The sequence below is a fragment of the Sphaerodactylus townsendi genome, linkage group LG01, assembly GCF_021028975.2.
Source record: "Sphaerodactylus townsendi isolate TG3544 linkage group LG01, MPM_Stown_v2.3, whole genome shotgun sequence".
NCBI lineage: Eukaryota > Metazoa > Chordata > Lepidosauria > Squamata > Sphaerodactylidae > Sphaerodactylus > Sphaerodactylus townsendi.
This window is the reverse complement of record NC_059425.1, coordinates 124110070-124165044: the sequence shown is the minus strand read 5'-3', so window position 1 is coordinate 124165044 and position 54975 is coordinate 124110070. Positions and strand designations below refer to the sequence as shown.

General features: G+C 42.6%; 1 protein-coding gene across 5 annotated transcripts; it reads right to left on the bottom strand.

Moving 5' to 3' along the window:
- Nucleotides 1-29982: 29982 nt before the first annotated feature.
- ATG5 (autophagy related 5) lies at nucleotides 29983-53865 on the bottom strand. 5 transcript variants are annotated; one of them, XM_048493567.1, is made up of 8 exons: nucleotides 53733-53865; nucleotides 50685-50843; nucleotides 49657-49784; nucleotides 43538-43616; nucleotides 42587-42749; nucleotides 36696-36790; nucleotides 32395-32512; nucleotides 29983-30455 (listed from the first exon to the last, which is right to left on the bottom strand). In XM_048493567.1, exons 2-8 carry the CDS (start codon nucleotides 50790-50792, stop codon nucleotides 30322-30324), a joined length of 825 nt encoding a protein of 274 aa, XP_048349524.1. In that variant the 5' UTR covers nucleotides 50793-50843; nucleotides 53733-53865; the 3' UTR covers nucleotides 29983-30321. The 5 variants fall into 5 exon arrangements, with proteins under 5 accessions (XP_048349524.1, XP_048349506.1, XP_048349514.1 ...); XM_048493549.1 differs by having other exon boundaries at nucleotides 53725-53851; XM_048493557.1 differs by lacking the exon at nucleotides 53733-53865 and adding an exon at nucleotides 53449-53698.
- Between the last annotated feature and the right edge of the window lie 1110 nt (nucleotides 53866-54975).

Below are 54975 nucleotides of genomic sequence, written 5' to 3'. Positions count from 1 at the left end.
TCACAATTTAAAAGTTTATCTCGTACTTTTGGCAGGAACACACAGGAAGTGGAGGCATTTGAGTCTTTGAGGCCAGTATTTTAAAAGTCAAAACAATTTGATGGAGGAAAAGGGTAAATACACAGTGGGGGATACACATGTGGGTAAATACACAGGGGGGGGGGGGGGTATTTATTTATTTATTTATTATACTTGTATACCGCCCTCTCGTACTTTTGGCAGGAACACACAGGGGGGATTGAGACAAAGTTAAGCACTGGTTTCAGTGGGAAGGTTAAACAAATATTTTAATGCTTTTGTAGGTTAATTTACTTCATTTATTATCCGTATCTCTCAGACTGAAGGCAAATTACAAAATTATCTGATGAACCAGAGCTTCCTTTACCTGTAATTGCTTTCTGTGAAAAGGCCTTGCTGAGAGACCTCCGTGAACAAAAACCATTGGACAGAGAGATACAGAAGGAGAAACTGGGTAAAATGCACCTCTACTTTCTTCTACACATGGCAGCACAATAGGCTGTGCAATAGAAAGGGGGAGTGATTGATTACCCTTTTTTACATCAGACATTTTGCCACATGGATTTTTGGTTCTCTGAACCCCAGCAATGCTGAGAGAAAAGGAAGGCATAGAAGATTCACATTGGCCCTTTCCGCCCGGGCCATAAACGGCGGCTTGGGGATGGCAAAAACGCCATCCCCAGGCCACCGTTCGCACAGGGGGCGCAGCTGCATCGCAGCCGCGCCGCCCTCACGCCGGCCGCCCGTCCCCACACCGGCATTTCACCAGTGCGCTCGGAAGCGCACTTGTTGAGAAAACGCCGGCTGGAAGCCGCTGCCGTGCGAACAGCAGCAGCTTCCCGGCGCTTCCCCCCCCCCTCACTCCCTGTACTTACCTTGTCCCCGGGCCTCCGGCGCGCAGGGCCAGGGGGGCATGTCCCCAGGCCTCGGCGACGCGCCGGAGGCCCGGGGAAACACAGGGTCGGCCGGGCGCCGGCGCTCCGCAGCGTCGGCTGCCCGGCTCTTTCTAGGACCGTCCGTGCGGACGGTCCTAGCATCGTCGGGTCGGTGTCGAGTACGCCGACCCGGCCGCTTCCGCATTCGTGCGGAAACGGCCTTTCTGCAAGTGTAGGAATAAAGCCAACGAGACAGCCCCATCTTATAGGTGGACAAATGGGCCAATGGAGCTAGTTTGAGGGTTGCACTGGTGCATTTGCCCCCCCCCCCAAACTTTAGGAGCACCCCACTGGCAGAAAGGGCAAAGAAGCCAGCATCGGGGCACCCCACAGCTCTGTGGTGGCACAACCCAGAAGTGGGCATTTTCTCAGCCCCCACCACACCGAAAATCTAATTTTGTTAGCAAAACACTGATCCTCTTTGTTCTGCAGTTTTAAATCCTTGCCAGACAAATGGCAGCCTTGTTCTGTTGTTCACTGTCTTCACTTGGAACTTTTATTATTTAGCCAATATGGTAATAAAACTGGTTGTTGCAGTGGGCCCTTTTTTCACATGAATTCAATATGCATGACAGCCGATCAAAAGGAAGGGTGAGTATCCTTGCCTGATTGTTGTCATAAACTTGTCACCCTCCCCCCCCCCCTAGAACTGTCATTCTGGTTCTACCTGTTTATTAACACACCTCATTGACTTTTTCACAGGATAAGGAATACTTGAGCAATTGGACTTTCAAGAGAAAGATTACTATGTGTTACTAACCTGACACTTTGGGTGTGTTCTGCCTCCTGTCTTCAGCTGTCTTTGGCATGTGGTCATGCATCATCACATGACCTTTTGCTCCCCTTTCAGTTTTATGTATACTGTTATTGTGTCCTCAGCTGGGATAAACTGTAACTGTTTCCAGCTGAAGAAAGTTACATTAGCTGCATGCCTTTTCCCCTGATTGATCAGGAACCATGATAGGAATTAAATGCAATACAATGCCATCAAAGTTCAATACAATATGTCAACCAGATTCCAGAACTTTCCTGCAACAACCCAGAAGATTCCCTCTCTTTTGCCTTTTGGCTTATGCCTTGGCTCCCCTCCTTCTTTCCAGCCCAGTCCCAACAGTCTACCTGCTGATAGCCTGTGGGCTGTTTTACCCTGCTTTGTTTTTCTATTGCTTTAAGCCCTGGGTTCGGCTCATACCCTTCTGTGACCCCTTTTGTTCAGCCCCTTCCTCCTGCAACAGTCTTCTCCATTCTCCACTTTTCCTTTCTCTCACTTGTCCTTGGGAACACTGTACATACCTTCACTGGTGGGCTCCGTTTGGATTAACCATGGTGGACCACTCTTGACACCATAACTGTAGAATAGATCAGAATCTGTTTGGGAGCCTATGTAAGCCATCCAAAGAACTGAAGGATACTGATATAAAAACAAAAGATTACATTCTGTTCTATGGATCTTCACTGCCTAATGCAAGTTGCTCAATATGAAATTTTTAAAGTACTGGAATTAATGCTGAAAGTTTCAATATGTGGTACATGTATTCAATATGTAACATGAAGAATACTAAGTATTATTTTCCTCATCCCCATGCAACTATGCATCTGTGTTGGACTTAAGGAAAATAGCATATAAAAATTCCATTCTGTGTAATGCTTCATCAAAACTAGGAGCACACAGAGGCAGGAAAAAAACTTGACTGTGTATGATTAATTCCTCACAGAGCCCGTGTGTGTGAATGACAAGCTGGGAGTGGGTGGAGTTTAGAACTCAGTCGGAGCTGCTGACATGATTTGATTAGAACTCTTGGAACCAGGGGGTTCAGATGTGTTTAGTGTAGGTGGATAATAGACCTGTGGTGTAGACAAGGAATGAGTATCTGGGGAAAAGGACTCTAGCCAGAGGAATAACCTACAAAAAACTTTCTACCAGGGTTTTTTTTTTTAAAAAAAGATCTAGTTCATCTCCTTAAGTATGTGTGTAGAACAGAGGTAGCTGGCTGAGCGAGAGACATCGTGTCAGAGGGGGACTAATCTCTAGTTGCGTTGGGAATTTAAATTTCATATGGGAGAAGAATTCTCATTTGAGGTGGATTTACTTCAAAAGTGCTTATTTCAAAGAATTTAGAAATCTGTAGCTAACTTGTCAAACAGCCAAATGCCATCTCAGATGTACTATTAAGAATGTCTTAATATTTGTATGTGACTGCTTCTTTTCTTCTCATCAAATTTCTCTCCACCTTCTTGTATTTCCCTGAGGAGTTCAATAAAATTCTAACATTGTACAGTTGAACTTTGAAAAGCCTCTAACATGATAATCTTTGAGATCAAACATACAGAGAAAAAAGGGGATTCCCCTCAGTTGCTTAAGCTGGCTCAGTTAGACATTTACCTTTGTAAGTACAGAGTGGGATGACTAAATACCCTCCCCCAAGAATGTTATACATAGTAAAACTTTCCTGGGAGATGATCAGAAGTGAATTAAAGAATAATCAGGGAACATTCCTACCTATGAGGGTAGGGTGGATGGAAATACTCCAGTGTGACAGCATCTTTGTAAGAAAGATGCTGCAACAATCTAATAGTGTTTTTTTAAATCATACATGCATGTCATGAAATTCTAGTGTGAAAGGATGGGCAGTTTGAACTCAATATATTTTGTCCTGTAATAAAGCTTTTACAATTCATTAAAAAGATTTACATTGTTCTGTTCACCCATGACAAACTGTATCAATATACATGCCCCAAATACACACTTATAAAGCTTGGGTGCTGTATGGTTTCCGGGCTGTATGGCCGTGTTCTAGCAGCATTCTCTCCTGACGTTTCGCCTGCATCTGTGGCTGGCATCTTCAGAGGATCTGATGTTGGGAAAGCAAGTGGAGTATATATATCTGTTGGAGTGTCCAGGGTGGGTGGAGAAACATTGTCTGTGAGTAACAAAGAAGGCAACCAGGTCAATAGTTGAGGGCATCTGAATAGAAGTATGAGTAACAATGAAGACTATAGCATGGGAGTAACAATGGAGATAGCAAGGTCACTGGTGGGAGTATCTGAATAGAAGTATCCTGGCCTTTGTTTCTTTTGTCTATGGTCATCCTGTGTTTGTGTGGAGCTGGTTAGACACTGTCTTGACTCTAGTATTTTTCAACACTTATAAAGCTATTTAAAAGCCTATCAAGTAAAAGAATTTAATTGTACTGATAAAATCCAAGACCACATACTAGCTAATGAAGGATTAAGACTACTAGGAATCTTGGCCCAACAGGCAAACCTTAAAACATTATTCAGCTCTGAGTCTTTCCAGATAGTTTTAGAACTGGCAGCTTTCCACAGGAATACCTCTAGGGTTTTGCTCTGATCTGGATGACCCAGGCTAGCCTGATCTTGTTAGACCTCATGAAGCTAAATGGGGTCTGCCCTGGTTAGTAATGGGATGGGAGACCACCAAAGAAGTCCAAGGGTGCTATGCAGAGGCAGGCAATGGTAAACCACCTCTGAATTATTCTTGCCTTGAAAGCAAGGGGTCACCGTAAGCCAGCTGCTATTTGGTGGCACTTTCCACCACCACATCTCAAGGGTTGCTAGCTGTAGCCAGCAAACTACAGGGAGGAATTGAGGGACTGGTGCACCAGCATTGAACTGGAGTGAAGCATCACTTTCTGTGAAATGATAACATTATGTTTGGAAAGAAATCTAGGATTCTATGTTTAAAGCTCAGGGTGTTAGCCAAATCCTAGCACACTCCAACATAATGACACCACTTATGGGATCCCTCCCCCCCCCCTCAGAATTGACTTTATGTATCAGTGTTACCAGCACTACTTCGCATTTTTCGTCTGCTAGCCTGTGAAGTACTGGCAGGGAATGCAGGTAATATTTGGAAGGTCTCCTACTATGCCTGCCCTTCCCCCCCCCCCCCCCCAAAATCTCACATTGTTCTGTTGTTCTTTCAACACAATAATTTTGGGCTTCTTGTCTTCAGTTCATGCTCAGGCCAATAGCTTTCACTGGCTGCAGTCCAAATAGTTTAATCACCTATTAGCAGAGAACCAAAATAAAGAGCTTGGAATGAATCATGTCAGACTGAGAGACAGTTCCAATCTATTAACTCGCAGTGTGGCTTATCTATAGTCAAGTTCCAAAGACGCTTTGCTAATCTTATATGTAAATACAAGGGCTTGCAATGAAAGTCAGTACTCATCAAATAGCACAAAATTTTAATGACCAAAATACAAGAGATGCATGAAAGCCGTTTTTAACTCTGATAAGCTATAATCGACATACATCATGTCAAATTATGCTGCTAAAAAACACAATCGTGCCAACTCCATCATGGGGAAATTCCTGAAAATTTTGGGGCATATGCTAAGGAAGGTGAAGTTTGGGGAGGGGAGGAAGTCCTCCAAAGCTGTCCTTTTCTCCAGCAACTGATTTCTGTATTCTGGAAATCAGATGTTATTCTGGGAGAGCTCCAGGCAACAAAGATCAGTTCACATGGAGAATATGGATGCTTTGGCAGGTGGACTCTGTGGCATCATGCCCCACTGAATTCCTTCTCTTTGCAAAAATAGCATAACTGAAACTTGGATTCATTATCTTGGCATTTCTTTCTTTCAAGACATTTAAGAGATAATATAACTAATTCTGGGCGTACTAATCTAGTTAGATTACCGGTATGACTCCAACTTGACCAGATCCTACTTAACTGTTTAACTAAATATGCCAGTGTAGGTGAGTTTACTTTTGATTCAACATGGGACAATAAGGACGGAGCGCCCACGGGGACATGTGGGGTCACATGTCCCTGGGCACATGCCATCCTGTCACGTGGGGGGTGCAAAATTGCCCCCATACCCCTCTTCCTCCTTGCTGACTTGGCTCGTCCAAGTCGGTGTGGGAGAGGAGGAGATTGCGCCTACAGGGGAGTGGTGAAAAATCGCCCCCACACCCTTCACCCTTCCCCCCTCAGCCAGGCCCGGAATCGCCAGGCTGCTCCTTTAGCCACGGGGCACCTCTAGGCCCAGTCCTGCTTTGCAAGGCCTGGTGGAGGCCTCAGCCTTTTGCCCCTTGGCCCCACCCCACCAGGCTGCCCAGGACTGCCGCCGGCTCAGGTAAGTGGAGCGCTGGGGGCGTAACTACCACGGGATACTGGAGAGTGCAGGGGGCACCATTTTGCTCCAAGTGCCCCATAATGGGGGCATTATGCCTCTGGGGCATAATGTAATGGTTTTCCAGTCTCGCTTTGGTCGTGTACAGGATTTCCAGGTTGATCACCAGGTATGGAGTGATCGCTTGCCACTAATGTTAGATGTCACCTTAATGTCACCAAAATCTAGTGTGTGTGACCCTTATATGAGGGTGAGTCCAAAAATTATTTGATGCAATTTAGCAGAATCCAAAATCTGTGAGTTTCTTTACTCACCAGCACTAAATGATCTCAGGACAGAATTGATCTCAATGATATTGCCTGTTGAACTCTCTAGTCAACTTGATGCCCTGTTGCAGAGGATTACAGTTCTGTCAACTCAGCTGTCAGGCGCCAGTGCAATATAGGCTAACAGATGTAGAGATATGGGCTTTAATAGGGATTGTAGGATCATGAAGTGCCAACTATTACCCTTTTAAGAACTGTAATGGAATTAATCTTCCTGCTGAATACTTCACTCTCAAAAGGCGTTTAACACAACTGATGCAAGAACTTAGATGCAAAGTTCTTCACTCTAGGTGGCAGTCTCTTATTCAGGCATCTAGGGAAAATGACTTAAGGCAATTTTGGGCAATAGTTGCAGATGATTAATCGAACAATTAAAACCTCACAAATCCTGTGGTCCTGATGCAGCCCCTCCGAAACTCTACAATACTTTCATAGATTGGTGGTCTTCTATTTTAGCAACCTTATTTACTATAGTTGACAAAACGGGTATTGTCCCATCTTCCTGGGGCAATTCTGTTATAACCCCCATCTTTAAAAAGGGAGACTATACATCTCTGGCCAACTATAAGCCTATAAGCCTTCTATCAATTTCTGGGAAGTTATATGCAAAACACCTTGTTGTTTGGGTGGAACAAAACAGGATTATGGGTCCAGAACAAATTGGATTGAAAAAAGGTAAGACTACGTTAAACCACTATATGACCCTTCACCTAATATTTTCAAAATACTTTAAAAAAGGAAATCTTTATATTGCCTTCTTAGATCTGAGAGGGGCTTTTGATTCTGTTGATAGGAAGCTGCTTTGGAATAAACTAGGTAAAATGGGTATAGAAATCAGTTTCCTTTTACTTATTAAATCCCTTTACAGTAACATCACCTGCCAGATTAAGTGCACACCCACTAGCTTGCTTACTCCTAACATTTCAGTTGTAAAAGATGTTAAACAGGGATGCATTCTGGTCCCAGTTCTATTTAATCTGTTTTTAAATTATTTAGCTTCCACTCTTAAGGAAGTCAACTCTTATTGGCTCAGTTTTAGGAATGCCCAATTACCAATTCTGCTTTATGCAGATGATGCAGTTCTTCGGTCAAGATCTAAGGTCGGGTTAAAACGTCTTTTGAGTAAGTGTAACTAATACTGTGCCAACAACCTGCTTCAAATAAATACAGCTAAATAGAAAGTAATGGTTGTCTCAAGCATGTTAATCCCAACACTTGGTGTCTTAACGGCATCAGCCTGGAACAAGTTAAGACATTTAAATACCTGGTGATTCACTTCCACTTTAGAGCACATTGGGCGAAGCACAGTCAGAGAGGCAGCTATTAGGGGGTGTCACAATACTGTTGATGTGGTTGTGCTCTAAAGCACATGAATTCATGCCAGTGGTTTTAGAAGTTTTCAATGCAAAGGTATGCCATGAAGTCCTTTATGGAGTTCCCCTTTGGACTGGTGCCTGGAATAAATCTGTAGAGAGAGTTCAATCCAAATTTTTTACAATATTTTTGGGGTACCCAATTGTGTTCCATATGCTGTCCTATGTCTTGAATCGGGACAGCATTTATTGGAAACCAGAGCTTGGATGGTTACACTAAAATTCTGGTCTCACCTTTACTCTGAGGTTGACAGTTGTACCTATTTAGCCCTTTTTGAACTGAATTCTTTTGATTGGTGGAAAATTACAGAGGTCAAAATATCTTCTCTATGTCTCTCCTTAGAATCTTTCTATATGCACTCTGCAAATGAAATATGGCAATTCTTGAAAAGGAGGTTATTAGATCAGGAATACCAGTTGTTGCTGAGTGCAGCAAGGACATCTTGTTCCCCTTTGCACTTTGGAATCTATCCTGAAATTAGCTTGACAGCTAAATATTTATCCCAACTACCAGAGACCAGGCAGAGATGAATCATCACTCTAGCTAGATGTAATGTATTCCCCTCTGCCATTCTCAAAGGTCGACAGTTGAATATCCTGCTCCAAGATAGAACTTGTGCATATTGTCAGGATAGAATGGAGACCCTTGAGCACATTATGTATTCTGGTCCAAGATATGCATCACCTAGACTTTCCCTACTGGTCCTGGCACAAGGGAAAAATAGGTTGTTCTGAGCACATAAAGACTATACATGTGCTAAATAATAGTGATTGTGGGATAACTGGAAAAACTGCTGAATTTTTGTTAGAGGTCATCATCTCATTGTTCCTGACCCTATGTGATTTGTCTTGATTTTATATAAGCGCTATGTGGATTTTTGCTCTGTTTTGTACTTTGTTTTAATTTTTGTGGGTATGCCTAATAAAGGTCAGCTGAAGTTGAAATTAAACTGAAACAGTCTTATAGCATCACACCACAACCTAAAACAGAGGCGTAGCAAGGGGAGAAAGTGCCCGGTTCACAAGTGCATCCTCCACCCCGCCCCAGAACACCCCTGCCCCACTCCAGAACACCCCTGCTATGCCCCCGGAATGCCCCCACCACACCCCCACAGGGGCGCACTCCCGGTGTGTCATGCACCCCCTGTCCTCTTGGAGCTACGCCTCTGCCCTAAACATTTATATTCTGGGAATTGGGTTACTAACTCCATTACCTAGCAATCTAGTTACTAAAACAGGTATTTCTTCCCTGTTTGATTGCAAGCAATGTCTACTTCAATCTCCCTTTCCCAGAACCTTTATTCAGTTTATATTTTCAGTTCCAATAATTTTAATGGGAAACAGTTAGAGGTTCAATCTCCCTTCCCTCAGTCTAACTGATATTAAATTGTCTGAGACTATAGATCCCTTTTATCAACTATAGATCCTCAACTATAGATCCCTTTTATCAGAGTTCAGATAGAGATATTGTTTATAGCAATTGCAATCCTTGCTTGTAGGTCAGGCACAGGGAAGCATTTGGCAACCCAGAAAAGTGGAAACAGGGCAGAAATTACACATTATTAGTACTGGCACTTACAATAGAAATATGGTGATATCTCAGGACTCAATGGGTGACAGCAAGGCATAGTCTGCAGATCCATTGTCCAGTCCTTCAACATGCTGTGTGACATTGTGACATTGGTTGGTGTGACATTAGTGTTTTTCCCTACAGTGAGAATCCTTGCTCCTTTATGCTTCTCTATATATCTAAAGTATGAACATAGGTATGAGTTTAAACAGTATTGAAGCATGTCAGCAAAGACCTGTCTTCACCTCACTTTTCCACTCTTATCCAAACAGGAGGAGACATGTGACCCCCCCCCCCCAGTCACATCTCATCTGGCCTGTGGTTTGACTACCAAAGAGTTTATGTTTTTTCTCCTACTAATGCTAATTGCAGCTGGGGGGGGGGATGGCAGATTTCTATACAGGACATATATGTTCAGTACCATCGCCTTCATCCAAACTGTGTTTTAAGAAGACACTGAGAAATTTTAAATCTGATCATCAGTAATTGCTGAAAACTTGTCCCATTAAGTATGCACGGATGCATGCGCTCATGTATGCACATAATGTGTTACTGATTGCAGTGCAACTGCACACACCCAGATGGGGATGCCTGCCTGATATAGCATTGGGAGAGGAGAAGGAATTTCAAGCTACATGTTTGCATTCATCTGCTCATACAGCAGCAATGCTGCCTTTCACTTGTTGAATGGGAGAAAATTAGAACATTTACCTACATCCACATCCAGTTTACCAGGGTATGGAAAGAACCTATTTGTCTGACTAGTACAGCACCAGAGTTTGGAATCTGCAAAAATCTTTGGTTGTATATTTACACTTTCTATGGATGATTAAGGTTTTGGATATCCAACAGATATTTATTCTTGAATATGTTCGATGTCTTATCAGAGAAAAAGGTATAATCTCAGGTATATCCACTCTTATTCATTCTTGGCTACTAAGATCAGACAAGACTCTAGAAGTAAGGATTGAAAGTGGATGGAGAAGAGTTTAAAATGAAAAGTTACACTGACGATGTGGCACTAACAGTTTAAAACCCACAACTACTGATGCAATATATAATAGAACACATTGAGAAAAACAATCCCTTTCAGGCTAAAAAATTAATAAGAATAAAATATTAGGAATAAAATTAATAGAAAATTAATAATTTTGAAATTCTTACTAAATGAGGAAGAAGATATTAGTAACATAGCAGGTTGCAATGTGACTTTAAATCCAGGTAAAGATTTGGGAATAAACTTGACTGGACAAAGTGGAACATATTTCAAGATAATTATAAAGTGACATGTGAAGTCATGCCCGCAGGGGTCGCAAGGAAGAGGCGAGACGCGGTGATATCATCCGGTGGAGAGAGCCAGCAGCAGGAAACGTGGGATCCTTGGATCTGGCAACTCTGCTGTGTGCTCAGCCCTGGCACCTTTTATTAGGGTTTACAACAGGGGCGGCAATGGGGGCATACCAGGAGGCGGGAGAGCGGGAGAGCGGGAGGGTATCATATGATACATGACATCATGGAGTTGCCTACATGCGGGAGGAAGCGTCCATGTCTGGGTCTAATCCACACCTGGGGGCAAGAGCCCTTTTGTCCCTTTGTCTGGGACACCTGAGTGACCGATGGAGTCAGAGCATCTCATGACCACCTGTGACTCACCCGAGGGAGGACCGAAGAGGTTGGGGGAGCCCGTGCAGGCGCCCAGAAGGCACTTAGCTAGCTGGCACAGGCATTCCATGCGCTCTATCCTGCTTGGATTTCTCTGCTGGGTTGCTTGGGCTCACCCCTACATCTCCCCATTTCTAACGCTTTTAGAAACGGGGAGCCAGAATTAGTTGGGACAATTTTAGAGAGGAAGGCAGCTTGCCTCCCCAGGAACTTCAGCTCAAGCTGGTTGAGCTGTTTGTATTGCAACATGAGAACCTGGTTTTCTACATGCAGGGGAAAGTCAAAGGGAGTTTCTTGCACAAGGATTACACGCACAAAGATAGACATACATTGAACAAGGCAGGATCCAACAACAAGGCATACAATATCAGAAAGAATAAAACAACACATGTTACATTCTCACACCCTTGGTGATGCAGCAACAACAGATAATCAATAGCGGCATGATTGTCTAAGGTCGCTTGACGAAGCTCTTGCTGCTCAGAGGCCAGAGCATCCAAAGCAGTCGAGGTGGAGTTGATGGACTTCGCAAGGGCGCAGGCCAGATGGCCGATAATCTTGGCATTACAGGAAACAAGTCCGGGGACTCCCATGAGGGAAGTCGCGAGAGAAGCATACTCTGCCTTGGCTAGAGCGACCGCATCGCTCCGGCAAGGGGGGTCAAGGGAGAGGGCGGAGCCGCTGTGGTGCCTGGGCTCCCTGGGCGGAGCCTGGGGCAGGACAATGGTGAGGCGGCGGCAGAGAGCTCTGGCAGACAGATAGGCGGGGATGCAACAATGACAAATAACATAACTTAAACAGTCAGTTGGGTCACAGTACTCAATAATTCCTTTGGAGGTCGGCTCCAAAGAGCATAGATGGGGCAAGGCATAATACATTGTGCTAGCAACAATATTTACAAAACATGCATGTTTGTAGGAAGGCGACATCATATACAATAAACATAGCTAAACGATACATAAGCTGGATGTAAGAAAGGGAGGCAGCCCGTGGCTGCATAATTGTCCAATGCATGGCTCTTGCTGTTTGACTACCAAAGCTACAGAGCAATGGTGGTAGAGTCCATGGATTTCTCAAGAGCGTAGGGAGAGCTACTGATAGTCTTTAGCATTGCAAGTTCAGTGACTCCCGTGAGCAAGGCTGCGAGAGAAGGCATGTTCCGATAGCAATCAAGTGGCTGAAAACAGCGGAGAGTTCCAAAGGTTAACCTATCAGGAATGTTCCTGGCTGCAACTCCAAACTTCAGCCAGGGGGCGGCAGAGAGGGAGAGAAACTTCAGCCAGGGGGCGGCAGAGAGGGAGCGAAAATGGCGACTATAGATGAGGAGCAGCGACACGCGGCATCAACCTCTGAGCTATTGCTTGGCTGGCCCAGATTGATGTTCCCTTTTTGGGGAACCCCAACGAGGGCTGCGATCTCTGCGGAAGGGATTGGTGTGCTGGCTCCAGAGAGATCTTTCCCATCTCTCGACTCTGGCTGGGGGGCAATCAGGCTTTCTCAATAGGGCTGCTGGGCTGGATCCTCCAGGGAGATCCGCTCCACCCCGGGATGGGGTTGGTTCCCATCTGATGCCACTCCATGGGCGGACATGGCGAGCTGGACTCCTGTATGGAAGAGAAAAACAAGCAACGCTTTTCCCCCAGGGGGTTTGCGCTGGCGGAGTTAGTTCTCATAGATGACAATGGAAAACCTGAGCCCTGAGTGGGGGGCGAGCAATTGGATGTGGTCTGCTGGATGAGACCTTGATTGGGTTGGTGGGGGGGCACTACTCCCCTTTCTTTAGTTTGTTTGGCCAAGATCTCCTTAAAGATGCGGTTGGCCCATTCCAGTGATCGGCTTGCAACATTCAAGGCATTAAGAATACATAACACAAAGGTGGAGACAGGAAGGGCTCCGGAGAGCTTGGGGGAGGGGAAAGAGGAAGGGTCACACCCAGGTCAGGTGCTTGTTTGCAAAACAATCCCAATCGCCATCTAAGGTGTGGGTTTTCGAGAAGCAACTTAAACAATTCACAGTTATGATCATATCTTAATAGAAGCAACACATAGAGAGGATTTAGAAAGAGAAAAAAATGTAGAGAAAAAATTCCTGGGCTTAGAGTTAGACCGCACGAGCAACTTGAGAGGGGTTTGCAAAAAACCATTTTCAACCCCTAGGTCTTGAGGTGGGGTGAGTCAGCCCATTTGAGAGAAGGAGGGGGTATGCAGAAGAAAAGGGAGGGGGGCGGTTTGGAAGTTCACCCTATCTTTCCCTCCTGTAAGGAGACTCTAGCTGGTTTGAATTCGCTTCCTATCTTCACAGTGGAGACCATGTAAGATAGGTGGGGCTGAGAGAACCCCTAGGTACTGTGACTGGCCAGATGGCACTCAGCAGAAAATGTGGGAGCACGGAAATAATTCTGGTTTCACATATAAACCTGTGCTACGCCAATGTGGCAGTGTAGGCTCAGATAGGCAAAGGAAGAAGTTCTCAAGGAAAAGCTTGAAGAAGAATTTTGAGGGTTTAAACTAAAATGAAGGTGGCTTGAAGCAGATTCCACTGGCATCCTAGGGAGCACACGAACTGTGTCCCTTTCAAGGCTGATACTATAATGGGTGAAACCTTTCAAGGCATTGGCATACATAATCAAAAGGAGGAAAACTTTAGATTTAAGCACAAGAGTATAGCTTAGAAGCAATGGAAAAATCCCTCTCGTGAGGGGAAACCTTAGGGGTCCCCCTTAAAGGGGCAGAACACACAAAACATAAAGCACACATAATACAATGAGGAGGTTTGCAATTTTGACTCAAGATCTTGCTTTCTCTTTTGCTGATGATCGTTCTAATCAGGCATCCAGTGAGATCCATGATTATGTACGTTCTGATTCAGGGTGGCCAGCCATGAAACAGAAGTACAGTCCAATATTTGCTGTGTTCCAAATCCAATTCTTATGAAATCTGTACCTAAAGAGCTAAACATTTTAGGCTGCAGTCCTAAAATAGTTTAAGCATCTCTGAAGCACAGAATCATGCAAGATCCACCTTTTAAATTTGATATTGTCCCAAGCAAACCAATTGGGATTTCTTATGAGAGTATTCAAAACAAGGCAGTTCGATCATAACTTAATCAATATAAGCAGGGCTGAAAAGGAAATGGGGTTAGTCTTTTGTCCTAATTCTGTAGGAGGTGTATCCAAGCTGAATCATTTTTATTGAACATACAATTGAAGACATATCTAGGAGGAAACAACATGAGTTGAAAACATTCAGGTTTCCCTTCCCCCCCCTTTCCCGGGGGGGGGGAGGAGCCGGCTGCGGCTCTCTGGTCCTGGTTTTGCTGTGGGAGAGAAGGGGTTAGATGAGGGTCGATGGGGGAATTGCGCAAGCCTTTGTTCTCTATGAGCTTAATTCCGAACCGGCTCAATCTGGACTTTAGAGGCAAGCACGTGTTGGATTTTTTGAAGATGGCTACAGCTGGATTTGGGAAGCTTACCCTCTGGATCTCAGAGGGTGGTTCCTTTGCAGGCTGGGATCCTGCTCTTCCTGAGGTACTGACGATTTTGCTGCTACTGGGAGTTTTGAGCTTAGGGCTTTGCACATGCCTAGAGGCCAGGCAATCTGGGATTTGCGTGGAGGAGCTGAGGTGCTGAGCATTCCCTCCTGGGTCCCAAGGGGGCTTCCTGGGTTTTCCCCTAGTGGAGGACTCCAGGTTTAAGACGATAAGGCTAGTATCTCCCCCTTTCCGTACCTCCTCGCCCTGCAGATTTGTTACCAGGCGTTCTGAGGAGAGTTCAAAATGGCAGTCCTCTTGGTTAGTGAGATGGACTGGGCATAGTGCCAGAATGTTGGCATTTTCTTCTGTCAACGTTTCTTCCTGTTGCAAATCAGTGGTGCATTTTGCAGAGGTTTTGAAACGCGCGCCATTCTTTGGCGCTGACGGAGGCGTGATGACTTCAGAGAGAGAGGGAACGAGCAGGGCGGGAAATAGAAACGCAGAGGGGGAGCAGGCAGTGAGATTCAGATCAGCTGAACTTAGATTAAATTCAAGTGAAGGCACAGAGGCAGGAGGATCGAATGAAAGGCAGACATTGGAAGCAGATTGCTCTAGGGAAGGCTCACTCATGAGCGAGGGGGGAGAAGGAGGAGGCGGGCCAGCCGCCGCAGCAGAGTCAGCGGGGGAGTTTGAATTAGGCAAAGCAGCAGGCAAGGCAGGAGGAAGACAGGCATTAGACTTAGCAGAAAGAGAAGATTCCGGGATTGGAATTGAAGGTGAAAGGTCTGAAGAAGGGACATCTACGGCAGAGGGGCCACAGACCTGCAGACTGATGGCAGCAAAGCATTGCCTCCACGTCAGTAGCAGTTGTATTGGCGCACGGGTTTCCTCTTGCAGGATCCGCCCAACACGTTCCCAGTCCTCCAGATTCAATGTCCCCCTTTCCGGGTACCATGGACATTGCCTATCAATCTCCCTAACCAATTTGCGCAGATCCCTTTTCTTTACTGGGACTCTGGCTCGCTTCGCCAGTAGCTTTCAGTTCCTCGCTAACGCTGCTTGTCGTCATAAGCAGTGCTTTTGGCAAGCTCCCATACTTACAGTTGGTTCATCAGACGAGAGAGGGTCCTAGAATGCGGGTCCGAGGATGAGCAGATCCAGCGGACAATCGGTGCACCGAGGGAGCCTATTCCAAGCGACGGTAAGCGGGCGGAGGTTGGAGATTCCCGGGTTTCGGCACCAGCATGAAGTCATGCCCACAGGGGTCGCAAGGAAGAGGCGAGACGCGGTGATATTATCCGGTGGAGAGAGCCAGCAGCAGGAAGCGCGGGATCCTTGGATCTGGCAACTCTGCTGTGTGCTTGGCCCTGGCACCTTTTATTAGGGTTTACAATAGGGGCGGCAATGGGGGCGTACCAGGAGGCGGGAGAGCGGGAGGGTAGCATATGATACATGACATCATGGAGTTGCCTACGTGCGGGAGGAAGCGTCCGTGTCTGGGTCTAATCCACACCTGGGGGCAAGAGCCCTTTTGTCCCTTTGTCTGGGACACCTGGTGACCGTGAGTCAGGCATCTCATGACCTGTGACTCACGGGGGACCAGGGGTTGGGGGAGCGTGTGCGCCCAGAAGGCCGCAGCTGGCACAGGCATTCCATGCGCTCTATCTGCAGTTCTGCTGGGTTTGCGGGCTCACCCCTACAGACATGGATGAAGATTCAAGAAAATATGCAAAGATACTCCAAACTTAAAATATCATGGCTAGGAAGAATTTCTTTCTCTTCCTTTTTTACAGCTATCTTGTCTTCAAATTTTATTAGTATTTAGAGCAGTTACAAAAAACAAAGACAAGAAAAAAATCAGAAACTTTTTTTAAAGTTTAGTATGACTCCCAATTTAATCTACATAGGGTATTAAATCTATTTAAAACATAGCCTCTGAGCAAGGACTGTGTAACTTTGGTTTTCTGAACAGCACCTAAGACTGGTAAATAAACACTAAATATGACGTAGTCACAATTAAGTATTGCAGTGGGTTTCAGGGAGCAATTATGTACGTGCCATAAGGTATAAATTCCTGCTCATTAGAAGTTCCTTCTGAATATTCAGATGAGGAATCATTGATCATTTCAAGATTATAATTAAGTCATTTACCATGCAGTCCAAAACAGAATCACGCCCTTCTAAGTCCATTTAAGTCAATGCACGTAGAAGGTTGTAATTCTGTTGATTCTCTTAGTCATGATTACAATTAATTAGAATTTCACTTAGTCATGTATATGATTTTCTTCATATTCCACTTTTTAAACCCTGCCCCCCCCCCCACACTCTAGAATTAATCCCTGTTCAGCTTGTCTTTTGTTTCAGAGCAGGTTCTTTACACCTACACAAGCATGTTAACCAAGAAACAACTGGAAGTGTGTTTTCTAATTCTGTATGATATATATGCTGTAACTCTTGAAAAAATGAAGGCACAGCCTTATTCAGTGATTAGAGAATCAGACAAGGATCTGAGAAACCCAGGTTCAAATCCTCTGTTATGAGGATAAAATGAAGGAGGTAAGAACATAAGGTGATTTGGGTTCCCACAGGGAGAAAAAGAATATAAATAGTGAAGTATATGAACTCAATAAACCAGCATATTTGAGAGAGAGCAACACACAGTCTTTTCTGAAGTATGGCCATGGCTGTCTTTTTGAAATGGCATATCTGATGTAAAGCAGAGGGGGAGGGGGGGAGAGAGAGGGTGTGTGTGAGAGAACTATTTTGACATTCAGAGTTTCAATGGAAAAATATTGTCATGCCCTATTGCAAAAGAAATTCATATTTTATACTTTAATCAGGTTTGCAGAAGCAGGAAGAACCATACAACATCTTCTATTTCTTTGTTTTCTAAGGTACAAATTGCCTTTAAAAATTTGGTCTGTCTTCAAATGTTCCCTAGTCCCCCTAAGGGCACCCTCACTTGGATGAAGTATAAACCAGATTTTGCCAACACCAAGCTTGACTTGAGAAGTTGATCTCTTCAAACACAGAAACTTAGCAGTGCATGTTCTCTTGGAAAATACAAAGTTGAGCAAGAAGTAATCTCAACATTTTTCAGTCATTGAACTTTGGTAACATGTTTATATGGCTTCATTTCAACCTAGGTAAAACTTCATATTGGCCATTTATGCACAGAACTTTTCCATACAACAAACCTACCTTTTTGTAAAGGCAGTTTTTCAATTATGCAACATATTTGCTACATTATCTGGGTGTAATTTGCACTTATGCATCAGTCCTAATGGGCTGCACTTTTTATGAGCAAAAGTATGGATCTTTCTGATTTGGGCAAACCACAACTTTTTCCTCCAATTCGCTGGGAATTTGAACCTTCATGAGTGTACCATGTCTGTCTTGGGTTCATTTTACTCCTCCCTCCCAGCTTTTACCCTTTCATGATGCCCTTTCCCACTGCCCAGAAAGGAGGGAGTAATACTCAGTTCTCCTTGCACGCATGCACCAGCAACAAACACAAAAGTATAGTCTTCAGAGCTGTGTAGATGTATTTTGGGAGTGGAGCTTGGGGGGAAATTTGGGAGTGGAGCTTGGGGGGAAAGTACTTGGAGAAGGGGGGAGACTGGGGGGAGACTGGGGCTCTACTGTGGCCACTAAGGATCACACACTGATGTCTCAACACCTGTCCTAGAAGCAGAGCCAGTGTTTGTCACTGCCAGGCCAGGAGAATGAGCCTAAGGGAGGCCAGGAGCATCCGTTAATCACCATCATTCATCAGGAAGTGGTAGCCAGTGGCCATGGGGCAGAGTGTGGCCAGATGCTTGCGGGGAGGCATAAGATCAGTTCTTGCCCAGGGCTCCATTTTCTGTAGATATGCCACTCACTGGAATGTGCAAAGGAACTGGGAATCACTAGAGTTAGCAGTCCAAGCTCAGGCCACATGGAAAGGGACCCGACCTCTGTCTCCACTGGGACAGGTGTCTGAACTGACAAGTCATTTCAATGCCCCGCCCTCATGGTACATTCTCTTGCAATGGGCAGGTCCCATCTGAATACCCAAGTAGGCATGGGGAACTGCCTTTGCCCTTTCCTCTCATAGCAGTGTTACTGTCAAGTTCAGAAGTTGCTGTCATAAACCCCCTATTTAGGAGGAAGCCTTCTGTGGTCAAAAGCAGAGTTGCCCAGAGGGAAAAGGGCCTATATAGTGTCAAGTCTAGGCCTACCCTGCATGGATGTGCCCCCCTGCTCTGCTCTGCCTGTCCATGTCCCCTGTTCTGCCTGCTGGATGACATGGCCTATCCCCTTCACACTGTTATTTCTACCCTGGTGTACCTTCCAACCTGGTTCTGCCTTTTGCAACTACTTCCCTAGGCACTGCCCCATTCTCTTTTGAATGTGGTGCCACTGTGCCATAATGGCACTAGGCCCAGGCAAATCACAGCTACCTCCTCTTTGGAGTGAGCTGCCCATTAGTGTACAGCTCATGGGTTGTTGAATATGTCCACTGACTATATTCAATTCAAATCATCATTTTGAAGTGATGTGAAGAGTTAAGGAGTGTTCCATTTACAAATGCAGAGTGTAATGAGTGAACCAGTCCCACAAATCCAGAAAAAGAAAAGTCTAAATATTCACATTAGTTAACATTCCATAATTAACAAACAGGAGATGCTTGGCTTGAATTTTTATTACGTACCACATAAGCACAATACCTCAAATTACTCTAGATCCACTCTTCCTGGAGTATGCATCTGTACTTGTACTAGGCATATCAAGTTGAAAATAATACCTTACATGGGAGACATCCAAAAGCCACAACAGAAGCCCCTGATAGGATAATCTTTTTTGGAGTTGTAGCTGAAAATCAAGAGTAACTTTAAAGCTGTTGTTATCAGAATCATTTCCCCTGCCTAAATGGCATGCGCTACATGAGCCTTTCCTGACACAGCATGAGTTAAAAATCCCAAACTCTCTCAACCCAGTGAGTAACAGTACTGAATGCTACCTGTGACCTCATTTAACGCAGACAGGCAACTTTCTATTGTACTAAATAAATGAATCATGTATTCTTCTGTTATACTCCATTTCCTCCACACCTATCTCTTTTCCTCTTATCAGTTCTTCTGAAGTGTGACTAAATAATTTGACAAATTTGAACCAATACCATTAATGCTTTTCTTCTATTTCCTCCCAAAAGCACCACTGGGAAATATGAAACTTGAGAAAAAAGACATGTCTGGGCATTAGTTTCCCAGCCAAAGACCTTAAAATGTCTCAAGGTTCTTGATTATCATAAAAATAATTAACTCTGCAGGCTAGTGGTGGTATTTAAATTCCTTCTGCAGAAGAGGTCATTGATTTCCTCCAGATTAGATGACAAACTGCACTGTAAGACTTTGTCTCGATGATGAGTCTTCCTGGAATCATCATGCTTGTGAGAACAACTCTGCGCCTAGATATCTTGCACTGTGACTGAACATTATTCACCTTCTTCATTTATTTAAGGAAAACCACACGCCAGCCACAGCAGTTTGCCAGCTCAGCATGGGGTAGCATCAGCCCCCAGTTGAAAACAATACCTCTACTCTTAACCTCAGCTTTATCGGAATTTGGTCCAATAATCTGGAACTGTGGATTTTTGTAGTTTTGAATTAAAATATCTCCTCTAAAGGGTTTTTGAAATCTGCTTGCATTTATGAGTTGTGAAAAGTTGCCTCATACTGTCTAGTCATAACATGAAATGCCAGAGACAAAATGCAAAAAGGAGATCCCTTTGTGCGTGAAAATATGCTTTGTGTGTTTTTGACAGGCCAACTACGATATACTTTTTAGTTAGCACATGAGCTGGCATAGCACTTTCTTTTTGTTTCAAAAGGAGCTAGAAAATGAAAGGAACTGCAAACTGAACCAGATCACATTTATATTCCTAAATGCTAGTACAGAAATGTATGTTTAAAACATGGTGGAGGGGTTTTTCTCCTTTTGTACCATAGAGCACATTATGCTAGAGAGATAAGATGCCATAAATCCAGATGCAAACTGTCAGAGAAATCATTGGAGAGCACGGGAAGTTAAAAGTCAGTGTTTCCTATTTATTAATAATTATTTTCATATGTTCTGGCAAACGATTAAAACAAATGGTTAGCCTTTAAAATCACAGCACAATTTTGCCCTTCATGTTAAAAAAAAAATCCAGTAGGAATTATTTAATCACAGCAAAGGTGATGTACCTCCTGGGCATAGAACAGTGAAAGAAAGGTGTTGTATAATGTCACATCTAGCCATTAAGCCATTAAATTCTAAGGGATAAAATAACTAGTCAATACAGAAATTACTTACTGGTTGACTATATTGTTATTTATTGCCTTCTGCAATCACTACTTGAGATGTTTTGTGCTGGTGCTAAGTTTTCTGAATAAGGTCACTGCTGCTTAATTAATAAACCCTGGTCCTGATCCAGGGAGCTCCTTCCCACTTCCATCAACAGAATCTTCTCTTCCCCCCCCCCCCCACCCCAATCTGTCCTCCCAAAGTCTGAGGAACAAAGAGAGTCTTAGTCAGAACTTCTTACCACTGGCAGCCACTTCAGGCCACTCTGGGCAGGCTCTCTTGGACGCACTCTTTCCCTGTTTTGTTTTCTTTCTTTTTATGTGATTCACTGTTCCAAACTACATTATATGGCACTGCCTACTTCTTTTTTCATGTCAAACAGTCAAACAACTGTTTTTCACTAAATTACATTTCTTCAGGATCTCTATTGGCTTAGAAATCAGTCTACTCAGCGTGAGTTCACTCCCTTGCTAGTCAATCAACAGGCAGGGAGGGAGCATTCCAAAGTACCTTTTTCTGTTCCTTTCAAGACCCTGAGGATTTTCTTCTCGGCACTGAAGAGGATATTAGGAAACACACCAGTGGTCACCATACTAGGGATCACTGTTACCAAAGATTGACAATCAATAAGTAGTGGTGAAAAAGCACTCTGTACATATTTTCATTTTTAAAAATTTAGAGCATCAGTTTAATAAATGGACAGCTCAGTTTTCTCTGAAAGTATATCTCATCCATCAAGTTGTTCATCCAGTGGTGGGATTCAAAAATTTTAACAACAGGTTCCGATGGTGGTGGGATTCAAACAGTCGCGGAGTGCCAAACGGAGCAGGGTGGGGCACAACATGGCGAGGGCATGGTCTGGGCGTTCTGGGTGAAGGGATTTGTGAGACAGGGGTGGGCGGTACCTGCAGCAGGGGCACTTGGGCAAAAATCTCCCCACTCCACCCCCAATGCCACCTGGGTAGATGTAGTTTTGGTGCAAAACGGAGTTTTCAAGCACTGAGCAAAAACTCCTCTCACCATCCCCATGCCACCAGGGTAGAAAGTTTTACACACAGAAACCAACCACTGGCCAAATTCTGCACTCTCCATCCCCATGCCACCAGGGTAGAAAGATTTGCCCACAGAAACCAAACATTACTAAATTCTGCACTCTCCATCCCCATGCCACCAGGGTAGAAAGATTTGCCCACAGTAGAAACCAGGCCGAAAGCCACCGGCTCCCCTTATCTTCGCCTTCGGGCTCTGCAGGAAGCAGGGCGGGCGATCTCTCGCCTGGCTGGGCCGGCCAGGTGGCTGCGCCACCGCGCTGTTTTTTACGGGCTGGCGCCCACCGGCGGCGTCAGTTGTGTCGCTTCATCGGGCCATTATTTGCCCTCGCCTGCAGCTCGCAGGGCTGGCGCGATCTCTGCCTGGGCGGCCGGCCAGGTCGCGGGCTTTATCTGCCCGTCTCACCGTTTATGGGCGGGAAGGCTGTCCCCGGGCGGTCAGCTGCCAGGCCGCATCCAGCCGCCGACCTCCATCTTCGCCCACCTCTGCAGGGAAGCAGGGCGTGGCGCGATTCCGCTGCCTGCCAGACCGAGCCCAGCCGCCGCCAGCCATCGCCGCCGCCCCGCAAGAAGCAGGCTGGCGCGACCTCTGCGTTCCAGGCCGCCAGGCCGCGGGTTTTACCTCCTGCCCGGCCCCCCACTGCTTGCATGTGGGCGGGCGCTGTCCCGGCAGTGTACCGGCCAGGCTCGGTCAAGCCGCGGACCTTATCTTTCGGCCCCACCTCCTGCAGGAAGCAGGTGGCTGGCGCTCTCCCGGCGGCCGTTGCCAAGACTGAAGCTCCAGCTCGGGCCAAGGCTTCACGCCGCCCCTGCAGGAAGCAGGCCGGGCCAGGCTGCGCCGCGGCTTTTACTTTTTCCCTGCCCGCCCGGCCGCTTGGCGGGCGGGTGTTTCTCCGGGCGGCCGGCCAGGTCGCATCCACCGGGCCGCTTCATCTTCGCCGCCCTGCAGGAAGCAGGGCTGGCGACATCTCTTGTTCCTTGCGGGTCGGCCAGGCCGGTGGGTTTTACTCTCCTGCCCGCCCCACTGCTTATGGGTGGCGCTGTTCCGGCGGGTCGTATCCGCCAGGCCGAAAGCCGCTGACCTATCTTTCGCCCACCTCCTGCAGGGAAGCAGGGCATGGGCGCTTTCTCCGGCGGCCGCTGCCAGACCGCGCTTCTCCAGCCGCCGCCGGCCATTTTCGCTGGCCTCTGCAGGAAGCAGGCGGCGTATCTTCTTGCCCGCTAAGGCCGGCCAGGCCAGGGCCGCGTTTGCTTTTACCTCCTGCTCCGCCCCGCTGCTTGCGGGCTGGCGCTTCTCTCCCCGGGCGGCCGGCCAGGCTTGGATCCACCGCCGAACTTTGCGCATCTTTTGCCCATCCTGCAGGAAGCCAGGGCGGGCGCATCTTCTTGCCCGCGGCCGGCCAGGTCGCTGCCGCGGGCTTCTATCTCCTGCCCCAGCTTCTGGTGCTTATGGGGCGGAGGCAAGCTTTCTCCCGCTGGCGGCCGGCTGCCGAGCCGCCGGCCCATCTTGCCCGCTCTGCAGGAAGCAGAGCTGGTGCATCTTCGGCCTGCTGCCGGCCAGGCCGATGCGGCCGCTGGCTTTACCGCGGGCCCGCCCCTAACTGCTTGCATATGGGCTGGTGCTGGAAGTCTCCGGCGCCATGCCAGGCCATAAGCTGCCAGTCCTATCTTGTTGCTCGCCTCTGCGGGCAGCAGTGGCGTGGCGCATCCCTTGCCCGCTGGCTGGGCCAGGCTGGCGCGCTGCGGTTCACGCTGTCCTGCCCGCCCCGGGCTGCTTGCGGGGCGGGTGCTCTTCCGGTGGGCGGCCAGGCCGAGCCGCCGGGCCCATCTTCGCCTCGGGGCTTCTCGCGATTCTCTCGGCCTCGCTGCCATTAGGCCAGGCTGCTACGCGCGGCTTTATTTCCGCCCGGGCCTTCCGGGCCACTTCTGGGCGTGGGCAGGTGTTTTCCGGTGGCCGGGCCAGGTCGAGCCACCGGGTTTATTCTGCCTTCGCCTCTGCAGGTGGAAGCAGGGCGGCTGCGATCCCGTCTTGCCACGCTGGCCAGCCAGGCCGTGCCGTCGCGGCTTCTTTACTTTTCTTGCCCGCCCCGCTTCTTGCGGGGCGGGCGCGCTCGCGGTGGCCGGCCAGACCGGGCCGAGCCGCCGGGCCGATCTTCGCCTACCCTGCAGGAAGCAAGATTTGCCCACAGAAACCAAACACTGGCCAAATTCTGCACTCCCCGTCCCCATGCCACAAGGGTAGAACGTTTAACAAAGCAGGGTGGGCGCATCTCTCGCCATGGAGGGGAGGGGGATTAATCATTAACAGACTTGCTGGGTCAGTTGAAGTTGAAGTTAATCATTAACCGGCAGTTTGCAGAAATGAGGAAGATTTATCAAAGGAGTTGAAGTTAATCTTTAACAACCGGTTCCCGAACTGAAGAAAATTTAACAACCGGTTCGACCGTGCGAACCGGCTGCATCCCACCTCTGTGTTCATCCAAAAAAGTTATTCAGTTCTTGTAGCATTTGTTCTCTCTTCATTTTTTCTTCCTATTGGGTTAGATCCAGTGCAAAATTTCTGCTTGCCCTAAAAGCTCTTGCTCAAGTAGAAACGCATGAAAAGGATTGTAGTAGCTGGTCACATTAAGTGAAACTTATTTTACCCCTCCTTGCATTTTTGCTTGAGCAATATCTTATGCAACCAATTTGGGGCACTTTCTTCTACTGTAGGGAAGTAAAATGCTAGATGTTGCACAAGATATTTCACAAGCAAAACTGGGTTAAGTCTGTTTCTGCTTGTGCACTGCTGTATCCAAGCCACTGTGCTTAGCCAAGTGTGGCCTTAATAATACAAGTCTAAAAATGCTCATTCAGAAGCAAGCCCCACTGGCTTCATGCTAACAACTGGAGTGGGCTAAAGAAAAAAATGCAGCATGCTGGCAGTTTTTATTAAGAGGGAGAGAATGCAGTTTTATCATGGGACCATATCCATTTTTTGAAAATTGTCATTATTAGCAAAGTCAAAAACCATTTCATCTCCCACACTCAAAAACCAGAATGCTTAGCTGTTGCATAAGATAGGAATGCTCCCCCCACCCCGCCCATCCTTTCAATATTCAGGAACAAGATAAGGGCTGTAATGTATTGTATTGATTGTGAGGTACTGTATTGTTTTAAGAGTCTGCAGCTGTTGCACTGGAATTGGTAATCAGTAGGTGTGTTATATTGAGCACAGCTGCAGAGTGATTTTAGGCTATGTGTGAGTAGCAGCTTTGAAATAAAGCACCATGTTTTGTTCCTCCTACTCGACTCCCTGGATTCTTTTGAGACATAACATTATTGGCGACCAGGATGCTGCCAAACTTATGACGAAGTCTAGCAAGTTTTTGTGAAGCCAAGGACTGTGAGAGTAAATTCATGGCTTTCAAGGCAAGCAGCTTGGAACAGTTTAATTTGGAGTTTCCTTTGAAGTGGTAGGAGTTATGGAGGCCCCGGAATTGGAATTCTTTTATCTTCTGGCAAATGGCATAACAGACCCAGTGAAAGCGAAAAAGAGCCGGTTTTTTTTGAGCCTCTGTGGTGAAGGGGTGTTTGACTTCCCTCGGCCTTCAGCATTGATAGCGCCAAGAGACTTATCAGCAACAATCAATTTTGGCTAGAGATACTTTTCGACTGGCAATTAAGGAACCATTTCGACTTCCCCAACCATTGTGTCAGAAATAGCTAGACGGAGTGTTTTTTTATAAACGTGGATCAGGGAGGGGACTCGAAAGCATTGCAGATTATGTTGCAGTCTTACGGGCGGTTGGTACAATAACAAATGTAATTTCTCCAATTTGGAAGAAATGTTAAGGGATCAGCCTGGTCTGTATTGGCCTCCGAGAGAGGCAATCTTCATTGCAAAAGTTGCTTCGGCTACAAAGACAGATCCTTGACTTTTCAAACGGGTGCATACCAAGAAGTCTTTCTTGAATTTTGAACTCTTGCTGCAGCCTCTACTCGGGAGGTGCGACAAGCCAGGAGCCCTACAGAGATTGCAAACAGCTGGCAGTGGACTGTAGACCCGGGTAATGGTGAAATTCAGGAGACTGCAGCATGGTGCAAATGAAGAGGTGGGGAAGACCACCACAACAGAGGGGAAGGGATGTTAACAGAGAAAATGTATGGAGCTTGTGGTGGGCCCCATGAGAGAGAAAAGGTGTAAATTCTAAAGAGGCACAAATGTTCTCTGTTGTAAACGTTGGGGGCATATTGGGAGAGTGTGCAGAGAAAAAAAAGGCATCAGGGACCAAGAAGACATGTTCCCGGCTCATCTGCTACACACTCTGTGGATGCACCTTCGCTGTCCCCATGTAGCTTTGGCTTGACTGGGCCAACCCCCACATTAGCGAGCAGTGTGATGGTGTTTACGCAGCTGATGTAATTAACCACGCAACCCGAAAGATCCAGCCGTAAGTTGTTGTCGGTGACTGTGGAAGATCCAGGATGTCCCTTTGTGTGATGGAAGCGGATTCTGGGTCAGCATTCTCCATCAAGCTTCATGGGACACTATATAAAACATTCTTTGCCCACAGGATGATTTGGACATTCAATCTTGTGGACTTACCAATCAATTATCACGGATTATCAAGGACATAGGAGTACCCGTGGTTGGCATGTGTAATGTCCATGTGAAATATCTATATGTTTGATGGATGTTTGAAATTGTTAATAGTGGAAGGAAGGCGGACGTCATTTTATTGGGGTTGGACTGGTTTGTGGAGGTTGGGAATTGTAATTACTGGAATTCATGAGGTTAGCAAGTGTTGACATGGGAGGTGCTAGTGGGAGAATTTAAGAGTGCGTGTTTCTGCTGAAGCTGACTGGGGCAGTATATGGGTCCACCTATATCATTGCATCTTGATCCCTTTTAGTACCCCCCAATACCACGCCTAAAAAATCACGGCAGATTCCATTTGCTTCTATGCTCTTAAAGTGGATGCAGAACTAGATCGGGTTATTGGGAACAGGGAATATTGGAGCCAGTGGTAAATGCAAAATGGGAAACTCCAATTGTGACCCCCCTGAAGGCCAATGGGGATGTGCGATTTGTGCTGGATTATAAGTGCACAATTAACAAGGCATTGCAGGAAAACATCCCGCACTCCAAAGTGCCAGTTGTCAGTCAGTTGTTAGCAACATTGGCAGGGGGAAAGGTTTTGCAAAATTAGATCTAGCGCAGGCATACCTCAACAGCTGGAAGTGGATGATGCCACTGCAGAAGCCCAGGACGATATAGTGTGGACTCACAGGGGGTAAAGCATTCAGGAGTAAAGCGGCTGCAATTCTGAGAGTGAGCGTAGCTTCTGGGATATTCCAGAGTTTTGATGGAAGAAATATTAAGAAAACTCAAGCCAGGAGTCACATACCATATTTTGATGATGTCTTGATAGTGGGTGCAACTGAGGAGGAACTGATGACACGGGTACGGAAAGTACTGCAGTGCTTCTCAGATGTAGGGTTGCGCGTTAAGCGCGAAAAATGCGTGTTTGGAGTAGCGCAAGTAGAGTTTTTGGGATACATGGTAGATGCAAGGGGAATCCACCCAACATCAGCAAAGATGAGGGCCATCCAGGATGCCCCAGTACCACAGTCAAAGCAAGAGTTACAGGCATTTTTGGGATTGCTAAATTTTTACCATTCATTCTTAAAGCATAAGGCCACAATGGCGGAGCCACTGCACCGTTTATTAGATAAACGGGCAGTGTGGCAGTGGACAAGTCAGCATGAGAAGGCATTCCAAGATGTCAAACGATTGTTGTCATCAGAAAGTGTACTGGTTCATTTTGATGAGAGGAAGCCATTAATTTTGACGTGCGATGCCTCCCCGTATGGAGTTGGAGCAGTGTTGAGCCATCAATTGGAGGATATGCGGGAAGCTCCAATTGCGTATTATTCTAGGACGTTGTCTACAACGGAGCGAAATTACGCGCAAATTGATAAGGAGGCATTAGCAATAGTGGCTGGGGTTAAGAAGTTTCATGATTACGTGTATGGGTGACCATTTATGATTGTTACAGACCATAAGCCGCTGTTGGGATTATTTTCCTCAGAGCGCCAGACACCACAGATATTGTCCCCTAGAATGCTGCGGTGGGCAATGTTCCTGAATGCATATGATTATGTCCTGCAGCACCAGTCGGGAAAGAAAATTGGTCATGTAGATGCGTTGAGTCGCTTGCCAGTACAAAGGGAGGAGGAAGATCATTCCCCACTTTTGGAGGTTTTGATGTTGGAATCGTTATCAGAGCCTCCAGTGCAAGCGGCAGAAATAGCAGAAAGGTCAGCTAAGGACCCAGTGCTTGCCCGAAGTTTTGAATTGGGCATGGAAGGGTTCGCCACTGGATAAGTTAGCGGAAAAATTCAGACCATGTGGAATGATGCATCACGAGATATCTGTCCACAAGGGTTTCTTACTGTGGGGAAATATATTAGTGATCCTAGCAGCTTTAATGATTAGGGTGCTGGAGGCCTTGCATGTAGGGCACCCGAATAGTGAGAATGAAGGTATTCGCAAGTAGTTATGTGTGGTGGACAAAGATGGACAGTTAAATAGAAGAATGGGTGGCAAGGTGCAGGGAGTGTCAGATAACGCCACCTGCCCCACCTCAGGCCCCTACCTATCAATGGGAGTCCACAAAAAGACCGCGGGTCAAGGGTACATATTGATTTTGCAGGGCCGTTCCAAGGCCAGGTGTTTCATCCTAAGTAGTGGACTCATATTCCAAATGGCTAGAAGTAGTGCCAGTAATGTCACCGACATCACAAACAGTTATTAGGGCACTGCGTAAGTTATTTGCAAACCCATGGCCTCCCCGGATACGGTGGTATCAGATAGTAGGACAGCGTTCGTATCCAAGCACTTTAGAGTATTCCTAGCCAATGGTGTTATTCGCCAGTTTACCTCGGCCCTTTCATCCGCTACGAATGGGCAGGCAGAAAGGATGGTGCATACAACGAAGGATGCATTGCAGCCAATAGTAGAGGGGATTGGCACCGTTGGTTGGCTAATTTTGTTAACACAGCACATAACACCGCGTACAGCCACCGGGAGGAGTCCTGCGGAGTTGCTAATGAATCGGAAACTTACAACGTTGCTGGACCGAATGCATCCCGATTCAGTTGATGATCGTCCACGGAAAGAAGATCAGGTGTTGAAAGCACCTCGGACATTTGATAGGGATGATACGGTGTATGTCCGAAATTATGGAGCAGGTCCATGTTGGGTCCCAGCAGTTGTGAGGCAGCCGACAGGGCCCTTGTCTTATAGGGTGGAAACTGAAGAGGGGCGGGTGATCCGCAGACATGTTGACCAAGTAAGGAAGAGAGTGCCAGGTCCAACAGTAGATCAGGAACCCCAGGTCCTCGAATCTAGGGCGTTAAGGGGGGCAGATGGAGCTGCAGGATGAGGAAGCAGTAAATAGTCCAATTGTCCCAGAGGAACCTGGGGCGTTAAGGGCACAGATGGAGATGCAGGATAAGGAAACAGCAAAGGGTCCAATTGTTTTGCAGAACCAGGAACAAACACAGACTCAGGAGCCAGAGCGGGAGCTGAGACGATCTCAGCGAAAGAGAATCCCACCAGATTATTACAGGAGTTAGGGGGAAGGGGTGTAATGTATTGTATTGATTGTGAGGTACTGTATTGTTTTAAGAGTCTGCAGCTGTTGCACTGGAATTGGTAATCAGTAGGTGTGTTATATTGAGCACAGCTGCAGAGTGATTTTAGGCTATGTGTGAGTAGCAGCTTTGAAATAAAGCACCATGTTTTGTTCCTCCGACTCCTGATTCTTTGAGACATAACAAGGGCCAAACTGCAAATTTGGGTTTTTAATGAATTTGGTCCAGGCTCATGCTAGCTCATGAAGTGTGCCCACTGGGGAACCGGGAAGCCTATAGACAAGAAGACTGCCTAATCTGTCTTTAGACACTAGGTACAGGGGTTCTTAAGCTTTTTAAGCCTGTGGGTACATTTGGAATTCTGATGTGGCATAGCAGTGAATGCCTACTACAAAATGGCTGCGACAGGTGAAGCCAGCCACAAAATGATTGCCACAGGTTAACTTCAGTAACACAGTGCTGCTCCTAAATTAAACCAGAGTTCATTCTTGAGAAAAACCACTGAAACTTTACAAAATACCCTTGTTTATTGATTAGTAAGAAATACAAAGTGGTACATATTTCCACATTCTCCGTGCTTTCAACTTATTTATATTATTTTAACAAGAAATGAGAAGATGACTTGCAGATGTCATATAAAGTTTTTCATGTCACAGTTGAAATGACAGCAGTGGAGAAAACCATGGGTGATGCAAGACATGGTCAGTCCAATTCCTGATCTCTCATATTTCTTCCTGTTTAGCAGCAGGAAAGTCTTCTAGTCAGGTTGTTCCCACCATGACTGGCAGAAGTTAAAAGTTGATTTTGTAGTTCCAGTCCATGATCTTCATATACACAAGCCAACACTTCAATCTGCAGGCTGGGGAAGGACACCAATGTGCAGGAAATTATCAGGGTAACTCATATGTTCACTTAGCCATTGTATTGGTGTCTCCAACATCGGTTCTATTCCATGAATCATTACTTGCTTCTTTTCACCATCTAATTCCAAGAAAGACAGACCACTAATCAGACATCAACAGACTAAGGCAGGTTTGAAGCAACAAAAATAGTTTCAATACGCAGTGTAATTTTATTGTATATGTATGTTGTGAGCTGCTACAAGCCTGCTTCAGCAGGAGAGAGTGGGGTATTAAATCAATCAATCAATCAAATAAATAAATAAATAAATAAATAAATAATAGAAGTAGTAGACTTGCACAGGGTATTTGTAAAAAGATAAACCTATAAATAAGAACGGAATAGGTGACCTCTGGGAGGTGTGTGGAAAACTTTCAGTTGATATAAAAATACAGAACTAAGAGCCATAATGACAACCCTAAAATCCACAAATCCACACAGAACAGACATTAGAAAGTTCTTGTACGTGCTTGCCAATTTAACAACTCCTGCAAGTTTAGAAAGTTTCTTCTCTTCCATTTGAGGAAAGTGAATTCAGTGATTAAAGATGAAAAATTGGTGGCAGTTTCAATAATAGACTGAAATACTAACTAAATCTGGGAGAGAAGTTTTGATACAGCCTCTAGCCTTACTTATGGCTGTGAGAAACATCATGGATGCCTGTTTGAAAATGCAACTGCATGGAAACAGTTTCACATGGCACAAACAGTCACTTGCATAATTTCTTGGACTTTAGCAGTGTTTAAGGTCAGTATTTAAATAGGTGAAAATTGATAATACAAACCAATTTTAAATGGTGGTTTCATGTAGATTTAGTGGTTTCATGTAGATTTAATTGAAAGATTTATCACATGAACTATACTGTAGAATGCAAATGTAATTTACATTCAATGCTGAGGTTGTACCTCTGCAAACAAGGACAAAGAAGAACCACAACTAGGAATCTGAGGCTAAGCTTTTGGAAGGAGAAGCCATGCTTTCCTGTTATCACAGAAAGACAAAGAACGCAAGTTCATCCCTTCTTATGTTTTCTCTATTGACTGACTAGGGTTGATAAGGAATATTAAGGTATATTATGGCACTAGGAATATCTATTCACCTTGCTTGGCATTAAAATATGGAATTCTGAGCAGACACTTTTAACTTGTGTGAATCAGCAAAAAAAATTCCAGCTAATTGAATCCAAGTTCTGAAGAATCACGGTCCTGGGATCTGCATTGTACATATCATATAGAAAGTTCTCTGCCTTCATCATGGTGGTAATAATCAGTGGGGTCAGGTCAAACAGGGTTAAACTGAGTCAGTATACAGTCAGCCAAAGAAATACTTCAAACACAGACTTTAAAAGGGCAATTAATCTTCAGTGAAAAACACTTCCTGGAGAATGAGATCTCAATCTTAAGAGCACACTACATGATGCAGCAGTAAAAAAAAAAGTACATACATAAGCCCAGAGAGCTTTTGTCCTGTGATCACAAACAGAAAGGAAGTGCTGATTGGAAATACAAACTCTCAAACTTCTTCTGGGCTTCTACCCAGTGAAAATAAATGGTCAAATCATGAGTTACACAACATCGACAACTGTTTGCACACACAATTTTGCACCAGGCTTAGATATTTATTAAATCTGGCCACAGTAAACACTGAGGATACACAGAAATGTATCAGTTTAATCAATCTATTTATTTGTTCATTAAAATATTTATACTCCACCTACCCTCTTGGTATTGCATACAGACTGTTTAATTGATCAAATCTAATTTCAATTTCAAATGAAGTCTTACCTTGCTACCACAGTATGCAATTATCCCTACTCACAATTACCTAGCTAAATATGGTGCACTCTCCCACATACATAGATATATGGTTTCCACATCTACATTCTGTAAAATAGTTTTTGTACTGACTATGCTTCAACTTATTTTTATCTCAGCAATTATTTGGTTTTAAAAGGTTTGAAAGTTAAGAAAAATGAAAAGTGGTTCTACAAATAAAAACATATTTTATATTTATGCAGTACCTTCAGAACTAATAGCAGTGGGACAAAATTCTTTTAGGAGATCCCCCAGAGTATTTAGCTGTCCATCTGCTGCAACAGGACGGAATAGCTTCTGTATAAAAGGTTGCTCAGTTGTTGCCTGGCAGTAAAAGACAACATTAGAAAGGTGTTAATTTACCTCACAGAACCATGATAGGCAATATACATCAACAAGCCAGCTGCATCACTTGCAGGTTACATGTATTTACAGGGGATTCTTGTGATAGGCAAGATAACATTAATCATAAGGCCTGCAATCCTACACTTTTGCAAAAGTCCACCTGGAGTTAGCTGCTACCATCCACTTGAGCCCTTTGTTTAAAAAGGAGCTATGTACTACAGGGTAACAGTAATTGAGATCACTTGGATCCAGGACTACTTCTTCAGTAGGGGCTTCACAATAGCTTCCTTCAACAAACCAATTGCTTTGTCACCAAATCGATGGACTCAATGGAAAGGGTTCAATACAGATGAAGTTGGTGGAAAAGCAGCATTCATGTCTTGGGTAGAGACACTGCTTGTTTAGAAGAACCGTGATGGCAAAAACTGGACCTGGATTGAAAGCTTTGCAGCCAGTGATCTATAGCTTAAGACTGGCAGAAGAATCATAGCTCAATACAGCAGTACAAAGGTAGTACATCTGCTACTATCTAATTAGTTATAATTCATCATTTGTGCACAGATAATGTGATGGATTTTTCTGATAATTATATTGGTTATATACATGAAAAATCCCGTAACACACAAATTATCATTAAGATTTACTCCTCTTCACATCTACATAAAAATGGCTTTCTATGTATTTAAACCACTGAAAATTACCACATATGTTGAACTCATACCCTTCTTATAATTTCTACATGTGAATATTATCATTGTAAAAATACCACAGTCCTTCTCACATTACTCATATATTTAAAAATCAGCCTCTGATCAATTTTGACACAAAGTATTTGACTCAGGAAAAGACTTTAATTTTTAAAGTATTAGTGTCAAGAGTGAAGTAACATATATTATTAAACCACCACAAGATTCTCTATTGTTCTGCCTCTCAGTAACAAAAAGTACACTTATTAAATATTTCATATTTGATCTATTATGAATAAAATAAGATGAATTTATATTCTCTGACAAAATAAGAGCCTTGTTGAGCCACATGGAGAAGGTTGTCTTATAAACCAAATAAACAAACAAATAAATGCCAAATCAGTTCCAACTACCATGCTCACGCTCCTGGCAGATATCAAAGAGCAGCTTAATTAAATAGTCAATTAGACATAATCAATGGCCATTACCTCACAACCACTTTGAGGAGAATGCCCAATGATGGATTCTAGACCATATTCGTGCCTCAATTACCTGCAACAAAACTACTATCACTATTGGGATTCTGGCATCATCAAGGCAGTTCAAAGGGACCATGAGGACAGGAGAGGCCAACATATCCCACCACAGGAGTTCCCAAGAAATTCACCCTTAATTATTTTTTTAAAAAAAAACACTATGCAATATGTGTTTAAAAAAACACTATGCAAAAAAACACTATGCAAAAGAATTTGGCAAACTCCAGTCTTAAGAATGAGAGGCTTGTAGGGCTCAAAGAAGCATCTCTTCCACAAAATGCCTGAGGCCTTTGTGCAAATATTCCAATAGGCATATTCCAACAGTTCTTAAGCATCCTCTCAGCCTTAGAACTGGGTAGGGGGGAAATGGAGGGAAAGGCAAAAGCCAGTCACTGGTGAGGAGTCAGAATTTGGAAATAAAGCATTTAAAGCTCAGAACAAGCAGGGTAGGTGTTTTTTTTTTCAGAAACAGAGCAGTAGTAAAGTTGCCTTTGGAAGGAGTTGATCCCTCATCCCTTGGTGGAATGAGTTCTACACTACTGGGATCAGATATTGAGACAGAACCAGGACGTAAGTAAAGCAGTCATGTTAGATAATTTTAATGTTTTCTGGCCAGCTTCTCTTCTGTGCGCTCTGCTCTGTGTAGTTGTAGTGTCCCTGTCCCTGTATTTTTGTAACTATACTTTTACTTACATAAATATAACAGTCAGATATGCCCTAAATGAAAATGAAGTTTGTCAGGGGGGTGGGTAATGTGCTCTGGGCCCTGTCCATAAATCTCAAGTGCTAAAGTGTTGGCAGTCAGGTAAACATCTTGCCAGGTCCAAGGCTGAAAGGGGCAGGATAAAAGGAGGGGAGTGGGGAGAGAGAGAAATCCATGAAAGGGATCTCATGTGTGGCAAAACCTGCATGGCACTGGCCCTTCTGCGAGAAGCCAGCAATCTGAATTGCTACTAACCAATTAAGACAATTTGAAGATAGTATGTGAATAGTCTGACACTTGAGAAATCATATTTGCCTTTGCTCTTTTTAAAACATAAAGGCATACAATCAAAACCATACTTAACCTGCCTGGTGTTGAATGAGCTAAACTAAAAATCTACCAGATCTCAGTTGATTCTATTATGACAATCTTATTTGCAATCTCTTCAACCTGCATTAGTTCCAAATTTGGGTTCAATTATGCCTTTTGATGCTCAAGAAACTGATGTAAATTACTTTTTAAAACTTCTAATGAATAAAATGTACTGTTGTCTACTGAATAATTTTTAGTTTATCAATTGCACTGGAATGCCTATATTGCCAACAATTGAAAATATGATCTATAAAGGTTAATCTATGGACAGCCAGTCTAACTTGAAAAGTGTGGATTTTTTTTAAAGTTAGGTCTATTGAACTTTGAGGCTCTGTTCTTTTGAAAGCTAATAATTACATAGTTCTTAAAAATCTGAAACAAATACACATGTAGTACACCCATAGCGGAAACCTTTGGTTGTCATGGTCTGTTATTTAGCAACATGTTATCATTATGTCTAACAGTATCAAAGTAATGTCAGCAATACTTAACCTAAATACTATGAATGTCTCACAGACTGTGGTTGAATTAAGGGCAGCCATTAGAATTACACACACATCTGGAATGAAGTTAAATGTATTTATTTTTATGTAGTAAGGTTTATTACAATTTTGTCTAGACAATGATGCCAAAAAGACTTTGGTCACAAATAGTTTAGGGACAATTTTCCTAATCATATGTGGGCAACAGCCCATGTCTTCCTCACATCCTTTCATTTGGCAAGGTATGTTGTAAGGAACAAATGTAACTTTCCCAATCTCCTATATGATTAAGTACAGCAGTATTTCAAGCTCTACAGATAAAAGATGGCAACTGTTTAGACTGAATCTCCCACACAGAGTGCTTATAAAGTTATTACCACCCTCCTTTAAACTGCCACCCAAAAATGTTTTTATAATTTATTCAAGTTGCTTGTATTCTTTCCATACCCTTAATACACATCTAAGACAAATAGCCTGCAGCAATGACAGAAAGCTCTAAAGTACATCTACATTGGCTTACAGTATCTTATGCAGGTATCTAAAATATAATTTTATGAGAATAGTTCCAATGCTTTAACTTTTTGAAAGGAGAAAAAAATCAGCACAGAAAACACTAAGCTTAGGGTGGAACAATATACTCAGAGTGAACAGACCTAAAACTACCATTCTGAAAGTATATAGAGATATCATTGGCTCTTGGGACAGCTGCAGATAGCTTGCTATGCTTAAGCCGTGACAATCACAACAGCATAAATAAAGAGTTTCCTTTTCAACAACTCTTGCATAAAAGCTAGACTGTATGGATAGAGTTCAACATAAAGACAGGGTGCCAAATTCACTTAGAAAAACTCCGAGTGACATATATGAAATTATAGCATCTGATGTGATACATGCGATCAATGTAACTGTTGCTTTTATACTTAAGATGCCATCTCCTAACCTGTTCATTTATACTGCACATTAATTACATTTATATCATTCATTTTCACAAGATCATTTTTAAAAGAGAAAATACATAATTTAATAAGAATATTTACATCATGCTTTTCCACAAATGTACTGTCCAAAGCAATTTACATGAATAAAATTATGAAATAAACTAACACCCACCAAAAACTTAAGAATCAAACAGACATCTATTAAGAAATACTATAATGCAAGTACATAAACTGAAACCTAGATGTTGTGATCAAGTGGCTAAGGTGGAACAAGTTTAGAAGTCCAGTAAAGTGTGTACATTCACAAAAGCATGAAAGAAAATGAGGCAAGAAGGGAAATCTGGTAAATTCAAAATTCTTCTACTAGAACACCTGAACTGAAACCTATAAGGTAACAATTTAAAAAACAAAAGCTAACAACAATTTTTGCAAAAATTACTCTTACCTGATATATTCTAAATGGGATGTAGCGAAATCCATTATCTTCTGGAGGGTATTCCATGAGTTTCCTGTTTATGGCCCAAAATTGGTCAAATTTGTCTGAAAATGAGAATAATAAATGCTGTTTTGATAAAACACCTATAAAAGTTATTGATTTTTAACAATTTCAAATGGTTGGAGTATAGAAATAGAAAGGTGATAAAATAAGTAGAAGGAAAATATGCAGGATCGTAATATATGTCTCTCCCTGCATTTCAGTCTATCCTGACCTAAGGTAACATAGACTCATTCATATTAAGGCAAGAAAACATTAAATCAGCCAAGTCAATTGTGGGGATAGAGGAGGGCATGAATCACAACCTATATTTACCGACTCTTAGGGTTTTCCGGGATGGTCTGGTAGTTTTTGCTCCTAACATTTTGTCCACATTTATGTTTACCCCGTTTTTGCACATCACTGAACTTAAGTTAATTCTCTCAACAATGACATGCCAAACCCCATCCTTCATTTATAAATTAAAATGGGTATAAGAAGTTCTTTTACCCCCAAATAGCAAGCAACAGTATTTAGAGTAGTATATTTATTTACAGTCTTATACCAAAACATTTAAATACAATTTAAAAAATTATATTATGGTTTGTGACCCATTTTAGTGATATAAATCCCCAAAGTGTTGGACGCTGTATATATGCTGTGACAAAGAAATATAGTTTGCTTACTACTAGGGGAAGAACACACTGTTGAATCAGCAAATTCATTTTAGACATATTACAACTCATATCACCAGAATCTCATAGACCTAGATGAATTTAAGCAACCAATGTTTACTGTGAATGCAGTGAAATCACATTTTTGTTCATAACATCTATAAGACTACCAGTGAATGATGTTCTTATTCACCAAAAGCTGCCCCAAAAACAAAACAAAAACCCTTACAGAATGTGACTCCTGAAGCATCTTTACTTGTCATTTTCATGTTATGAAGACTTCAAAAGCAACTTGCTCCAAACTATTAAAATGTCACATAGGAAAAATTAAATAGCATTTCTAAGAACGAAACTAAAGACCTAGATCACCTCTGCTGTAAACATTTCTACAGTAGACACACTGATGTATATCACAAATTTTTTCATGTTACTCCCATGCTATGAAAGTATAAATATGAGAAACACCTTCTTACAGGTTAAAAGCTGACAATAAGCCTGAAAATTGGAAATGAATTGTATTATTGTAAAGTTTGATTATTAACTACTTTTGTGCTGTACACTTTGATTTATAAAGTGCAATCAGCTTAGTTATTAAATGTTCTTATACAAGAATCAAGTCTTAAGAAAGCATCTCAGAGTTGTCTGACATTGCAAAAACAAACACCATAAAATTCTTAAAAGTGTGAAGAGGACAGTCTTGAAGAAAGTAATACTTGATCTAGTCTCAGATCTGCAAGATGGACCTTATGAAAATTTGAGAGGCCAACTAACACTTGAGACCCAAACAGTCCATCAGATCCACGTGCTTGAATACCAGTTTGCCACAAGTGGGTGTAACACCAAGAGGTGAGAAAGAGGATCACAGGTGAGGGATGCTGATCCTTCATATGTTTCTCTCCACAGCCCCATTTTCTTTCTGGTTTCATTCAAGGGCTGATTTCCAGTAACAAAGTCTAGCTAACCTTGGGGGTAAACCACTACCAAAATGTAACTGGCAAGGAAGTTCGTCACCATAATTTTGCATTTTAAATAACACTTCCTACAATCAAGACAAGTGTGCCTCAATGGAATGCATAAGCTGAACTCCTTGCCCATTTTCTCGCTAGTCAAAAAGATCAGGCAATTTTTAGAAGCCTCCTCTCTGCCTAAGACACAAGTCATACTGCTCTAGCAGTCTGACTGTAGCTTCTTCAACAATAGCTACACTTACTGGTCATTCCAGATTCAATATAACTGGAGGGCTGAAAAGCTCCTGTAGTAAAAATATCTACTGCCAAAAAACAAACAAACCAGGAGCCATTTCTGTCTTTGCTCTCTCCCAAATTCACTCAAGGGTTATTAAACTTGCAATTCGATCCTTGGCAGCCTTGCCTAAGTCCATCAAAGTTGATTTAGACTAATGTGGTATACCAAAACCTTATAGCTCTATAGCTGTCCCCACTGTTGTATTATATGCTTTTAAACAGTGTACTGTATGGCTTTTTGATCAATGGACAAATTAATAAGTCTTCATTCAAAGATTGATGCATCAGTATACAGGTGGTCACAACTAGCTGGAAGTGCCAGGAAACAACTGTTAATACATCCTTTCCAATAAGTTTGCATGTTTTTTCTTAAATGGCACTTTGAATACAAAGCTGAGCTTATTCAGTATATTTTACCATCAATTACTGTAATAGGCTTATAGCTCAAAAGAGACCTGAAATTAAACACAGAAGTCCAGATTATCTATTAATAAAACAATTGTGAGACTCCCAGGTTTCCAGAACCCCCATTAAAAAGAACATTCTAAAAAGAAGCAGTATCAAAGTAAAGATCTCCTGAGCTGGGAAAGCTTTCCAGTCCTGTTTCAACATAGTAAATTTATTGGTTAAAAGAATACCAAATTATATTTTCATTTCAAAGGTTGAAATTCTCAAGAATTGTTGTCTAGAAGAAACAACTTTTACTGTTTCATTTTGCAGCCATTAAAATTAGATCTAAAGCCAGCCTCAGAAAACACACATGACAGTAGGCTATCCTTGAATATATTTCCAAAACTGAGCAGCTCCCACTTCTTGACAGTAATATACAACAATGCATTTAACAGTAGCCTTTAGTATTGTAATAAACCAAACCTGATGTAACTTGAAAAGTTATTAGCAGGAAAAAACGTATGGTCTTTCATAGAAAAAAGCAACTTGCAGATGTATGATTAACTCTGAGGCAGTTATCACAACTGCTACTTTCTTTTCTTTTTTGTGGTCATCAATTTTGTTTCATAGGGGGTTTCAAATCAACCCACCTATAATGAAAGCCATACTGAAAGATACAGCATGTATTTTAAAAAGTTTTCTTGGTTTCATAAGTTTTTCTTATTTCTCTTTTACTAAGTAATGTAATATAAAATTAGAATTTGAACACTTTCAAAACATTATCTGTTGGGTTCCACAGGTGCAATTTCCAATGACACACACTGAAACCCCTACAATCAACATTTCTAGACAACCTCTTGTCTTGGGATTACCACAATGTTCTCCAAAACAACTCAAACACATTTCAACTTCAAGCCTTGTTAACAGAATGTTGGTAATGAAGCAGGAACAAAGCTTAAATGTTCACCTACACAAATCTATACGTTTGCCCTAAACAGCTTCTCATTAAGCTCTTTACTTTGCTTAAGCATACTTTTAATTTTCCAGTGGTGAAGCCCTTCACAAGCCCATCTTTTTATTCAACTGATAATCAGTTATTATATTCCTCATATTTACCTCAAGTTTGAACTTTTATGACCAGAAGCAAATTTGGCCACCACTCAGGCAAAATGTTTCACAGACCCACTGAAGCCTGTAGTATTCAAACTTTATACTTGGGATGCCCAGCAGAGGTAAATTAGGCTGTGTGCTTAGTTTTCACAAAATGACTGCAGTTCTTAACAGTTCACAATCTTTTGACAAAGTTCCTCACCAGAGACTATTGAGAAAACTCAGCAATCAAGAAATAAGAGGGGAAGTCCTCCTATGGATTAAAAACTGGTTGAGAAACAGGAAGCAAAGGGTGGGTGTAAATGGAAAGTTCTCACAATGGAGAGATCCAGGCAGTGGTGTCCCCCAAGGATCCGTTTTGGGACCAGTGCTCTTTAACCTATTCATAAATGACCTGGAAGTAGGGGTGGGTAGCGTGGTGGCCAAGTTTGCAGATGATACCAAATTATGTAGGGTGGTGAGAACCGCAAAGGATTGAGAAGAGCACCAAGCAGACCTTTATAAATTAGGTGAGTGGGCTCAGAAATGGCAAATGCAGTTCAATGTAGCAAAATGTAAAGTGATGTACACAGGGACAAAATATCCAAACTTCACATATACGCTACAGGGGTCAGTACTATCTGTCACAGACCAGGAAAGGGATTTGGGTGTTTTAGTTGATAGTTCCATGGGAATGTCAACTCAATACGTGGCAGCTGTATTGAAAAAGGCAAACTCTATGCTGGGGATAATTAGGAAAGGAATTGCAAACTGCAAAGATTGTCAAGCCCCTATATAAAGCCGTGGTGCGACCGCACTTGGAGTACTGTGTTCAGTTCTGGTCACCACATCTCAAAAAGGATATCGAAGAGATAGAAAAAGTGCAGAGAAAGGCAACGAGGATGATTGAGGGACTGGAACACTTTCCTTATGAGGAGAGGCTGCAGCGTTTGGGACTCTTTAGTCTGGAGAGGAGACATCTGAGGGGGGATATGATTGAAGTCTATAAAATTATGCATGGGGTAGAGAATGTTGACAGAGAGAACTTTTTCTCTCTTTCTCATAATACTAGAACCAGGGGGCATACATTGAAAATGCTGGGGGGAAGAATTAGGACTAATAAAAGGAAACACTTCTTCATGCAACGCGTGATCGGTGTTTGGCATATGCTGCCACAGGAGGTGGTGATGGCCACTAACCTGGATAGCTTTAAAGGGGTTTGGACAGATTTATGGAGAAGTCAATCTATGGCTATCAATCTTGAGCCTCCTTGATGTGAGCTTGCAAACGCCTTAGCAGACCAGGTGCTTGGGAGCAGCAGCAGCAGCAGCTTCATTGCTTTCACCTTAAGCATGTGAGCTCCCAAAGGTATCTGGTGGGCCCCTGCGAGTAGGAGAGTGCTGGACGAGATAGACTCTGATCTGATCCAGAAGGTTCTTTCTTATGTTCTTACAGTCCTATGAGATTGTTGCAATGAACCAACATCTAGAACTCAATTCATCTTTCTTTCACCTAAGTATGTGTATCATTGCTATTATTGAAAGTTTATAATCCTCTTTAACTCTTTCATCAATCAAATTGTATGTCTAAACCAGAGGTCCCAACTGTGGCACCTGTGGGCACATGCCGCCCACTGACACCTTGTCTGGTGCCCACCAAGGAAGTTTTAGGAAGCAGATGCCTTTCAAGGCTTATGATTGGCTGTGCAGTTTTTTAAATGTTGCTTTAGCAGCAGCTGCCACCTCAGCAACAGGATCTACAATGTGTTACTGAAGTTAAGTTGTAGCAATCATTTTGTGGCTCACCCTCCTGCAGGAGCCATTCTGTTGCTGTAACCACAATGCCATGTCAGAATTCCAAACATGCCTGCAGGCTCAAAAAGATTGGGGACCCCAGGTCTAAACACTTAAAGAGAACAGTTTGGATTTATACCCCACCTTTCTCTCCTATTAGGAGTCACAAAGCTGCTTAAAACTTCCTTTCCTTCCCCTCCCCACAACAGACACCTTGTGATGAAGGAGGAGCTGAGAGCGTTCTGAGAGAACTGTAACAAGCCCAAGGTCACCCAGCAGGCTTCATGTGTAGGAGAAATGGAAATAAATCCAGTTCACCAGATAAGAGTCCACCCTACTCATGGAGGAGTGGGGAATCAAACCTGGTTCATCAGATCAGAGTCAACCTGTTCTTAATGACTACACCACACTGGCTCTCAGACATAGGGGGCAATATCCAGTTTCAAAATACATGTAAGAGTTGCTATAGGATTTCATAATACATAGGAGTGAAAACAGAGGGAGAAAAATTGAAGTCAGTAAAAATACCATAAAGTGAAGGGGAAGCATTTCCAGAGGTTCTAAACTGCTATGCCTTTCTTGTTGGTCTGAAGAAAAACAATTACACTATCACTTTAAGAATTCCTAAGGTAAAATGTAACAGAAATTTAATTACTTGCCATAGAACTTACCGTTCTGTAATCCCATCCAAAGTTGCTTATGATCCTTTTTTTGCATCTCATTGATAACTTGACTTTTATGCTTTAGGGCATCAGCTTCTTTTATAGAAGCCATGAAATGAGCTTCAATAACATCCTTAGAAAGACAATGCAGAAGGTCTTTTTCTGGAAAGTTCTGGAAAGAACATCACAATTTTAAACAAGGAACGGTTCATTAGCTCAACAGTAATTTTTGTAGGGTAACCAATGAGATTAATAATAGTATGTAACCCTCACTAGCCTTGTAACTCTTCATTAGTTACAACTCAGGTAGTATCGACTAAAGCAGCTTTGCACGATGTGCAGCAATATTATTTAGGACTCCCAAGGAATCCATGACAACATAACATAGCTGAACAATCAGAAGCTGTTTAGAAGAGGGGAAGAATAATTTTCTAGCCAGACTTAAAGGCAATCAGTTCCTTCCTGGATCCCTGCCTACCATTTTGCACCCTTTGGGACCATATCTAGCAAACAAGAAACTCCCTCTGCACCTTAAGTATCCTTCCTGAAAGCAAGGAAGGCCTGAAGTTAGGAAGGAAAGTATGCCAACAAAAATAGAAATTACATGGGGAAACAGGCATTCATGCTATCAAAACTCCAGTACAGGTGCCACCAACCCAACTGTGTCTTCAGTAGTAACTGTCTTTTTAGAAATTTTCAGTTTTGCAGCTGCTAGGACCTTTTAAAGTAACTATTTGAAAAGGAAACACATTCAAAGCTAGATGAATTGAATATGAATTCATGTGGGGAAACATGGATCAGCTCCCAGTTCTGGCAGCCAATAAGCTAAAGAAAGCTTCTACCAACCCAGCAGCACTCACACACTTCTTCCCCTTCATCTCATGAACACAAGAAATAATTATGAGGACCTCGAGTTTAACAGCTGTAAGTTAAAATACTTCAAAACCAAAACACATGTACCTTAAAATGCACTGTGATATTCCAAGGAAGTGCTGAATTTGATGCGTGAAGATCAAAGAGCAAGCCAATAGGGTAATGCCTAGAAACAGGTAAAACGTATAGAAGACAAGAACCTTAATTGCTAGAAATGCATCATTAATAACTTACAAAACAAGAATGTTTTCAAATACACATTAAAACTATTTCCATATTACAATGCTTTCACACACATTCTTTCCCTAACTCCCTAAATCAACTACATATATAAATATAAATGGGATCTCTGACCAACTCCTTTAAATTTTATTAAGAATACTACTGAAGCCAAAACAGTTACTGAATATAATTTAAGGCTTGCAGATCATGTGTAAGATAAATTAATTTCTGATCTGTCATGTTTCATCCACATCCCAAAAAGGTATTCTAAGTGAAGATACATTAAATTTTTAAACTTAAGAAAACATGGTGCAAACTGACCCCAGGTGCGCTCACAGATGTGACCTATTTCTGCAACAAACCTACCTTGTAAGCTGGGTTGTGATTTTAAAAGCGAACCTCTTTTACCCATACAATGACCATGGGAAAGGATAGTTTACATAAGAACTGCTGCATGCTATCAGTAAATACACAGAGTCCTAAGGTCAGGGCAAGCAAGGAAAAATGGCAGTCTAGATTTGAGAAACAGAAACTGGTTGCCTAAGAAACTGGGAGCCGAGGAAAAACATGGTCAAAAAATAATGTGAAATACTGTCTAAATAATATAAATAAGTTGTCACACTCGGAGTTTGAATAGTCACTTCCAAAGTTATACAGTAATTCGGAGCCATCTTTCTTAGCATTTACTCTCTGATGTGTTTTTACCCCTTCTGAAACAAGAAATTTGGCTGAAGGACAAGGAGAGCCAGCAATAGCTACTAATGAGGTCATGCCATTCCAGCTTCTGATGGTAGGTCCATCTAGCCTATGGCCTGGCAACTTCACAAAATCAAAACCCTGTCCACATCACAACTTTTACAATTCCTAAACCTGTAACTTTTACCATTCCTAAGCCTGGTTTTATTCCAAGTCACGACCCTTGGCCTGTTGAAACAGACTATGCCAATGAGTACATTCTAGGTACTTCTACTGAACTGATCATCCTGATTAACATATTTAATTTCCAGAGAAAGCTACAGTAATCCCACACACATGTTACAGCTACTATACCTAGGTAAGTAGCAGAAATCCACATTTTCAAATTAAGTGAATCGACACCTGTTTCAAAAGAGGTCACAAAAGAAAAGCATAGTAAAAGAAAATTATAGAAGCATCCATAATGAAGGCAAATTGTTCAGAATTCATTCTATGCTGACCTGCTGGTTTACATTTAAGTACAACTGAGGGTAATTTGCTCCAGTTTCATTGGTCTTGACTTTCCAGAAGCCAGTGTAAAGAAAAATAGGAATTAATTGAGTAGTTAGGTCAAAGCTGAGTTCTTCAAATGTTTCATCAGTACGCTGTACACTTTGGTCTCCTCATGATTCTTCCAAACTATTATTCTAATTCAGATCCCAGCAAGCCTCCAACAAATTTTCAGTTAGGCAGAATAGAAATGTTTAAAATGGATCTATAGAAGTCAAACATGTATATTTTTCTACATATGGAGACAAAACAATTGAATTATATCATTTTAAAACTCATTTCTAAAGCCACAGAAAGCGGGGGCTCCATCTAAATTAACCTTCAGGTCTCTACCGAAGATTCATACTGCCTTCAGACGTTTAAAAGTTAGTTGGATGAAAAATCCCGGCCCACGCCTAACCTCAAGTTCTGACAGGTTTACTGGTAGCTCTTGTCAAATTTCAAGGCTGTTGCTGACAGAAAATGAAAGTGGTAAATACTTAAACTGACAGAGTCAGGACACATACTCCCTGAAACTAATAGCCACACATAATTAGATACACCCTCAGCGGTAATAGCCTTCTATCACCTCTGCAACCATCTTTCACAAGCTACCAGTATCTCAAGAAAATCTTCAGTATAACCTTTTGATATTGAATATCCTTTCACCTCTTCAAAAAATAAATGGTGTTCAGCTACAAAACACTGTAACATTCTCCTGAGAATGGTATCCCTACAATTTCCTAGGTAGACATGCCAGTCATGGATAGCAGTAATATGTCTACTAGTAAATATAGATTTGTCAAGATTGTGGCAGAATTTAGAAACTCACAAGATGAACACACATAAGTACAGAGTCTATGTAAAAATTAGACAAAAACAAAACTGCTTGTCATCATTCCTTTGTCAGAAGAATTTCGAAAAAGGAAACAATAAATAAAGGCCAATCAGAAAATATCACAATCAACAGAATAAATAATGAACAGGTCCAAAGAATCTCAGATCTATAAGCTTAAGCTCTTCATGGGGATTTTACTGGAATCAATTGGGATGGCTGAAACTATAAAATGAGACAGGTAATTTTAGAAAATGCAAAAACGTACGTGGGAATGCTGGATGTATGAAAATACTATAGCTAGTCTCAATGATCACAGTACCAATGTAACATGTAAATACTGCAGTTACCACAGGTTAACTTAAATGTAAAATGTATTTAGATACAAACGGAAAGTAACAAAACAAAAATGAAGATTATAATCCCAAAAACGAAGACTATAATCCCAATGTGAATCCCTTTTTAATGAATGACTGAACAAAATATTATTGTTTCCTTTGACTGAAAGGACAAGGCACAAACAAGATAAACCGTGCAGGACATAGCCATTTCTTTAAACATACTTAGCTATTTGGCACCATCTGCTGGTTAGTCCACTCAAAGCTAAAAGGCAGTAAATTCAGTGGATTTCAGGTCATAAAAACGTGCCACTCCAAACAACTAATACTTTTCAACAACTCATTCAGATAATTCTCAGATTTTGATACGGGGGCCCAAACAAATTCTAGAGCAGCTGAAATTCATATGTTGTATTAAAATAAACAGTACTTTGAAGACCGATGCAGTGTAGCATATGTCTCAAAGACTTATGTCACAATAAATCTGTTCATCTTTAATAGCTTTGGGGTTTCAAAAATATATATGTCTTCTATACATAAATACCACACCCATCACCTTTTATGACTAAATATATTTAAATAGTTTTCAAGTTCTTGAAGACCAGGCTTCCAAGAAAACATCACTCTACGATCTCAGTGTTGTGGAAATATTGCTGGGCCTTGGAGTGGGGTGGGGGGTGAGGAAGAAAATGATATTATTGTGCAAAGTATGCTTGCAGAAGCTAAGCAAGATTAAATGTAAAATGGAACACTGCTTGTGCTTGAACCATGTCATCTATTTGCCAGACTAAACTGAAACTTGTGCAAAGTGGAAGACATTTTTAATAAAACTATTCCTCTATGAGTCTATAGTCTAAAGCACAGGTGTCAAACTCGCGGTCCTCCAGATATTATGGACTAAGTTCCCATCATCCCCTGCCAGCATGAACAATTAGCCATGATGGCAGGGGATGATGGGAACTGTAGTCCATAACATCTGGAGGGTTGCGAGTTTGACACCCATGGTCTAAAGCAAAGAAAAGAGAGAGCCTCAAGTAACTACAAATGCTATGAACAACAGTTATAGAAGTTTGAAACATGACAAAAAACTTCAGTGGCTTGATTTTTCTCAACTACATTTATCAAGGAAGAAACAAGGACAGATGTCTCTATGGCCTTGACATATTTCCTTCATATCTTAAAGTCTTCCATAACACAACATTTTCATTGTCATATGAGCTGCCTTGAGCACATACATTCACCAGAATTACACAATCTTACATCACGTTTTGACTACACCCATATAAAAAATGGAACATCTTGTATAGAAAGCATTATCTGAGGTTTCTCCCCCTGTAGTTTGAAATAGGTATGTACTGACCATAGAATTAGAGGCATGGAGGTACACCGATTTTAGTCAGGATTACTTTTGAAAAAATTAAAGTAAATGTATTGTCGAAGGTTTTCACGGCCGGATTCAACTGGCTGTTGTGGGTTTTCTGGGATATTGACCATGGTCTGGTAGATCTCGTTCTTGACGTTTCACCTGCATCTATGGCCAGCATCTTCAAAGGTGTATCACAGAGAGAAATGTGTTACAATGTGTTAACACACTTCTCTCTGTGACACACCTTTGAAGATGCCGGCCACAGGTGCAGGTGAAATGTTAGGAACAAGATCTACCAGACCACAACCACACAGCCTGGAAAACGCACAACCACCAATTAAAGTAAACTTTTTGTATACCTTCTCCTTTTGAACAGTTCCTCCTTTGGTACCTGGCAAGGGGAGGTGGGCACTTTAAAAAGCGCAATGTTGGAGAATGACAACAGCATGTTTGAAGCAGTCTTACGGGCAAAGTATATATTTGTTTCACAAGTGTAAACACTGCTTGTGGGGTTTTAAAAATAAAAGATTCCTCAGGAGGCTATAATCAAAAAGGAAGGGTGAGAATAGGTATTTTATATTATTGAGTTCTTTCTACTCAGTGCTATGGAGTCTGTCCTAAATATATACAACTACCTTTTGTCTTTCTGACCATGCCTGCCTGTCTCTTCTCTCCTCGCACATGCTCTTCAGCTCAGGCTTTTAAAGAACAGCTCCCATCTTAAGCAAGGCTTTTCAAATGACTGGCAACTCTTGGATCAGCTGGCTACTATCCATGCCAAAATCTCTAAGAGGTATAGCTGGAGTTGCCAGATGAACTTCTTAAGTAGCCCTCCATTCTTTTTCTTTTAGGCACAATTTTCAGATGAAAGCCAAAAGCTACTTAAGAGGGTTGGTTGCAACTCCAATCCAGCATTTTAAGCAGCACTCCAATCCTACATCTTAACAACAGATATGAGGGACAGCTCTGTGGGTCATCAGAGGGGCTGGAGAGAAACAATAGGTACTGCAGGGAAGCGTCAAGGGTGTCTCCAAGTGACTGGATTTGTGGAGGCCTGCTCCAAGATACAAGCGGAATGCAGATGCAGGACTTTCTTTGCATTGAGTACTTAAATGTTTGCAAAAACTCCTTGCGAAACAACCGTTACTTTTAAAATTTTCCTCTTATTGTACTGAATTTTTTTAAAAAACTGAATAAATGTTAACCAAGAGCTCGACTGCTATGAGATTGCTTTGGAGAACATTGACATGATTTATGCTACATGTGATCAGCTTTAAAAAGGAAGTGCAGTACCATTGTATCTAGTAGGGAAATTTGAAAATCTCATCTCTATTATGCAATTCTTGATGAACCAAGAATTGTGACTATTGCAGCTTCAAGAGTTCAGTTAGTGGACATGTTTACTAGAAATCCTGCTCCAGAAGGAATTTATCTAACTTGATCAATCAACACCTGAAGGAGAAGACTGGGATAGAGCTTCATCCATTCTTCAAATTGACTTTTAAAAAAAGGAGCACATCTAAGCTTGCTGGAACTATTTCACACCCTTTCCCCTTCCTATTGCAATCTTCTGGCCAACATGGTTATTACTCTACATGGGTCCTGGTGACCCTGGGAACAATTTTCCCAGGGTCAGAAATTGTTGTTACTGGAGAGGAAGTAGGACAGTCAGGCAAATTTGGTTCTTGCACTGGATCCAACCACAGGTCTCCACTAATGTTAACATTTCACCAGTTAAAGCAGGTCATAATCAATTCCATGTCATTAAAGGCTGTGTGTTGGAACAAGAACAGCCCATTTACAAAGTCAGCAAACAGAAGTATTATATTCATACAGGGTCATTACCTTGTCCCTGTAAAGTGGGCAAATACTAAAATACTGAACTTCTAAATATTCTATTTAATGGAAATGAGAATCACTGATGACTAGATCTTAAAATTATGCAGCCTTACTAGGTCATACTTGATGCTTCCCTAGCCAACAAAAACATACAATCAAACAGCAGGATCTTTAGTACTCATGAACAACAATATGGTTTTGAATCTGCTGTTCAGTTACATATTGAGAATGTGAAGAAAAAGACACTTTGACTCTTCGTCATCAGTGTTGTTTACCAAAAAAGGGTAAAGCAGCGATTTAAAGTTTACATACGATTTTTCCACGCAGATCAATAACAATAACAATGAGATGGTTAATTTACATACTAGTATTTTAAACTCACCATTTCAGTGGTGTGCCTTCATATTCAAACCATATTTCTACAACATCTTCTTGTCTCATAACTTTCTGAAAATGTTTTTTCACCTTGTCTGTTACAAGTGTCAGGTAGCTAACCCTAGGTAACAGCAGCTGCAAGAAAAGGTTTAAATATGACATATCCAATTAAAAAACAGAATACCAACCTCATACCAAATGCTATTCACTTTTGAACTTTAATTTTTAAATGTAGCATTGTTGTCTCTTTCAGAAAGTCCAAAGAAAGTTTAATTTATTATTTACTTCATTCACACCCCATCTTTCCTCACGAAGCATCTTACACTGTTAATCTGTGCCCTTCAGGGGAGGGTGGTATATAAATCTAATAATACAATACAATCTCACAACAACCCTGTGAGATAGGTTATGCTAAGAATTTGTGACTGGCCCAAGGTTACACAGTAAGCTTCCATGGCAGAGTAGGAGTTTCAATTTGGGTCTCCTAGGTCCTAATCTTATAACCTATGCCATATGAACTCTCAAAATAAGCCAAAAAGTACAGCAAACATATACGGCCATTTATCCTTCCTGTGTTTAATTTTGAGACTGGAAGTTGGAGAAATGAAGTGGGGAAGTGGGGAAAAAGTGGAAGATCTATGCGAGTCACTGCAGTTACAGTAGCATGGCAGCACTTCTACTATCATAGGACCACAGATATATCATGGAATGCTAGTTTTATTTTTCACAGCACAGTAAATCTGCATTTTTAAATGTATTAACTTATTGAATACAGGCTGTTCTGGATGTCTATTTTTGTATTTAGAATAGCAACAACTTTATGGAAAAATACAACAAATAATGCAACTAAAAGACTTTCTGAGCATAAGGTCTTATAAGAGACTATGCAACACTGTTCCAGAGGAGTAGCAGCATGACACTGTATATCTCTAGATGATGCAAAGAGCATTACTACCCATTTATAAGAAGGCAGATGGACCACATAGCAGATTCGGACACCAAAAATATCATTGCGCTACATTTTATAATACATACATAGTAAGGTTCAGCTTCCCTTTCAGTGACCTCATCTTGATAAAGGGTAAAACAGGTTGGTATTCGTCCAAACCACACTTTTCTAAGTATGTCTTTGTCATCTGTCATTCTTCCACGAATTACAGAAGCACATGTAGGCTACCCCTTCAGAAAAAAACACTGCAAATAAAATATAACTGGTCAGTTTCTAGAGCCTGGGGCTATTTATTATTATTAATTACAGCTAGTCTTTCTCAGAGACTCAAGGTGGATTACACAGTGCAAGTCAATGCAATCTGTAAAATAAGACATCTAATAAGCAACATGATAGGACTAGGATCATGTTACATCTTTAACATGTTTAGCATGCTTTCACAGCACAATAATGAGATTACTTCTGTATGTTTAGACAAACTACATACCATAGAACTACTCACTAAAAAGTTGTCAAATACAGAATAGTGTATCTGTGTGTCTATTTTAATCAATGCATTTTATTTATGCCTGTAGTCATGCAATTGAATTGTACAACTATTCCCCTTTTAAAAGCTATACAACTCATTTGGGTTACATTTTTAAACTAACACAGCTTAATAGTTTTTTTCAAGGGTTTTCATTGCAAATAAACAATGGGAAGCCAGTTTAAAGTGGAAAAGTAGCATGCCAGTTCTACCAAGGGACTAAACATTTTCACACCAGAAAGTGATAGCTTACAATTACTTCCGCTATAATATGGCTGCCTGGGACAGAGTCTTTTGAGCCTTCATAGGAACAAGTTATTTTGGATTGCATCAAGGTTTTATGAACATAGAGGCTCTCCGGATGTTCAGGAACACTGAAAGTTACCATCATTCAGCAGCAGCATGGTGAATTGGCCATGCTGGAAGGAAATGGGAATAGTTATTTCAGGCTCTGTTATACAATCCTGTGTGCTGTTTCTAGCAGCAATCAGTCAAATATGCTTACAAGGAACACATGAAGGCAACAGGTCTACCCATTACTTGTACCAAGTAAATTATTTTGACAAAGTTGTCATCTGATTTATTGTGTCAAGAAATTAATAGGCCTAACCTGCACAACTTATCCACCTTTTCTTTTCTAAAAGCCATCTAGCCAAGTAGCTTTCACCTTGTTTTATTTCCGAAGTAAGAACTTCTATTTTTCAAGAAAGGCTTCTCACTTTTTACAGCCTTTACATTTTAAAAAATCCTATTCTGGCACCCCATGGATTTGTTTATCCACTTTCCATCTATACAGATTCCATCTAAGCCACTGTTTGAAACAGTTTCAAATAAAATCCAACTCAGGAAAGGATTCAATCCTTATTCTCCCCTTCAGTTTCCTTTTAATAACTGCTTCATTTTTTAATTTAGTTTGAGTAGCATTGTGGCACTTTTCTCATTGTTTCTTCTAGGAAAGAAGACACTTATCTGGACTTTAAGCAACTCTGTTGTTAAATATCAAACTTCACAAATATGTATTTTAAAAAGAAAATAGCTCAAAGGTATGCAAGGATATAATCTCAATAAAAGTAATATCCCTATACACTAGTTTTAAAAGTGTTCTGGTTTGGACACAGCCACTGGACAAGGAATGAGCAAGGGGCTGAAAATGCTCTGCATTCCTCAAGCACAGATTCATTGAGGGGGGAGCCAGCAAGTTTATCTTTAAGCCCCTCCTCACTTCAGCAATGGTTCTTAGAACCTGGTCCTCCCCATGGTTCCTTCAACCCCAAGAATGATCTTTCCAGGGTAAGAAAGAACTGCAACAATGGAAAAGAACACAAGTAAAGCTGTGTACACCTTCCACACATGGATAGTAAGATATTGCCCAGTAACTTTAAAAGCCTAGCAAGACCAAGACATCAAACAGATTGAAAATTATGAAGGCTGCAAACTGATGGTTCAATTATTATTTATTTCATAATACTTTTTAAGCCCAACTATAAAGGTAACAAGTAAGCTCTCTACTTCCCAGAACTCTTCCAAAGTCTGGGTGTTCAATTTAAGACAAGAGGTGGGAAGAAGAAAAGGAGGGGGAAATGCTTAAGGGTTTAATAGGAAACCTAACACTGGTTGGCCACCTCCAATTTAAGCCTCACAAGATGTTTCTAACCATGCAATCTTAAACAAAGTACACCTTACTAAGGCTGACATCAGTAGGACATAAAATGGCATACTTGTGTGTTTAGGACTGCAATGTAGAGGTCTGAGGGCTGATACCAAGTTGCTCCTTCACAAGGGCAGCATTACCCAGAAGTTTTGTCAGGGAGAGTAATTTTAGATTAATGTGTCTGGACGGGACAATGAGAGCTATGGCATCCAAGTGGCACAGAATCAGTTAATGGATACCCACAGCAAATATCGCCCGTTTAAATACAACCTAGCAAAACTAAAAACTGGAGAGCAGGAGGAAGTCAGCCTGGCGCGTCAGCGAAGTCGCTACTGTTTCCCCTTTTTAAACAACGTTTATTTTCCAGCCTCACAGGAGAAAAGTTAAACAAGGAGACAAACAAGGCTTTCGACTGTCATCATACGTTTAGTTTCCTGATTGATTAACGCATCCCTGTGCCCAGGCTGGGGCGGTGCGTGTGCAATGGGGTAAGCCCAGGTCTCGCAGCAGAGGGTGATGCAGAGAATGAATCCTCCCAAAAGCCACTCACAGGCTGCAAGGAAGTCGACAGCTCCTCGCCTGGGCTAAGCACTCAACAGGAGAAGCCCCCCCCCCCCTTTCTCGGCTCCGCTCCCCGAGCTTCCAGCCCCCGCGAGCCAGTCAACCAGCTCACCCCATGCAATTCCCAACGGCCATTGCCACCACAGACCCCCCAAAGGGGGAGGGAACTCGGGGCGCTGCCGTTACCTGACTGCCGTTTCTTTCCCAGCAAGCCCCTTGTGCCGAGGAGGGCCACAGGTCCCCTATGCGCACGCGCTATCCTCCCTCTGCCCCGCCTACTAGCAGGAAGGCTCCTCAGCCATACAGAACACAACCAGGCACCGCTCTCAACTTTTCTCCCCCAGTCTCTATTGTAGGGCCTGGAAATGCCGCGTCACGTGACCCAGACCTCTTTACCCTCCGCTCCGGTCCCTTTAGAATTTTCCTCATCTTCAGCGCGGAGAAAGGGAGGGAGAGAACCAATCGTGATAGCCAGCTGCTGTAGCCAATAGCTTTCTGCTCTGATTTTCCACAACCCGGAAGTACCGACAAGGATTGGCTGTATAGGCGGGTATACGAGCGACGTTACGCAGAACCCAAGCAGCGTTGCTAAAGCTTCCCTCCAGGGGGCGGCAGGTAGTAAGAGAATGAGAGACGATGTCGTGGGAAGGCGAAGGAGCTGCCACTGGACTTGGAGCGTACACTCGCGTGGTCAACTGTCTTCTCTCCCTACCTCTTTACTGTTAACAGCTGTTCATGACGTGTAGAAATACGGCTGAGCTTGTGTTTGGGACACGGGGCTCGTGGTCAGAGTACTGAAGGACCTTTAACCACACATTTTCCTGGTGGTCCAAACCTGTGCTTTGGAAACTTTTTTTTCCTGGGAAATAATTCCACACACCTCCATTCCCTTCACCCCCCCCCGCCCCCGCCCCCGCCCCCGTTCTTCATTTGTATTTATTGACACACTGCTGCTGAAAAGATATTATTCCTAATGGTGGTGGAATGTCATCCACGATGCAGAAGACCAATCTTCCCCCTCAGCCATTTTCTTATCCCGCTAGTCCTCTGTTTTGAAAAGATTTTTTTAAAGTCTTTATAGCATTAGCAATGCAAGATAAGGGCAAAGACACAGGTCGATTGTTTGAGCTTTGTCAGTTTTATCCCAAATGAGCATGTCATGTTAAGGTGAAGATGCAATGTATTGGCAGTTAGGTGCTAATGAAATTGACAAGGAAAGTTGGTTTTACTGGAGGAAATTGACAACTTCATTTGAAATGAAGTTTATAAAGTTAATACTATTTATATGCCCCTACACTAAATCACTAATACAATAGAGCAAAAAATTAATTCCTTTTGGAAACAGAGAAGGAGAAAATGGCTGATGGGGAGCTTGGACAACTACATGAAGGTATGGCTAAGGACCAGGTGTTTTGTGGGCAGAGAAATAGAGACCATTTTAACATGATCACATGCTCAAAGGAAGCTGGCTCAAAAACGGATTGAAAAAACACCACAGTAGAGGTGCTCAGGAAAAAGTGGAGGAAGAATGAATAGAAAACTTTTCTGGAACCAAACTGAGCAAAAAAAGTGTGGAATTAAAAGAGAAAAAGTAGCATTAGGCAGCAAGATTCGTTGTAAACAACTCGTGAGAAAAAGG

Excerpts from the sequence above, each read along its gene's own strand:
- ATG5 (XM_048493567.1), bottom strand. The coding sequence starts at position 50,792 with ATGACAGATGACAAAGACATACTTAGAAAAGTGTGGTTTGGACGAATA. Across the intron at positions 49,785-50,684 it reads GGGAAGCTGAACCTTACTAT|CTGCTGTTACCTAGGGTTAG; the intron begins GTATGTATTATA and ends CTTTTCTTGCAG. Across the intron at positions 36,791-42,586 it reads TTGGATGGGATTACAGAACG|ACAAATTTGACCAATTTTGG; the intron begins GTAAGTTCTATG and ends TCTCATTTTCAG.